Source organism: Mytilus edulis, chromosome 1 (assembly GCF_963676685.1).
Source record: "Mytilus edulis chromosome 1, xbMytEdul2.2, whole genome shotgun sequence".
In the NCBI taxonomy this organism is placed as follows: domain Eukaryota; kingdom Metazoa; phylum Mollusca; class Bivalvia; order Mytilida; family Mytilidae; genus Mytilus; species Mytilus edulis.
In genome coordinates, this window is record NC_092344.1 from 1,404,350 (window position 1) to 1,476,438 (window position 72,089).

Sequence of the window (72,089 nt, forward strand, 5' to 3'; positions counted from 1 at the left end):
ATTGTAGTGTTGTGTCGTTGTTCTCCTCTTATATTTATGCGTTTCCCTCAGTTTTAGTTTGTTACCCCGATTTTGTTTTTTGTCCATGAATTTATGAGTTTGAACAGCGGTATACTACTGTTGCCTTTATTTCTTGTGTTTCATATTTCTTATTTGTAACTTCACCTGGAACGCTTACCCTGGGATAACATACATATCGTCATATTTTTACATTGTAGTTCATGTAAATCCGTCCCTACCCAAATACCATTATTCCTTATTTATGAAACTTTCTAAGTAGCATTACCACATAGCTTATTGTTAAAAGTTGTATCGTGAAACGTCTGAATTTAGTAAATAACGTATAAATTATTTGGCCTTTGTCTACGTTCTGTTTGTTTTGTTAACACGTACATTTAAAATAAGAAAAGCTTATGCCCTCATGGTTAATGAACGATAACATAGATTTGCCTTCGATAGTTTCTTGTGCATGTACATGGACTTATCGTAAAGGCGTTTTATTGGAATACTGTTATTCTTCTTTTCATCTTCATATTAAAATTTTCATTGTGTGAAAAGGACGGACGGGTTTCTATTTGTATCTTAAATATGACATATAAGGAATCATTTCCAATTAGACTCTATCTATTGTCATACAACTGAAAGTTTTAGCTAGCTTTAAGATCAGGGTTAATCCACCATGTTCTACACAAGAAAATGCTTGTACCAAGTCAGAAATATGACAGTTGTTATCTGTTCGTTTGATGTGTTTGAACTTTTGATTTTGCCGTATTTAATTTTGCTCGGAGTTCTGTATTTTTGTCATTTTACTTCTTATAGACAAAAGGAAAATGAAGTACAAACTGTTTTCTTACACGTTTGATTAAATGTGTTATTTTAATGCTTGTTTAATGCTATGGCATCGCATCACAGATCGTTTTCTGACGATTTTCATTACACGTGTGATAATAACATTGTCTAAATACGTTGGTATTGCATCATGGAAAAAATATAAGGTTATCCAAATATAATAATAAAATCAGAGATTTACCTTTGATAACTATTTACGCATGCTATTATACAAATGAAAATTACAATTAACTAATAAAAGTGAATTGCAAAGTAAACGTCAAACCCGTTTTGGTAAAACTTTAGTACGTAGTCAGGTGTTAATTATGTTAATTGTGTTTCCTCTCTCTCGCTAATATATTAAAACAAAACACTTATAAACGCATGATATGTTGTGTGCGTATGTTTTGTACGTAACACAAAGACTCTTTGGAACGCGGAAAGCTATACCATAAATTGTGATTGTTTACTTACTTGCATTTATGTTCGGTTCGATAGCTGGATTCATACTATATCCTTTTCTCTTAACAAATACCAATTTATACTGAATTTAATGTTGTAGATCTAGCGAGATACTGATTGCAGTACATGCAAATCAGGTAACTCATACCCGTATATTGCAGTACAACCTTACACGTCTTTTATTCGCGTGATATACTGAAGTCGCTTTAGTATCCAAGAATATTTGTTTTGTACGTGAAGATGTGATTTATTCTATTTCCGTTATTATGAATTTTGTTTGTACATTTATTTTATAAAGTTAATTTGGATGTTTTTGTTTTCTCGATATTTGTAAAGAGACAAGAAAAAAAAGTCATTTAATATATTATGCTTTTAAGTTTAAATCAATATTCGTCCAATGGGTGAAAAATCATAGAAGTCACCCCAGATGCGCGTGTATCATGATTGGAAAATACAAGGCAACTGTACTTAACCTACCTACCTATCCTCTTCGCTCCTGGTGGAGCATAAGGTCGCCACAAGATTTCGGCATCCAGATCTGTCTTTAGCCTTTGTTTCGGCTTCTCCCCAGGTCATGTCAAGCTCCTTTAGTTCTGCCTCAATTGTTCGACACCAGGTGGTTTTGGGTCTTCCTCTTAGTCTCTTCCCCTGGGGTGTCCATGTAAGAGCTGTCCTGGTTATATTGGATGCAGGCATCATGAGAACATGCCCCAGCCATCTGAAGCGCCTCTGTTGTATTTCTTTGAGGATACACGTGGACTTGGTCGTTTCGAGCAGATGGTCATTTGAGATACGGTTTGACCAAAAGATTTTACAGATTCGTCTCAGACAATTGTGGTGGAAACCTGAGAGTGATCTCATATCTGTTTTTGTTACTCTCCAGCATTCATTTAATTTGTTTTTCTGTTATATTGGTTGGACTTCCAAATGGGTCGTAGTCTTTGAAATGCAGATCTTGCCTTTGCTAGCCTACTTTTAATATCTTTTTTCGTTGGATCTTCTGTACTAACGATAGTTCCTAGATAGGTAAATTTATGACTTGTTGAATTTTTGTACCCTCAGCTTCTAGTAAGTTTGATGTTGTTTTGAGTCGCATTTCTTGAGTCTTTTTTGCGTTCAATTCCAGTCCAATTTGGCTTGCAAAATGGCTGAGCCGATATGTCTTTTCTTCATATGATCTTGTTTTGATGAAAGGAGTGGTATATCATCAGCAAAGTCAAGGTCCTCAAACATGGACCATGTGAGGCCTCTTTTCTTGTCACTGGTGGTCTTTCGCATCACCCAGTCAATGGCAACCAGGAATAAGATGGGTGAGATGATGCAGTCCTTTCGTACTCCAGATTGTACTTCAAACCAGTCAGTTTCCTTGTAATGAATATTAGAGCACATTCAAAGTTGGTATACAAGCATTTTATCATTGTAACGATCTTTTGTGGTACTCCGTATGAAATAAGAATTGTCCAAAGAGTCTCTCTGTGTAAACTGTCGAATGCCTTCTTCAAATCGATAAAATCGATATATAGAGGTGTCTTCCGTTCTATACACTGCTCAATGATGTTCTTTAGCGCAAATATCTGATCAATGCATCCTTTCCCTTTTCTAAACCCAGCTTATTCCTGTCTCAACCTGTCATCCAGTATGGAGTCTATTCTGTTTAACAGTATTCTGCAAAACACTTTACTTGGTATTGAGAGTAATTGTTCCTTTTTTCAGTTGTGATGATTTTTCCATTTTGTCTTTTACCGGAGGAGGTTGTTTAGATTGTCCACACAGTTCTTTGGTGATCTTGTAGACTGTACTTAAGTCACCTCTTGCGGTAGCCTTTTCTACTTCTTCCAATTGATCTTCCAGATGGTTCTTTTCATCTCTTCTAGCTATTTTCTTCACCTCTTTATCTTTCTCTGCATATTCTTTTTGTGGTTGTTCTTTTAACCTTGATGACCTAGTGCTGAGAACCTTTTCTTTAAGTTTTGTTCTTTCGTCGATTGCTTTCCATGTGAAAGATGTTAACCATTGCTTACTACTGCTCTTACGGAACCAAATGATCTTTTCACTTGTGTTATGATATACCTCTTTGATGTTTTCCCATTTCTTTTCTATGGAACTGTCTTCAGTTTGATCAAGATCTTCTTATACTCGAAATCTGTTTCTGAGTTCAATGACAAACTTTTGTTTGATTTCAGGTTCTTTCAGACGATTGACATTGAGAATCTTTCTCCCAGGTTTGTTATTATCTGTTACCTTTTTCAGCTTTTTTTGGAGTTTAGCTATAACTAAATGATGGTCGCTGTTCACATCTGCTCCTATAAATGCTCGGTATCGCGTAAAGATCGCCTCCATTTGCCATTTATGATGATGTGGTAATCTGATTTTTGTCCCTGTTGTTTGGAGAATTCCACATGGTTTTGTGTATGTCTTTATGCTTAAATAGGGTTCCTCCAATTACTAATCCATTAGTAGAACACATACTTGCCAATCTCTCTCCATTTTCATTCATCACACCATGACCTTCTTTTCCCATAGCTCTTTCATGTTTTGTATTAAGTTTTACAACCTTAGCATTTTGGTCTCCTATAATAAGAAGGACATCATGTAGTGGTGTTTTGCTAATCTGAGCCTGAAGAGCTTCATAATAAGCGTCATTGATTTCTTCTTCTGAATCGTTTGTAGTCGAGTAGCACTGAATTATTGTTGTCCTGGCATAGCTGGAACTAAAGCGAGCTCTGATCAATCGCTCATTTATAGGTTCCCATTCAATCAAGCTCTTTGTACATTCCTTATTCATAATGATTGCCACTCCTTCTGTATGTTGGTTGTCATTTCTGCCAGAGTATATGATGGTATGACCCTGTGTGATTATTTTTCCTGACTCTGTCCACCTGCATTCACTGATGCCAAATATTCCTAGTTGGTACCTTTCCATCTCTCTTATGACTTGCGCAGTTTTTGAGACCTGGAACATAATTCTTACATTTCACGCGCCGATCTTAATGGTCTTTTTGGGATCCATGAGACTCTGGTTCCTGTCTAAGGTCTCCCGAGTTGGGCTTTCTCCTCATACAATCATATTGCTGCCTGTGCAGCCCGTCATCCCATGGATACCTGCTGTTTGTTTATTTCTTGTGTTGATTTCTGTAATAAGTTGTTGTTTTAAAAGATGAGGTTATTAGCCTAATGCTTAACCCCAAACTTGGAGGACCAGAGGTTCTGTCGTTGAGGTTCCCGTCCTCTAGATCAATTGCCTTGCTGGGTAGATGAGTGGTGATCTACCCAGTTTGTTTAGAGTTCTCTCTCCTAGACAGGTTGCCTAAGCTGGCTTACAACCCCTATCTGGCTGACTATTTACCCATAGCTGGGGCAAGGTTGATGGATGCTAGGGCATATCCACACAACGATGGGCCTACACACTGCATCTCTGGGGTCATTGCTACTCCAAGATCCTCTACAGTTTAGACTAGGATACAAGATCATAGTTACCGTGTGCTGTCGCTGGGAGGCACTATAGAGGTCATAGACTGGTAGAGGCTTTGTACTGGCAAGAAAGACTGACGCGCTCGGCTTTCTATTTCACCTACAAATAGGCTAGCCAGTGGCAGAGTAGAGTCTTCGACTTCGACTTCCCTGCACTAGACGCATAACAAATCCCTGTGGTAACACTACCACTAGCACACAACTGTAGCTTAAAAACCACGTTTAAACCTCCGTTTTCTAAATCAGAAAATGTCTGTACCAAGTCAAGAATATGACAGTTGTTATCCATTCATTTGAAGAGTTTGAGCTTTTGATTTTGCCATTTGATTAAGGATATTTCGTTCTAGGAGTTCAGTATTTATTTTTTTTATCTTTCTTTATAACGATTTCCAAATTTCATCAATCTACTAAGAAGATGCAAAATAAATTCAAAACTGAGGGAATCGAAGGAAAGAATTATTGAAAATTTGGCATTTCATGTGTATATTCATGAATCTGGAACTTGTTTGGCTAATAATTTTTTTTCGTATCCGTTTTTACGGAAACTGAAAAACTCCAATATAAATCTTTTAATTTTTCACATAAACTATCCACAACTAGGAAGCTTTTCTAAAAACTAAGAGACCAATTTTTAATAAAGAAACAACAATATTAATATAATTAACTCTGTTTCAAACAGTAGTCTAAAACCTATTTGTCCTTTAAGTTAATCCTTTTACTGACTCCGAGGTCCCAACTGATTCCTCAACAATTATAAGCTTTCAAAAACTATAAAAGAAAACAAGCTTCAAAACCATAGCTAGGTTCCTGAAACTCATAGCCTCTGAGACAACTAGTTCTGAAACTCATAGCCTCTGAGACAACTAGTTCTGAAACTCATAGCCTCTGAGACAACTAGTTCTGAAACAACTAGTCTCCAAAGCACCTAATCTCCCAAGCATCTTCATCCTGAGACATCTAGTTCTGAAACAAATAGTCTCCGAAGCACATAATCTCCCAAGCATCTTCATCCTGAGACATCTAGTTCTGAAACAAATAGTCTCCGAAGCACCTAATCTCCCAAGCATCTTCATCCTGAGACATCTAGTTCTGAAACAACTAGTCTCCGAAGCACCTAATCTTCCAAGCATTTTCATCCTGAGACATCTTGTTCTGAAACACTGAAGTCACTGGACAATAATAAACTACCCTTTCGAGGGACTGCGACCATTCCCGTTTCAGTACAACCGGTGGCTTGCAACTATTGTAAAGACTTATAAACTGCTTGCTTCAAACCTCAAGTTTTAACTCGAACTTGGTTTACAAACTTCTCAGTTGGACCTTCACTTTCCGATGATTAACCATCAACAACCAAACACAAAATCAAAGAACTCGCACAATATATCGGTGACTTTATATACCAATAGCGCAGACCTCATTGAGAACTCCTTAGCCGTAATGAGTCTCATAGCAACCAAGAATAAAGATATGATTTTCCATGTAGTTTTCGTTAACGTATTGTTTAAACGGGTAATGTATTATGTATTACAATTAAACATTGAATTACACACATAGTCTTATGTGTAAACAGCATTTTTGTAACAAATCTGCTGTATAATAATGTGGTTAAACAACTCTCAGAACGTAAGTTAGGCACTTATTTATCCTTCCGGGCAAGCTGGTATGTCTCCTTATTTGTTGGAGTTCGTGTTGTTCAGTATTAGTTTTATATAAAACTTATTATAACCGGTTTTTTTTCTAAAGTGAATATTTTCGAAGGGTTAAATATTTCGCAGTGGTGTCTTGACATGGCTTTGTATGGACTTGTTTGTTTGTCCCTAATATTTTATTAACTGTGCATTTGCATTCAGATATCGCCGATCAAATTTATTCGTTCAAAGTGTATTAATTTACGTTTTTTGATTGAGTTATGCCTGCCAATTGATATTTTATCGTGTGTTTTTCTATGTTGTGATGTTATGCTATTGTTTCGGAAAAAGGGAGAAGGTTTGGCTCCATTAAAACGTTTAATCCCGCTGCAAATGTTTGCACCTGTCCTAAGTCAGGAATCTGATGTACAGTAGTTGTCGTTTGTTTATGTATTTCATACGTTTTTCTCGTTTCTCGTTTTTTTTATATAGATTAGACCGTTGGTTTTCCCGTTGAATGGTTTTACACTTGTAATTTTGAGGCCCTTTATAGCTTGTTGTTCGGTGTGAGCCAAGGCTCCGTGTTGAAGGCCGTACATTGACCTATAATGGTTTACTTTTTTAAATTGTTATTTGGATGGAGAGTTGTCTCATTGGCACTCACACCACATCTTCCTATATCTATTATCTGTCTTTTTTTAGTTTCTTTATCATTTTGATTTATATTTTATCATACTTGCCTTTCCTCTTCATATCTGATTTAGTAAGAGGCTATGATATGAACGGGTTTACAAATACGCATTACAGAAACGATAAGTTATGAGTTGTTTCTTGTTATCGAAGAAGATAAGCTTGTTAAGTGACGAATACATTTGACCTTTATTATTGTCAATAAATTCATTATAGATACCATGATTGAAAGTTTGTTTTGACACCAGCTGACGCGCGTTTTGTCTAAAATAGACACATCAGTGAGGTTCAAATAAGAACAAAAAGTTAGGAATAAGGCCACATAGTGTATGATGTTGAGGATAATTGAGAACCAAACATTCCTAAAGGTTTGCCAAATACAGCTTATGTAATCTTCTCCTCGGGTAGAAAAGCCTAAACATTTCAAAAATTAAAAGTTTTATTAACAGTATATTTCCAATTCTCAGTAGCAACGTTCCAGCAGCACCTGCATACGGGGTATATGTCTCCCAATTGATACGATATTCCCGTGCTTGCATTTCCTGTCTTGATTTTCTTGATAGAGGGTTGCTGCTCACAAGGAAACTAATAAACCAATAATTCCTAATGGTAATGTTGAAATCATCCCTTCGTAAATTTTACAGACGCCATCACTTGTTGGTTGACCGTTATAAAATAACCGTTTCACAAATGATATCGTATATGTTCCTTACGTCATAACTACAATCCCCTTCCCTTTTGTGAATGTGACGTACTGAATTAGACTATTTACCGTATTTGTTATCACATTAGCAACACGACGGGTGCCACATGTGGAGCAGGATCTGCTTACCCTTCCGGAGCACCCGAGATTACCTCTAGTTTTTAGTGGGGTTCGTGTTGCTTATTCTTTGGTTTCTATGTTGTGTCATGTGTACTATGGTTTGTCTGTTTGTCTTTTTCATTTTTAGCCAGGCGTTGTCAGTTTATTTTCGATTTCTGAGTTTGACTGTCCATCTGATATCTTTTGTGCCTCTTTTATAATTATGATCGTATCAATGATAATTAATGTCAACACAGTAGTGGTATAAGTAGTTTTTTGTTATTAACATTTCGATGAATAATCGATTTAAAACAATTTTTAATCATGTTTGTAGAAGATTTCAGGGTGCTCATATCATTTTTAACTCTTGTATCTTTCATATTACAATATATGGAAACGAATTAATCTACCAAATTCTACAATACTGGTTTTGCAGGCTTTAAATGGTTAAGCATTTACTCGTGTTTTAGTAAGTACTTTTAGTATCCTGAAGTAGATCAAAATACAATTTAAGAGGTTTGAAAAAATCCAACGATCGACTGTATCAAACAATGGGCTGAAGACTGAACACTTTTATCATATTACTGCCATGGTAAAGCACCGCATGTTTAATATATACATGAATATATCATGAAGCATTCTAATGCAACAACGTTTGTAACGTTCATTTTGATTGGATAACGTCACTTTCTTACATGGCATCAATTGACAATTGATGCTATGGGACGTACGCGCAAGCGCAAACGGCATATGACAGATTTTAAATACATGTTTTAACGTTGTTTTCTGTCAGTTTCATTAGAATGGAGATAACAATATTGTATTTTAAGCTCCGACGGCATCAATTTGGGATTTGATGGTCGCAAATACCCGTTTACTGTCTCCGCTAACGCGTCGCCAGTAAACTTAATTTGCGACCATCAAATCCGCAATTGATGCCGTCGGAGCTTAAAATACAATACAGTTATCTCCTAATTCTGGAAATTCAACGTAAAAATTCAAGGTTATTCCTTGTTTATAGTTTTGATTTATATAATGTTATTCATCACATCTATCTTTGTCTCTCTTGTTTTCGTTGTGTCTATTTTTTATGTGTTAAAACAGAGTATTTATTTTGGAATAGAAAAACGTAAATATCTGATAATAACATTTTCAAAGTATTAAGCACTAATTTAAAATAGAGTATATAAATTTTAATATGAAGAAAAGGTATAGTTGCTAATGCAATTAATCTCCGCCACATACCAAACATGACGTTAAAGTTTGCAACTAAAGTTCATAGTACGGACTTTAACAATAAGCCTGATTAATGGTTAAAACAATAAATGGAAAACGAATATGATATACAGCAATAAATGATAACCTACTAGGAAGTCATAAATATACGTAAGCAGCCAGACGAATCAAAAGGACAAATAAAACTCTAAAGGTTAATGACAAAAGATAAAGTCAGAAATTTTCGGTTTAAATAACAACAGACTGGTGTTAACGAAATATTGTTCTCTTAGAACGACAAGATATTTCGGAGATGTGTTTGCGTCTTTTTTTTTTGCCCTTTAAATTAAAATGTTGGCAGTGTCATGAAAAATGTCACTATCCATTAAACACAGGATAAGATATAACAATTAAATACATGTTATTTATGTATTATTGTCATTTTATTTATTTTCTTTTGTTACATCTTTTGACATCAGACTCGGACTTCTCTTGAACTGAATTTTAATGTGCGTATTGTTATTCTTTTACTTTTCTACATTGGCTAGAGGTATAGGGGGAGGGTTGAGATCTCATAAACATGTTTAACCCCGCCGCAATTTTGCGCCTGTCCCAAGTCAGGAGCCTCTGGCCTTTGTTAGTCTTGTATGATTTTAAATTTTAGTTTCTTGTGTATAATTCGGAGTTTAGTATGACGTCCATTATCACTGTACTATTATGCATATTTTAGGGGCCAGCTGAAGGACACCTACGGGTGCGGGAATTCTCGCTACATTGAAGACCCATTGGTTGCCTTCGGCTGTTGTTTGCTCTATGGTCGGGTGGTTGTCGCTTTGACATATTCACCATTTCCTTTCTCAATTTTATATAGTTGCAATGAAATATCAGGATTGCAAAGCCTTAAAATTCTCGAGGTATTTACTATATGAAATATAAGTGGCTTTATTCGGAGATATTCAGTGTTCTCTTTTAGGCGTATTTGTCTTTCTTTATCTACGTTATTTTCAGCTACGCCCATTTTATCTAAGCTAGTACATTGTTTTGTGAAGTAACCAGCTGAAGCCCACCTCTTCCGTCGGGTTGTTGTTCCTTTGGGACATTCACCTTTCCATTCTGAATTTTACGATGTTCAAGCTCGTCTTGGAGAAGACTGTATCGGTCGTTTAGGGACTTTCCGATTGAATTTCCCTCGATGTTCAGTATTTTTTTAAATTTTTTTCTTTTTTCTTTTTCTAGACAAACGTTAACATTGTTCATAAGATGTTAGTACGTTTAATCTTAATGACCGTGCATGCGTCAATGATAATTCGTCGAATACCAATTAATTGAAAATTAAAACGGGAAATGTGTCAAAGAACCATCAATTTGACTAAATAGCCAACGACCACCAATTGTGTATTATTGGTTACTTGTTATATAATCGATATCGCTCATATTTTGTCTTTTTTCCCGGTTGAATCTAGTAAAATGTTGTGGTATTAGTTGTCTTTCCGTCTGAAAGAAGAGCAAACCAAAACTTTTGAGTTTTGGAATAAAATGAAAACAGTCATGGATATTGTTGTAAAATTTTGTGTTCAGCGTGTGCATTGTATTGCAAAAAGTAAAATCACAAAAATACTGAACTCCGAGGAAAATGCAAAGTCCCTTATCAAATGGCAAAATCAAATTAATAAAACACATCACACGAACGAACAACAACTATCACATTCTTGACTTGGTTCAGGCTTTTTCAAATGTAGAAAATGGCGGATTGAACCTGGTTTTATAGCGCTAAACCTCTCACTTGTAGGACAGTCGCATCAAATTTCATTATATTTACAAGGATGCGGAAACAAAACACCACTGGAAGTACACCACGTATTCAATCAACTATTGTTATGATTAATTTCTCAATTTCAAGCAGTCAAAGGTATTTTGTGTTAAGATCAAATAAAATGACAATCGTAATATGTCAAAGCAACACCTTATGGTGTATTGGACGACAAAAATCAACTTTAAGTGCATAAACGAGAGAAGTGGTCTCCGGAACATCGTATAAGCAAAACAGGCACACCAGATCTGACAAACAGGCAACATTTACACTCATTTCAAAATGTAATGCAATTGTTTTTATTATTCAACAGGTTTGATAATGTTCACCAGTCATTCAGTTTTCATTTATTACCAACATTATAAAAATGTTCTACTCGTAGACGAAAGTAACATCCATGCATAGGAACATTTTGATTTTGATTTCTACTTTTCCTGAAATACAGTCAAATTTATCCCATAATATTAACTTCGAAGTGGTAAGTAATTACAGCCAACACAACAAATATAGGAAACAAATACGATGAAATCAAAAATTCACACAGTCTATCAGACGGTTTGAAATGACACAATATAGAACTAAAGGTTACTGGAAAATGATTATGTTAAAACGTTGATCTTAAAATACTAATGTCTTTACGCGATTTTACTCTGTTAAAGTCATGATATTTCGGAAACGTTCAAACACTTTATGTTGCTGACCTTAAACTGTAAAAACATCGATGCAAAGGTCACCATCCTTTCAGAACAGAATTGGCTATAGAAAAATGTCAGATAAGTTTAAATATACAAGTTCTATTTGAATTTACATGGAAATATCGCATAATTTGTCATGGGTGTTTTTAGTCTACATGTGGATTTGCGTTGGTTTTCTTTGGTGTTGGTCTGAGTTTTGTATTGTGCGTTGAACCTATGTTTTATTTTGTATTAACATTAACTCGAACTTCTTTAAAACTTAGTTTTTCTGTACGTACTGTTGTGTTTTTTTTTAATTCACCACTGGGTGGTGAACGGGAGGGTTTGGATTTCACAAACAGTTATTTTACCCCGCCACTTTTTCAGACTGTTCCGAGTTAGTCATGTGTTTTATTTTTATTTTGGTCCATTTGTATGTTTCAGAGTTTAGTGTAGAGTATATTTCGCTAAACTTATATCTACTATTGTTTATAAACCAGATGACGATTGCCTACGGTTAAGGGATTTCTATTTGTAGGCCTTGGGGTTTATTCTGTTTTTTTGGTCGGGATGTGTCTCTTTGACACATTCAGTGATTTTTTAGGTTATCAATGCATTTCAACCTTGTCATATATGATAGGCTTTGTAGCTCGTTTAGTACTCCCAAATATTTGATGAGTATTTATCTCAAGTTCGATAGTCATTACTTGTGCTGTTAGAAGTTATATTTGAAAAGGACATTCCCAGACAATGTTGTCTCGCCATGGTTTTGCGTATATTACTAAGAGTTGCCAATAGATATAGAAAGATGTGGTATGAGTGCCAATAAGACTATTCTCTATTCTAGTCACAATATTTGTTTTAGACTTATAAGTGTAGCTATGCTCTTGCTATCTTTTGCATGTTTTTTTTAGTTTGAAAATTACTTAAACAACAAGAGTTCAGCATAAAAAATGGTCATTCATCATCTTAAAAGACGTCAATGTCATCAACAGTATTTCAACTACTGAATTTATTTCACCCTATTGGACATAATTTAACCATTACCCAAACAATTTAAGGACTATCAAACTATTTAAAACAATCATGATTTTATAAAAAGGTTTGAACTTACAAGAACAACACACCTTGCACAACCTGTAGAGCAGTATCTGCCAACCTTGTAGGAGCCCTTGAAATTATCCTGATTATTTAGTTAGTGTTGCTCACTCTTTATTCTTGTTTACTGCTGTTTGGATTTTGATTGTCTATCGTTCTAAGCCAAGACAATTTTACTTTGTCACAAAGAGGGAGGTTATGGTTAGCCATTTAACCAGGTTCAACCCTCAATTTTCCTTACAATGTCTTGTACCAAGTCAGGAATATGACAGTTGTTAGCAAAAAGTTAGTTTCTATGTATATTGGTGTTTTTTTTTGGTTCACTTCAGTGTTCCTGTTGTTCCTTTATTTTCCTCCTATAGTTTATGTGTTTTTCTTGGTTTTAGTTTGTAACGTGGATTGGTTTTCTCCGGTATGCAATTATTGCCTTTATTGTTACATTGTTTTCGCTAATTCATCAAATATGAAACAGTTTAATAAATTGAATGTATGCATTCATTGCATTATATATGAAGTTTCTTTTATGTCTTATAGGGTGAAATAAATTCAGTAGTTGAAATTGAAAATTTGGTGGCTTTGTCGAATGCATCTATCCCATTGAACTAGAGATAAAGGATACAACAGATACAGTTAAGTCGGTCTCATATCTTGACTTACATCTATAAATTGACAATGAAGGTCGATTGAAAACAAAACTTTACGAAAAAAGAGATGATTTCCGCTTTCCAATTGTGAACTTTCCGTTTCTAAGTAGCAACATTCCAGCAGAACCTGCATACGATGTATATATCTCCCAATTGATACGATATTCCCGTGCTTGCATTCCCTATCATGATCTTCTTGATAGAGGGTTGTTGCTCACAAGGAAGCTATTAAATCAAGAGTTCCAAATGGTGAAGTTAAAAATCATCTCTTCGTAATTTATTCCGGACGCTATCACTTGTTGGTTGACCGTTATGGAATAACCGTTTTACAATTGATATATGTTCCTTACGTCGTAACTACAATCCCCTTCCCTTTGAATGTGACCTATCGAACTAGACTATTTACTAGATTTGTTATAACATAAGCAACACGACGGGTGCCACATGTGGAGCAGTATCTGCTTACTCTTCCGGAGCACTTGAGATCACCCCTAGTTTTTGGTGGGGTTCGTGTTGTTTATTCTTTAGTTTTCTATGTTGTGTCATGTGTGCTATAGTTTGTCTGTTTGTCCTTTTCACTTTTAGCCGTGGCGTTGTCAGTTTATTTTCGATTTCTGAGTTTGACTCTCCCTCTGGTATCTTTCGTCCCTCTTTCTTGTATTCTTGTTATTCGAAGACACTAGTTGACGACTCTGCCTTTTGTTGGCTGTTGTTGGTGTGTTTCTTTGTCAATTATATTCTTTAATTTATGTATATTATAGTCCTGTAGTGTTCAGTTGTCATCTTAATGTAATATTGCACATGGCTATAAAAGGGGAGGTTTGGCATGCAACATAACAGGTTCAACCCGCCATTTTTTTCTTTAAAAATGTCCTGTACAAAGTCAGGAATATGGCCATTATTATATTATAGTTCGTTTCTGTATGTGTTACATTTCAACGTTGCGTCGTTTGTTTTCTCTTATTTTTGAGTGTAAATTCACACTGCGATAAGACGTGTCACGGTACGTGTCTATCCCAAATTCATGTATTTGGTTTTGATGTTATATTTGTTATTCTCGTGGGATTTTGTCTGTTGCTTGGTCCGTTTCTGTGTGTGTTACATTGTAGTGTTGTGTCGTTGTTCTCCTCTTATATTTAATGCGTTTTCCTCAGTTTTAGTTTGTTACCCCGATTTTGTTTTTTGTCCATGGATTTATGAGTTTGAACATCGGTATACTACTGTTGCCTTTATTTATCACATACCATTGAAGGTTTTAAAATAATTCATTTTATTTGAATGTTGTGATGAATGATCTTGATAAAATTATTATTTATTGTTTTAATAACCAATTAAATCAGACCCTTCTAAAAGAAAAAAAGAAAAAGCACCTTGCTTAATTCCTAAATTTTACTTTCCGATATATTGATGATGTCCTATCATTCAATAACCCATATTTCAGCCAATACTTGCATCTAATATATCCCAGTGAACTTAAAATTAAAGATATTACTGATACTAGAAGGACTGCTTCATACCTTGATCTTCTCCTCAATATTGACACAGATGGACGACTTCACACGAAAATCTAAGATAAAGGGAACGATTTCAACTTCCCAATTTCTCAGCAGTAACATACGCTCTGCCCCTCCGTGTTTACATATCTCAATTGATACGTTATGCTCGTGCATGTTCATACTGTACGGACTTCATAAACATGAGTATGCTCCTAAAGCAGAAACTGCTCCAACAAATTTATGAGGAGAACAGATTAAAAATGACATTCCGTAAATTTTACGGACACCATCACGAATTAGTTGATCCATACGATGTTTCTTTGTCCAAACTAACTAAGGACATTCTTAAAACATGTTATGTTGTGGTTTGTCAATACTTCGTCTGATCTTTTAATTACCGATCGTGACTTATTCCCGATTGTAACTGTTTTGCTGAGTGTGAATGTGCATTGCTATATGATATGTCACGGTCCTTTTTTTTTTTTTATCCAAAATTCATGTATTTAGTTCTGATGTTATATTTGCTATTCTCATTGGATTTTGTCAAATTTCTGATCGTTTGTAGTTGTAAATCTTATTTTGTTCTGTTGTATTCGTATGTTTTGGTAAAGATAATTAATCACCCAGTTTATATATTAGATTTTAGTTTGGATCAACTTAATTTATACGATATATTTGGTTTACAGTTTGATTTAGAAGAAACATTTGAGTAGAACGTTGATGAACCAGGGGTATGTCAAAGAACGTCTCGTCCTTTTTTCTAAAAAAGTTCATCGGAAGGTATCATGACCTTGTTGAAAAATGTTCCGTATCAACTTTACAAATAATACATGATGGTCTTGATGTATGGATTCTGCGTACTGGTGTTATTCACCATCTAAACAACGTGTTTTACTGTTCTTTCATTTGTCTTTGTTCTATTATTAATATTACTTTTACTGTTGGATTGTTTTATGTGATATCCATTTAACGTGGCTCGGTACTTAAACATCCCGTCAATGTGTTTCTATTGTCTTTCATTTTTTGCTGTTGTGTTTTGTATATGCGACTTTTCGTATTTCTTTGGTTCTTATAACGTGACTCTGTACTTTAAAAGATCTCGTCCGTATGATATTGTTCTATTTTATGTCATTATGATATACTTCTATTATGAATTACAAAATACGTTGAACCACAAACTTCAAAATTATTCAATCACGTAGTGGAATGAACTATTTGTGGATTCTTACAAATTCTATATAACTTTTGGACAATTTTAAATCTCGGTCTATTTCTGAATTTAATTCTTACATGCTTTTGATATTTTAACCCTGTATGCTAACATTGCCTATGTGAAATTTTATAATTGTTTGTATATACATTGAACGACAAATATATGTGACGTATAAAATTTTCTGACGTCAGACACGCGAATCAATGAATGTGTTTGTAGATAGATGTTTTTGTGTTCTGTTAAATTGTTCCTTTTAAAATTATTACACGATGATGACTGCTGTACCCATATTTTGACTATTTTATTTATTATGTCTGTTTAGTTCACGCATTATTGTAAATATACAGAGTTTGATGAGACTGTCATCAAAGTGAGAGGGTTAGCGCTATATAACCAGGTTTAATCCACCATTTTCTACATTTGAAAATGCCTGTACCAAGTCAGGAATATGACAGTTCTTGTTCATTCGTTTTTGATTTGTTTTGTTATTTGAAATTGCCATGTGATGATTATAGACTTTCCGATTAGATTTTCCTCTAAGTTCAGTATTTTTGTGATTTTACTTTTTATATAGCTAGATAATACAATTGGTTATCTAATCACTACCAAATTTGATATTAATCAGTATTGTAATTTTCATTGTAATTATTAAATGTTATATCGGTATAACAAATCTAATCTTGAATTATATCCTAGTTCTATCCTATTTTTGGGTAATTTTTAGGAATTCAAATGCGACGTCACTTTGTGTGTTTATCGCTTTGGCTAACTCAGCTGTGAATTTTGATGTGCTGGTTTTATTTTGTAGTTAGTCGCCTCTTCGGTTTTATCATCTTTATCTATTATATAGTAATTTAAAAAAAAAAACTGTTTGCAAAAGTATGGATTATTCTAAATAATAAGGATGTTCTTATTCCAGGCAGAAAACCTTGGCCGTATCAGTCACAACTTTTTGGAACTTTTAGTCCTCAATGCTCTTCAACTCTGTTCTTGTTTTGGCTATTGAACTTTTTTCATCTGAGCATCACTGGTTAGTTTTGTATGGAAGAAACGTGCGTCCGGCGTATTAGATTTTAAACCTTGTACCCTTTGTTAGCTACTATTCGTGTGTTTCTCTGTCCTATATGTTCCACTATTGATTTGTTTTGTAGTCCTGTCATGAAATGATGTTATTTTATTGTGATATTTTAACATTGCCATAAAAGCGGGAGGTTTGGCATGCCACAAAACCAGGTTCAACCCACAATTTTTTCTTAAAATGTCATGAACGAAGTCAAGAAAATGGACATTGTTATATTATAGTTCGTTTTTGTGTGTTACATTTTAATGTTGTGTTTCTGTTGTGTCGTATTTCTCTTATATTTGATATGTTTCCCTCAGTTTTAGTTTGTAACCTGGATTTGTTTTTTTCTCAATCGATTTATGAATTTCGAAAAGCGGTATACTACTGTTGTCTTTATTCATCTGTTCTTCAAATTTTGCTTGTTCCGAAAATCAACAATAAGCTTAGCTATAAATATTCTGGTACAGTTAAACCATTACATCGAGGAAATGAATAACATATTTACCTTATTGAAAGTTGCAATTTATTAGTTATAATGCTATAATAATCATTATTTACGTTTTCTGTAATAATGTATTACATTGGATTTAGTATTGAATGATATGTATTTGTGTAAACTATCTATTCATATTTATATCGGTTGATATCAACATTTTTTGTTTACGTCTCAGATGATAATTACGATTTGAACATATAAATAATTATTGTTTCTAGCTTATTAACAATGAAATATATATATTATTTGTGTTCTGGATTAAAACATTTAATGTTGCAGTTATAAAACCAAATTAATGTTCATCCGTTGGATATGTTAATATGTCAAGTATGAAGCAAATGTGCATATCATAAAAAGGTAAAATCACAAACATACTGAACTCTTTTTTATAGTTATCAAATTAAACATAAAGTTATTTCGTTTTTCACTAAGATTGAAAAAGAAATATGTTGGAACAATTGACTTCGACAATTTCTATAAATAACTCTTTGAATCTATATTGGAGTCAGATATTCTTAAATAAATTGATACAATGAATGCATATGCGGAGTTTCATGTATTCGTATTAATTCGAAGCCATTAGCTGATTCTCATTAATGGGCTTGTTTTATTACATAATATTGAGTCGTGCAGCTTTTAATTTGATAATGAATTTTCGATATAACGATTTTTCCAGATAATTTTCAATGGTCGGAACATTAACTGTACTTTTATTACTATTTTGTCTGTTATCATTTGGATCCAGTCTTTTCGTAGGGTTTCCTCCAATTTATCATAGTAAAATAGTTACCAAAGGTACCAGGAATATACTTTAGTACGCCAGACGCGCGTTTCGTCTATATACATGTAAGACCCACCAGTGACGCTCATATCGAAAAAGTTATGCAGCCAATTTAGTTCAAAGTTGAAGAGATAGATCATAATCTGTTGTACAAAAATCTCTTTAACGTTAAACTTCCACTAGTTTTAATTCATTTTCGATTTTCATATGCTGATGATGGTGAGGGGAACAACAAAGGGAAAATTAGATCAATATACATGCATTAAACCCAACTTTCAATTATTGAAATCCATCAGAAAAAGCGCTTGTATAGATTTAACATTACCAAGAACTGTCAATAAATTGATTAAAAGTCAAGGATGAATAAATACAGAAACACATGAGAAGTTATATAATTAATTAAAAGGATGAATAAATACAGAAACACATGAGAATTTATATAATTAATTAAAAGGATGAATAAATACAGAAACACATGAGAAGTTATATAAATAATTAAAAGGATGAATAAGTACAGAAACACATGAGAAGTTATATGATTATTTAAAAGGATGAATAAATACAGAAACACATAAGAAGTTATATAATTAATTAAAAGGATGAATAAATACAGAAACACATGAGAAGTTATATAATTAATTAAAAGGATGAATAAATACAGAAACACATGAGCATTTATATAAGTAATTAAAAGGATGAATAAATACAGAAACACATGAGAAGTTATATAATTAATTAAAAGGATGAATAAATACAGAAACACATGAGCATTTATATAATTAATTAAAAGGATGAATAAATACAGAAACACATGAGAAGTTATATCATTAATTAAAAGGATGAATAAATACAGAAACACATGAGAAATTATATAATTAATTAAAAGGATGAATAAATACAGAAACACATGAGAAGTTATATAATTAATTAAAAGGATGAATAAATACAGAAACACATGAGAAGTTATATAATTAATTAAAAGGATGAATAAATACAGAAACACATGAGAAGTTATATAGTAATTAAAAGGATGAATAAATACAGAAGCACATGAGAAGTTATATAATTAATTAAAAGTCAAGGATGATAAATACAGAAACACATGAGAAGTTTTATAATTAAGTAAAAGTCAAGGATGAATAATTACAGAAACACATGAGAAGTTATATAATTAAGTAAGAGGCAAGAGAAATTCTAACTTTGTGGTGACTTTAAGAAACTTGTCATAGTATTAAGAGTTAATTATTTACGTACTAAAAGTTCAATTTGAATTGTTATAGAGAAATGATAAATTCACCCTGTGTTGTAATGTACTCTAAAATTAAATCACTCAAATGGGATGTTATACAAATAGAAAAAATACTCATATCCAGCACTTTGAATTTTCATTATAATCTTAAATTCGTCACATAAGTTAACAGGTATGGTAAACTGGATGGAAAAATCGTCAGATATATTAACAGGCTTCTATTATTTTACGCCAAATGCGCATTTCGTCTACAATGTAGTTTGGGGTATGTTAATCTGGATGGAAAACTCGTCACATATATTAACAGGCTTCTATTATTTTACGCCAAATGCGCATTTCGTCTACTAATGATAAACGAATAAAAAACCGTTAAAATGCCAAATATCTTTGTATTAGAAATTGTATTGAAGGACTTACGCAAGGAACATAAATTAACGTGTATCTAAAAGAGTCAAAATCAACATTTGGTTTTTATTGCGAAGATTACTCATGCTTTTGTGTCTCAGTAGATTTCTAACCTGTATCACTATTGCTGCACTGAGTATTGTTTTCGTATACACAGTTTGGTGACATACTCAAAATGTCCATCAACTGTCAATACATTTCACACGTGATGCTTTAAAACATTGTTTTCATATATAAACGAATAGCCCTGGTGTAAACAAAAATCAAGGTTAAATGATCTAACATCAAAAACTAGAAACCACCGTTTGCAAATTGGAATCAAAAGGCCGCAAAATATACAAAACACTTTCAGGTAACTTCAAAGCTTAACATTGGTGTTACATTTTCATATTGTTAATAATTGTTCGCGAGGTTTAACCCAATATTTTCTACATAAGAAAAAGTACCGAAGTTGTGTAAATGTATTTCCTTATTCTACGGTTTATGTCGTGTATTTTATATATTCTGTCAAAGTTTGCATTGGGATTAACAGAAAAGTATCATTCATTTTTATTAAATGCGCAGAATGCTATGTTATTCTTACTGATTAAAGCAGAAATATACGTTATTGTAACGCTCCGTAATGTTATTGTTATTACAAGCTAATGAAAATAACATTAAATCACAAATATAGCAAGATATGAGATGTATAGATAATTGCTTTCCTTTTGTCATTATAGATTCTTATTTCTAACCAGTGCCCTTAATTGCAGGTATTCATCGTCCTTTTTATCACTAGTGTGTTTACGCCTTTCTGACACCTATTTCATGACACCTTAAAGTGATTGAACAACGAATCATATCCTCTGAATGCTTTGAAAGCCGCGTGGTAAAAACAACTGACACGCACACACAACCGTATGAATAAAAAGACGTAGCAAGGCAAACGACTTTGTACTGTCAACATAATCTACTTTCAAAAACATGCTGATGAATTCTAGAATTAAAATCTTATAGACGTATTATTGGATTTCACTCATCAATTTTTTGTGAATATTTAAAACTATTTAACAAAGAGAAGATCATAAAAAGGAAACATTCATACCAGTGACACTGACTAAACTATGCGGACAAAATCAGAACTTTACTTACAAATGGTTTACTTTTCATGTTGTTTTCTAATATGGATGTTATTGGTCTGTCCGATTGGTAAGTAAAATTTTGAGGTAAAGTGTGTGATTCCTTTTAATATCTAAATGTTTTTTTAATCAAGTTTCTTTTCGATAAATTTCATGTAAAAAGTAAAATCACAAAAATGATGAACTTCGAAGAAAATTCAAAACGGAAAGTACCTAATCAAATGGAAAATCAAATGATAAAACACATCAAACGAATGGACAACAACTGAAATATTCCTGCCGTAGTACAGTCGTAGAAAGTATTTCAAATGCAGTAATGCAAGTATGTTTTATTTACTACGGCTTAGTTGCTACCACTGAGAGTTGATCCTAGTTTTGCATTTCAAATTTATTAAATTGCAATATCAAATAAAACTAAGGAAAAATAGAATATATATATATATATATATATATATATATAACTCGTCTAAACATCAACCCAACAATGTTAGATCTGTAAATTTGCTTTCGCAAATTTGTGGTTCTTCCCTCGCCGGGATTCGAACCCATGCTACTGTGATATCGTGACACCAAATCGCCTGCACTGCAGCCGTCCCGCTAGACCACACGACCACCTGGGCTCTCTAAAAAAAGAGCTTTCGCTGGCCGTGTGTTACCTTTCCTCGTCAGTGTTAATCTAGCGGCGTACTACAGTACATGATATATAAGGCATGAAGATGTTATTGTTACAGATCAGCTAAATTATCTATAGTAAAGGATCCTACAAATTAATGTAATATACAGTATATATATATATATATATATTTAACATGTGTGTAGTATGTGCTTTTACAAATATTAAAGATAATATACTGGTTCCAAGCCTGGTATGAAAATTTGTATTTTTGTTTTTTAATATATTTACATGTAAAGTATTATTTTAGTGATATAAAAACTTCATTTTTACGAATCTAGATCTGCAAGAAAAAAACTGATCACCAAATAATTAAAGATAATTGAATTGAACTTTGATTTTAGAACATTTAACAAAGGTGCACTATTTGATCCAACTTATAACACAGTGTGGCATATATATTAGAACTGGTACCATAATTGATTAAATTATAAACAATTGGAACTTTTGATTTGTCGTGTAAGAGGATTCGCCACATAAGTTCGATTGTTTATGCCTCTTTTCATATAGTTCAGTATCTACTACCTAATAGTTATATACACTTTTCGAATGTCTTATATAAGCATAGTCAACAAAATAAAGGCAACAGTAGTATACCGCTGTTCAATAGTAAAAAAATCGATACAGCAGGAAAATACAGGGTTACAAACTTGATTTGCACTAAAGTACAATAATAAATATCCCTATCGCTCATTTGGTAGCGTATTTCACAGCTCATAATTCATAGAAAAGTTTGACTGTATTGTTAAATTAACCTTCATGTTACGTATATCTTACCGATTAAGGCCGTTTTGATTTGCTTGCTAGACAAGTGTCATCTCAAGTAGGATTTGGATCCCTTTTTCCGCATAATGATTTTGTGTGATCTACTATATAAACCAAATAAACAGAACCATTTGATAAGTATGTTAGAGTATTGTCCACTCATGTACAAATATTAATTAACCTTTCTACACAGCTCATTATCTTATAGAGAATATTGATATGCCTTTTTTAACCATATTTGTAACGTTTGGATGACACATTTTTCGAATTCTCGGCATTCCCATGTGAACCAAATGTGCTCATCCTCTTGCCTTATTGTTTCTGTATACATATGAGGATGAATATATATTTGTTTACAGGAGATTCCTTTGGAAAATGAAATAAAGCTAGTATTTAATTTTACGTCATTTTCCTGAAAAAAGGTGAGACAGTAAATCAAATTAATGATTGGTGACCATGTGGAACCAATCATACTTGAAATAAAATAAAAATAACGGATATAGTTTAGTCTAAAGCCTAGCTTCACTTCCATCTAGAAATTACTGAGTTTAAATACTTCTACGATACCTTTCGACTCTATTACAGAGTAAAGTATACACAAGTTCGAATGTTGGCTCACTTTGTACATTTATATAACTACTATTCTATAAACTGCAGATACTTTTAATTTTCATATAAGATTTTTGTCGACTAAAGTACAAATTTCTATTCCTCTTGATGTTTCTCCTACCTTATAACCTATAGGATCTTGTATATGTTTCAGTATAGAGTATTGTCTACTCTAGTTTGAGTTTTGATTCCTCATTTTTATATAACCACACACTCCTCGATGTTGACATCACCGAATTTGTGCTATGTGGAGCAGAATATGCCTATCTGTCAAAAGCAAATGAAACGTCTTTTTACATTTTATCTATATCGTTCCCTTAATTTTTCAAATTCTTGATTTAAGCATTCTCAAAAGGGTAAATTTTAGAAAATTAATAAAGATAACTGAGAATTTAGTATGCTTTAGTTTTCTTAGAATATCGATAATTGATTCATTCATAAGTTAGTTCAGATATCTTCAAAATTAAATATTGAGAGATAGTAAATGAGACTGCAACACGTAAACATTAAAAATAACCATGGAATGTAGGGTAAACGCAATATTATGACAGTATTACTTATCTCATTATTCTCATTGATTGCTGTCTTTAGGACCAAACATATATTCTTAAATTCATTTTACCAATATGTTATAAATATTTTTTTATTTTCGCTTGGCTCTTTTTTTTAATATAAAAGTTGGAGTATTTTGGGCTTAATAGTTAAGTAATGATTAAATCACTCAAGTCTCTAAATGTCAAATCACAAAAACTGAGAGAGAAATATGCCAAAACAACAGCATACACCAAAACGACGGAGAAACGAAAAACACAATGACAGCTGTTAAATCACAACAATACTGAACTCCGAGGAAACTCAAAAGGAAAGTCCCTAATCAAATTAAAGGTACAACAAGTTTATTGTTAAGCTGTGAATTGAAATGGGGGAGGTGTTAATGAGACAACAACCTGACCAAAAAGCAGAAAACAGCACAAGGCCACCAATGGATCTTTAACACAGCGAAAAATATACTGTTTGTTTTTATAAACATGTTGCGTAAGATGGCCTACAGCATATACTTTGTAGAATGTTAATTAAGGCAGAAGAAATGAAGAACTAGTTCTTTCTTCATGGAATCCTTTTCAAACAACACATTAACATAGCTAAATAACAATGAAATGCAGCAGGATAAATCGAAGGTTGAACTATCACAACCATTTTCATACGGTTTGGGCTTTGCACATTGTAGTACGGAGACTTATAGTCATTAATTTCTGTGTCATTAAGTTTATCATGGAGTGTTGTCGCATTGACAATCATATCACATCTTCTTTTCATATTAACTGCATAGGAAACATATGAATGAGAACAACATTAACTAAAATACAATAGAAAAAAACCCATCAGGAATTAAAAGCTTGGCAAAGAATTACGAACTACAAATGATGAAAATGAAACGCCTAGTTAAAGATATTGAAAAAAGATTTCAGTAAATATTGATTTCAAATTAAGAAAATTGAAAAAAATATTTGATTATATTCAAATATAGTACCATGTCTTGACATTTCCTAATAAAATTAAAGTACAGAGTGAAAGATTTCAATCAGTGTACTGACATTCAGTAAAATATAAACGTATAATATATAAAAATCAACAGCTGCCAGACAGTTTTAAAATATTAAATAGGTTTTATGTTTTTTACCACGCAGTATAAAAAACATACTGACATTTTGTAAAAAAACCCTGCCAACATGAACAAATAGTGTAACCTAAGACATGAAATAAAAACAGGGACATAATTAAATGATACTTCCCTATGTTGATGTGTATAATATTCTTTATTTTCAAATTTCATGAGAAATTCGATTGCAAACGACTTGCTGATATACATGTAAGAACTAGATTTTTAATTTCATAGTGACTGGACACGTTGTAAAAAACATACATTACCGAAAAAATACCCAAAATGTGTTATCTTGTTTTTTGTTTTTGGTGGAAAACAATCGTCTGACATGAATAGCTCACCAGAGATACTAAGCTCTAAATTGTGTACGCCTGATGCGTACTTTGTTTACAAAAAACTCATCAGTGAAGCTATGAAATAAATCATATCCCTTGACTTACAAAACTGTGTTTAGAATTTGCTTAACTTTTTATTTTTTGGGGAAAGAGCGTTTTTACGAAATATTTTTGGTGTATAAGTTTGAAAGTCTAAAGGCAGGAAGTAGTATACTGTTTGGACTTCAAAATAATGGTGTTAGACGTATTTAATGAAGATTACTCAAACACGTGTCCTCCTGACTAATTAGTTATCAAAGGTACCAGGATTATAATTTAGTACGCCAGACGCGCGTTTCGTCTACATAAGACTCATCAGTGACGCTCATATCAAAATATTTATAAAGCCAAACAAGTACAAAGTTGAAGAGCATTGAGGATCCAAAATTCCAAAAAGTTGTGCCAAATACGGCTAAGGTAATCTATTCCTGGGATAATAAAATCCTTAATTTTTCGTAAAATTCAAAGTTTTTGTAACAGGAAATTGAAAATTAAGGTCGTTCGTTATTATTTTTCTATATTAATATGAATCTACCCCCTTATCATATTACTATTAATTATACCAACAGGAATCAATAATTGTATATCCAGTTAATTCTACAGTTACAAAAAAATAGCACACTGGAAAGAAATTATATTTTGATCTAATATAAAGATAGATTCTGATCATTATTCACTTTCGTTCAAACCCTTTTTTAATGTTATTGAGTATATTTGAATTTCGTGGCAAAAGGGGTATATTTGTTATCGCATAAATAAAGGCAAAAGTAGTATACCTCTGTTCAAAATTCATAAATCGATAGAGAAAAAACAAATTCGGGTTACAAATTAAAACTGAGGGAAACGTATCAAATATAAGAGAACTACGACACAACAGAGACACAACACCGAAATGTAACACACAGAGAAACGAACTATAATGTAACAATGGCCATTTTCCTGACTTGGTACAGGGCGTTTTATGAATATATAAACAGGTTGTTGAGACATATGACTAACCATCGCAGTCCTTGGCAACCAAAAGTGGAAAATAAAATCATCTTAAATGTTTTCCGTTGGTTGATCTACAGATTTGTTCCGGATTTATGATGATGTTAGGTATCTATGTACTTGATATATATTAGACATTTGCTTTCACTTTTATTGGATTTAAGCTCTATAAAGATTTTAATGAACTGAATTTAATGGAAAAGGAGATAAAAACTGTTTAATGATATTACAACCAAAATCCAACTTAAATCGTTTGTAAGTCAATTCAGTCTTTTGTTTTATGGCCCAATTTTATCAATTGTCTTTTTTATTGATAAATGTAACATTCGTGAGGTCTCTTAAATACCTGGCTTTACAGCAACCTTAACATTAGTGTATGCTTAATTTATTGAATATGTAACTATATAATTTTTTTAAAAATATGATGCACATTTTATCCAATTTGATAAAAAAAAAAACCAATCATATATTTATATAGATGCCTAATAATGTTTCCTTTTGAAGACATTTGCCAACCTATAATTTAAGATTTAACGTTATTATAAATCTTCATATTAATAATTATGCAACCCTGTAAGACAAGAAAAAGACAAAATCTAGTCAAGTAAGCCTATCCTAACTTTAATAATTACACATTATGTAGGGATCATCGTAGACTTTTCCATTTTAAAGATCATGATTTATTCTGATCTTTACAATGCTAACAAATCAATGTATTATCCTCTTCCCATTAACAGTACATAATCTATTAAGATCAATCAAAAGACCTCCGTAATAAATTATTCTGCAACAGCACGATCTCCTCAGTCATACTCTTATAATATGATGCAAATTGGCTTAAACACCATAGTCATCAGTACTAGCAAACATGCTGAAAATTCTAATTACATCCTACATTTGATTAACTTTTAAGCCTTTTAATTTCTAACTTCATAAACAAATAATAGTAATCTAAGCTCCACAAAGCATCGGCATGAACTAGTAAAATAATGATTTTATGAGAAAACCGTAGAAAACCATTAACAAATCTATATCAAGAGGAGATTTAAGCTGAAAGGGAAAACCTCTTAAAAACATCTTATAGGATTTTCGTGATAAGAAGAATGAAGAAAATTTGTAAAATATTACTCTCAAGAGTTTCATAAGAGAGCTGAACGAGAGGTGTGGGAAGATTTTGCATTATCAAAGATTCCAAATGTTTGATATTCGGTACAGAGACAAAGAATACATTAACCCTCGCATAACATTTAAGTAGCTTTGTCAGTCCAAAATCAAGAATAAAACTACATATTCAAAAAACAAGTGATGTCGATAAGCATCAAACTGAGAAGTGCGTTTGGAAGTTGGTAAATACAATACTAATTGAATGCATTGAAAATATTGAATTGATTTTAAGTAGAAAATCATAAATAAAACAAGTTGAAGAAAGGGCGACAGCACCTTGGTTATAAGAAAAAAAAACACAAAGGAAACAATAGTTTTCTAAATGTTTATACACTTTATATATTTCTTATGTTTTGTTTTCTTTATCTAAGGTGTTACAGAAGCACGCAGTATATCAGACGAAGAATATTTTCCTATGTCTCTAGAAAAAAGAAATTGTAAGTTGATTTTTAATGAGTTTATAATCTCTGTTGTTGCAGTGTTGTCCTTTTTGTGTGTTTTGTTGCAATTGATATATAAGCTTATTTACTATTTGTAACTTAAAAAATTGAGTTTTTTATGCGTATGAAACATGACATAGTTTAAACGTAATTTTGTGTCTATATAAGATTTTTTTCGGACAATCATAAGTTGTTAACCAAAACAGTCCGCTTCAGTTGTAGTGAGGACTATTTTATTTTACAAAAACGGCAGTTTTGTTTACAGTATTGATTAGATTAGCAATTATACTTAGCGATCTCGGCATAAAAAATAAATACCCAATATTCTTTTTATTGGAAATTTGTCCTAAGAATACATTTCGTGTGGTATGATATAACATACAATGAAATAGTTATATCATACCACACGCATTCAAGGTATGTTACTAACAAATACCGTAACACATCATCAGTGGACGCCATGATATAGCAACTCGAGTGGCAACAATAAGAAGAGAGGAGATCAACAACTAGTATGCGCATGATGTACACAATTACTAATTGCCTAGTGAATATAGATTCAACATCTAGGCTCATTCCAACAAGCCGATCGTCAAGATCATCTCGTACTGGATGTTTCCAGGTTCCTCTTTGTAGAACTGATATAAGGAAAATGTCATTCTATCCAAAATCAATACGGGAATGGAATGCCTTACCACTATCCACTACCAGCGCCCCGAGTCTTGAATGCGTGAAGGCTCGGCTAACAAAATAGACATAAACACTTGTTTTTAAAGAGCACCTGTATATAGGATTTTAACTTTCACAAAATGTAAATATAATTAAATTTTTCTTTGAACTTGCATGCGCAACACACAGTGGCAGAATAATCAGACAGTTGATTGGGTCCGCTTAAGTGGAAGAAGAAGAAGAAGAAAAATAGTTAACTAAGTGGAGCACCTGATATAACTCGCGGTTGTTCGTGTGCCCAGTGCTAAATGTTTCATAAACGTTTTTCGTCACTCTTTTTTCACTGTATAAAACATAGGGATAATTGTTTGGTTATATGAATGACTTTGTGTTAATCTTATTGAAAAATGATGCGAATAGACATAATAATGTTGTATTGTAACGTGTCATTTTATAGTATTTTGTGATATCGTTTCCTATTTTTGATCTTTAAAACAATATTTTAAGAATAAGACTTAAAGAAAAACAGGTTCATTCAAATTAGAATTAAAAGTATTGTTTTCTATAATTAAACTGTTAGTTAATCTTTAACCTATGTCAATACATACTATAACGCATTAAATTACAGTGGTTCATATAGTATTAATATGAACATATGTATGAAATGTTTCCAATTGATTCTGTTAGAAGTAAAAGGTCAATTTTGTTAAAAGTGTTAATTAAATCTATTGTGTATTTGTCAATAATTTAATTAACACTTTTAAACGGCTTTTAACGTAAATTAATGTTTGTTCAACACAGTCATGAGGCTGTTTCTACACAATTTATTATGGTATTTAGACAAAATTTGCATTTCCCTATAATAAAAAAACTCAAAGGAACTGATTATAAAGTTTAAACCCAAACGTTTTTTTTTTATTATTTAAAAGAAAACAATTTTTATCTGTAAAGTCAAAATAGATGAAAAATACCTATAAAACTTATTTGGAAAGATATAAAAAATGAACTTTCTGCCACTATCACAAAGTTTGTCGCATTCTCATATGATATGTTACTGAACTTGTTTCGAATTTGTAGAAATAGGCCCTGCTTCCATTTTACTTTCTTTATGTCATTTTAACCTTACTTTTAACATAATTTTTCAACTTTTTCATATAGAATAACTTATTGAATCATCCCACCCCGAAACAAAGTGATAATTTATTAATATGAGAATATATATTGCTTAATAACATTAACTGTAAAAATCCAGGATATACGTATTTATTCTCGCTTCGTTTTGATGCAACGTCTACACCTATTGTTGTATGACGTAAGATGAGTTTTATTACAGAATTTATTTCACATGTGACCTCATCGAATTTGATTCGACATGAAAATGGCGGTTTAACCAATGTTATGTGCAAATACCCAAATTGCCAATGAGACAAACTGTATTTTTGGTCCTCAATGTTCTCCAACTTTATATTTGTTTGGCTTTATAACTGTTTTGATCTGAGCGTCACCGATGAGTCTGATGTAGATGAAACACACGTCATTCATATCAAATTATTAGCATTGTACCTTTGATAACCGTATCACCAATATTCAATATGACAATAAGAAGGAACGACATGATTGCAAATTATACAGGAAGTACACCACTAATTCATGGTCTCATTGCTTTTCATTTTAAATTCCTCCATTTCAAGCAGGCACACTTCTTTTGTTTTAAGATCAAATAAAGAGACAATCATTGCTTGTCAAAGCAACACTTTATGGTGTCTTGTACTGAAAAGAATCAACATACCTTTAATGGCATATAAGAAAGAACTGGTTCCCGGAACTTCGGATGTACCAAAAAGGTACTTCAGATCTGGCAAACAGACAAAATGTACCCTCTTTTAAAATTTGGTAAAGTTTTTTTCATATTCAAAATTATCATTTAAAAAGTGTTTTATAATGATCACCAGTCCTTCATCTTTCATTTGATACCAAAAATATCTAAATAATCTACATATTTTGAAAGTTACACTCATGCGTATGAATTATTTTGTGTTAAATATGTACTACTTTTTGGTATGTGCTTTCTGGCCGGGCATGAATAAGTGGTGCTACACCTACAACCAGATAAAAAAGACCAAAACAGAGGGGTGTTAAAAGTACAAAAAATTCTTGTTTACGTATTCTAGACAAAACTAAGAAGGAATTGTGTTGATTACCATTGGTAACTTGTAATGAAAATGAAAAACATATAGTCCACGTTTACGCTGTAAACATACTAGATATCCTTTTGTGCTCTCTTCGCCTTTTTGTTGTTTCATTGTTTTAATGGATGCATACGATTTACATATTGGTAAAGTACTCTTTTGTATCATCTTTATATCTTCGAACACTATCCACTTGACTATAATCATATCAATATATATGTCAATAACATATTTTCGTGTTGGTAACAGGTATCCATTGTGCGTTCTTAAATATTAAAAAATCTTCATCACTTATCCAACTTGAAGTGTTTTATAATGCTTTAATCAAAATATAAAGTTCCCGTATTCTCTACAATCAAAATGACTTGCAGTTTTATACAAATATACAATACTATATGTAGTATCTTTATCTAGTCAATACAAATTTGAGCATATCATTTTTTTTCTTCTTCTGTCATTTGGTTTAATATTAAATAATCAATATATATTTTTCAACAATATGAAAAATTTTCAAAAGAAAATTTACATTTAAAGTGAAAAAGCTTCTCGTATGTTTGACATACAAAGACTTTTTAACCTTCAAATAGAATTATAGCGAGGCGTAGTTAGAAAAGAAGAAGATTTAAATAACAGGGAATAAAAAACCAAAGCATCATAATACGAGTCATTGCAATTGATTAACATTTCATTTATCATTCTCAGTTTTCAATTCTAAATGATCTTACAATTCTGTTAACAAATTGATGAAATCTTAGATACATATATTTTTTTACCACAGGTACAGATTTTTCAAACGGTATCTGATACAATTAAAAAAAAACCAGTTTTGAATTATCTTCAACTTCGTATTAGTTTGATCTCCCAACTATGTATGTACCATTGATTAATCTGGTTTTTACATGGGATCGTTCTAAAACCAGGTTCACAATTTTCTTAAAATGTCCTATACGAAATATGACAGTTGTCATCAAATAGTCCGTTTTTATGCATAGAGGTGTTCGTTTTTGTAGCAGTTAAGTATTTCTGTTGTTCCGTTGTTTTCCTCTTATTGCTCATGTTTACTTTCGGCTTTTGTTTGTGACCAGGATTTGTTTTAGCTTAATCGATTTATGACTATTAAACAGCGGTAAACTACTGGATTGAGGAATGTTACTTAAAAAAGTATTTGTTTTTGTTCTTTTCCACCATATGTCATAGCTGTGTTTTTTCTCTATCCTTTTTTAAAATTTTTATTTGGTTTGCGGTAGAGATAATACAGAGCACAAGAAAGTGAATTGGGTTCTGAAACTTACATTTTTACCTCATCTGCATAGTCTGAAAAATGTTTGTTATGTCATGTAACGTCTATAAAACAATGTTTTAGGTTTAGTTAGTGTCGTCAATAGGAGCTATATTTATTGTTGAGTTGACTAACAACATTTATGCTTTATTTCTAAATGTAACAAGACGGAATTAGTCAGCAAATTTTCTCTGTATGAAATCAGGAAGTCAGTAAAAACGAGACTAAATTCAATAAACCTATAAAGTTCATTTTATACCCCTCTGATTTTTCAATTGTTAGTGTCTTCATGGGGAAAAAAAAGAAGTAATTTAAAACATCCAAGGAAGTGTTAACCGCATAAGCATTGTATGTAGCATTTACTTGACTTCTTTAAAAAATCACTTACTTAATACTGGATTAATTCTATAGCAGCTATATATATAAACTCAACACAAATACCAGACTTAAAATATTGTACGGCAGAAGGGCATTTTGTCTACAAAAGACTCAATGACGCTGAAATTAAAAGGTTTATAAGTCCAAATTAAGTACAACGTTGAAGAGGATTCAAAACTTACAAAAGGTTTTTTTCCAAATACAGCAAACGTAATATATTCCTATGGGTTAAAAAATCTTTAGTAGGATGAAAACTTTGAAATTATGACCAAACCTATAATAATAAATGTTAAAAAAAAAAGATTTTGATAACTTCGCTTGCCAAGGTTATTTCTAAAAGCTAGACTTGCATAAGCGTCTGGTGTTCTATGTAGTTTTGTGCTTTCTTGTTAGAAAGTAATATCTAAGTCTTGTTTTGTTCTATACATTCCGAATGCTAGAACATACTTCTAAAATGCTGTCCAATAAAAGTCTAACTTCATTTTTTACTTTCTTGACCTATTTTGCTAAAGTTCAATTATGGACAAGCAATGGCAAGTTAAGACACGATGGTCAATATTTTTCCGCATAGAAAAATCGGTGTCATATTGCTATATTGTTGTTGTTAAATATATGTTGAAGATACACAGATAAAGGTCGAGCGATTATTGTAATTATGTAAAGACTCGTAAATATATTTTTCTTAAACCAAAACGAGAAATATTTTTTTTCATGCTACCTGTCTGATGAACTGTATTTTAATGTTATAATTACTTATTTGTTTAGATTTGAAGCAATTTTGACTGTATTGATAAAATCTGAAGTTCTTTGAGAAAGAACACTAGATTGGAATAAATTCTTAATCAATGATTATTAAGAGACAAGATCATCTTTGAAGCGGAAGTAAACTTATTAAGTCAGCATCATTGCGTTTGGTTATTATAGTACTTGAATTAAGTCTGCTTCAAACAAATTCGTACACAAACTAATTCTTTAAATAAAGTTTCAATTTAAAAGTTCAGTATACTAACAACAATTATTGTCTCAGACCACTCTCCGTTTTAAATAAAGTGGTTTATAAAAGGAATGCATCCATCCTTCGTGGGTTATAATAAGAATTTTTCTATTTTCAAGATTTTTAACACGATTTGTCCCTCCTACAAGATTTGAATTACCATTCAACGAACCTTCTATCTCTTTCATTTTTGAATAGATATTTGAGTATAGCGGAATGACAAAATTAGATACAATCGTACAAAATTAATTAATGAGTCAGAAATTACTGCAGTTTTTAAGATAACGAATTTTAAAGTTGAATAAAAAAGGTCCGCAAATGCATACGAAAACTAAAACAAAACTAAATCAAAACCAAAAAGAAATACCAAAATTCTTATACTTTTGTACATAAGTTAAACTATACTATAACAGCTATACTATAACTAGAGTTAACAAGTATATCGATTGTATTATATAACAAAACAGCTTTTGATTGTAAAAGTAACAAAGTGATTTTTTTACAGCATGGTGGAGTAAAAAATCTTTAGAAAATGTCCCCAATTACCAAAACGGTAAGTATTAAGTAATATATTTAAGAATTATATATAGTAATCTAACCAACTAGACAATGAAATAATTAAGCAAACTTTCATACGTTCCTTATAATGCAGAATTTAAAAGAAGTGTGTACGCAAGTTTATTCTTTCCAAAAAGAGAGTCCTTCCTCCCATGATTTATTTACGTCAAACCTGCTAATCAGGTTGTATGATTTGTCAGTTTTTTCTTGCAGAAGTATATACGTATTTTTGTTATTGTTCGTGCACGTTAAGTTTGGTGTAAGTGTTATTATTAGTTGTAACGAGATATGAAGTGCGACCAGACAGAGAATATCTTCCACTCTGCGTATATTAAGGATTACGAAAGTAAAATCTGAAATAAAATAGCAAAATAATGTCAAATCAACCATTAATGTTATATTTGCATTGACATGTTAAGACTGGCACACGAAACTGTTCACCAAGAAAAACGTTATTATATCTATGTTATTAATATAATAAAACTGACAGGTTGAATTCAACTGATCCCTCTACATTCTTGTCAACTAAAGTACAAAGCTCAGATCACTTGATACGTCTTTTAATAACAATACATCCATCGGTTTGGTCTTCTTTTCCGATACTGTTATTTAATTCAATCCGGATTTTGATCATTAGTTCAAGTTTCGTCTCCTCTTCATGACCAGTGTTCAGTTTCATGACTCATTTAAACCAATGGAAGGCTTACCACAAAAATATACGACTAGTCATAATTAATTGTTGTTAGTTAATGTTGTGAGGATGGCGTGAATATTGTATAAACTAATAACTTCAAATCGTAGGAATGATGGTTGTAGTAAATCGCCCAAACTTATGGGCAATACTTCTCATCAACTGCATTTTCAAATATGAAATTTAATTTAAGACAAAATTTCTATTCATGATCCATCTTATTATTATGTTTCTACAATGCTTCCCAAACGTTCCTTTAATCAATTAGATACAAATTATTGATATGTTTCTTTTTTTCTATTTTATTCCTACCTTAATCTAAAACTGTTGTGGGAGGTTAACTTTTTTAAATGATGTCCACAAAAATGGTCCAATAATGTTCAAAACTATTTCATGAAGTTAATCAAAAGAGTTGGGTAAATAAATAGAAGACATATTATAATAAAAACATGAGTTTCAATGGCAAATGTTGTGATATAAACATTGATAAAGTTGTCAATTAACGATGTTATTCCTTCATAACCTTTGATCATTCCCATTAAGTACTTTTTGTCAATAATGTGTTATTTATCGTAATTACATGTTATAGGTCGTAAAGCACCGTATTTTATCTGTTTTATTTCAATAAAGAACAAATATTTATTTGCATTTTAATACTTTTTCAATTATTTTACTGATAATGTACAAATATTGTCGTACTAATTGTTTATTACACGCAATACTGAATCATTTGTAAAATGTTTTTTTTTATCAATCTGTGTAGTAAAATAAATCCGACTGAACTACCATGCTTGGTGTCTATTAATATAAAAATAAGGAGAGGTGATATGATTGCCAATTAGAACACTATTCACCAAAGTTAAAATGAAGTGGAGTTGAACAATCACAAATAACCGTGAGTTTTGCCTTTTTGTGTTTTCTTTGGTTCTGATGAATCATTACAAAAGGAGTAGGTCCGGTAAGGATCGAGTTTGGCCTCAAATTCAGGTTCATCTGATGAAAGATTTTGGACTCTATTTAAACACTTACATGTCTACTTCAATCGATTTTATTAAGCTATGTGAAATATTTGAACTGATTTAATTAATAAAAACGTTCAAATTCAAGCTAACCTATGAAAACTCTATAAAATATACCATAATATGTCTTTTTTCAGATGTATTTTGTCAAAAATGAAAGTGGCCACATCCTTGTTTAGACTCAATCTTTATATATGTTATGTATGATCAGCAATTACAACTTACAATATTAAAAATGAACACAAATGCTACCACTTCCATTTTAGACGGTAATTTAGCATGACTAAATGATGCTAGTACCCGATACATGTGTATTGTGTACAGCATTTTATAACCGACTATATTGTATAGGTATTTTCTCATTGTTGAAGGCTGTATGTTTGACTATTATTGTGCATTAAAACTCTCACTATCATTTTTATACAGTATTAGTTAAAATTGACTTTGAAATAATTAATTACGAGTACTCTTCTTTCGACACGGAGTGTTATGTCTTTTTAAATTTGTTTGATTGTTTTTGCTATGAGAGAGGCGATCTAAATTGACGCTAAATAGATTTATTGAATCATTATTGAACGTTTTTGACGATAAGAAATGTTGATCTCTCAAATGACATGTTTTGGCAGTTTCAAATCTTTGAATTCCAGAATAATTCATAATTTATGGATAAGTTCGTATTTCTGATTGTAAAATTTTGACGAAGTGAGGGTTGATTAATCATAGCATGAGAGTCTGACGCTGTTGATGTGCACAGTATGTCCTCTTTTGTATTTCATGTAATTCTCACAGGTTTTGTTGTTACATTGATTTGTATTTCATCAATAGATGGATGAGAATGAAACATCGGCAAACTACTCTTACCCAAATTTGCATACACTGAGACGTTCATTTTTCGTAGGAATTGATTTACCTTTAGTCGCGTAAGGGCCTCATATAGAAAACTTAACGTTATAAAAATTAATCAAAGTTGAAGGCCGTATTGCGATACATATATGATTAAATCAACAGCTGGAATCAAGCAAATAATGACAATCATTACACATATACTTATATTTGTACAGTTCATTAGTCATTTAGGTAATATTTTTAAGCTTTGGTTCTAAACCCATTTGAATGGTACACAGATGAATACTTAATAGCAAGGTTTAGGATTAAAACACCTATTGCATATACCATCTTGATTTTATCGAATCGTTTTTAATCTGGATTTAGGAGCTGATTTATGTTATTTGTATCTCTTACTTCCGACAATGAGAAACATTATAACAATAAAAAATAAAACATTTTTTTTTTAAATTAAAGTACACAAATAAAAGAAAATCGATGAAAATTTGCACCCGCGATAAAAAAAAATGAATCCAGAGTAAGCAAACCCCCAGGTTTATTTTGCAATGTGATATTATATGTTTTTTTTCATTGCAGGTCTATCTTTGCAAAATACTGACATAGGATGTGAAGCGGTTATTGATGTATTCAGTAAGTTTTGGTTTAAAAACGAATTCAAAGAAATGTTACTATTTTTCTCGATAAAAAAGTAAAACAACAATACCAACTTCAAAGTAAATTCAAGGAGTGAAGTTCCATAAAAACTGACAAATTTAACATTATTAACCAACAAAAAGAAAGAAGAGCTTTTAGAACATTACAAACCTTTGTCCTGTCAATTGTTATTAGTAAAAAAGAAAGTGAAAATCTCCCGTCTTTATAGTAGATACGTTAACGTCATAAATTCCTTTTATATCCTTATTGTTACGATATAGCGTCTAGCTACGCATTTTTCAAATATAGTTGCTACCATTCGTTTTAAAGTTAAACACGATGTCAATATTCTATTGAGAAAAAAATACATAAACATTGAATATGATATTTGGTTTTGTGAGGATATATATTCAACCAGTGGTCTCAATCATATTCTTAAAATCTGTGATGATATATATTCAACCAGTGGTCTCAATCATATTCTTAAAATCTGTGATGATATATTATCAACCAGTGGTCTCAATCAAATTCTTAAAATCTACCCTAACTGTTCAATCACAATCTTCACTTTTTTGTAGAATTATTAACACTTAAATTTAGTCTACGATCTATTTTTCCTTTCCTCCTGCTCAATCAATTGAACAATCAACCACATTATCTCTTAAAATATACTTTTTATATACAAATTGGGAGTCGTAAATACAATTTCCTTTTTTCCAACCACACAGATTTAAATACTTTACATATTTTTAAAACACATTATAAGATTCGATAGACTAACAGATGTAAATACATAGGTAATAATAGATCTCAAAAGGGGTCGTAAAATATGAAACCCATTCAAGGTCAAACCTCGTGAAGGAGCTCCTACTGGGTTTTTTTCTGAAAATAATCGTTTTTGAGTCGACACCTTATAAAAGAACATAGCCTTTTCAATAGCGGATAGAAAGTGAAAGCTTAACAAACACAATATAAAGTGAAAATCTTTTTCAAATATGTTTTAAAAGAAAAGACGTTAAAATGTTTATTCAATAATATATTTCATGTACAGTACGTACGATTATGTAAGCCCAAGTTGGTTTATACATACATTGTATATTATGCGTTTTGAAATAACATTGACGGAACATCTTGAAGCTTATATTGACTATACTCCATGTCTGATAAATTTAATCTTCGTAAATAATTGTATTTATTCATTATTCCTGTTTGATTTTTCAGAATGTTATTCCCAATACTGTGTGCCTGATTTTGTAGCCTGTTCCAGAGAGTCGGACGATATCTATGACATGTGTAAAGTGGAACATGATTTATGTGCATCTAAATGTTTTGACACTGGTTCCGACCAAGTAAAGCGATGAACTCTTATTCAATTTTTATTTTGACTGTAATGTAAAAAGGAAATAAATATTGTATATTTTTAAAACGCTTACACATTTTAGTTATACCATTTCTTACAACAACAGGCTGGGAAGTGCAAGCCCAAAGAGGAAACATGTTTTATATATTTATGAATTTGGTTGATTAATTTATACTTATTTTGGTAAAAATGTTATATTACTTAAAATAATATGCAGCTTTGGAAAGTATTAATTGACAATATATTTGATGATATATCTTTTTAAATTATTCTTTGTAACACTGCTAAGACAGGACCAGTTCTTCTATCTGTTCTTAAAAATTTCGAATTTAAAGAGACACATTGGTAATTTTTAAACACCCCTTATGTACTACATAAATTACGTCGTGTCATAGCAAAATCGAAATGTCAAACACATCACTTATAACTACGGCAAATGTAATGGTACAACATTACAGCGTCTATAAAAACAATAACAATGATTGTATCATAGTTGCATCTCAAAATGCAAGCTGGTAAATGAAACTTACAATAAATAACAGAGATATTATTTTGAATGTATGAAAAGATACTTAAAGAATTTGTTTTGGCTAAAATACCCTTCCCACCCTGAACACTAAAAAAACAATCATTTTTTTATTAGTTGTTAATGGCTTTGAACTATCTGTCAGTTACTACAAAAATACTCTCAGATATGTACCGAGTGTCTTTTTGTTGTTTTGATATACAAGTACACGGCCACATCCTCTCTGTCTAGTATTTCTGTTTGTATCCATCTGATGAGTTAAGCCTTTTTCAACTGATTTTTGTCATTCGTTCTTATGTTGTAATGTTACAACACTGTCTCGGTTAGGGAGATAGTTGGATCCCGCTAACATGTTTAACCCTGCCACATTCTGTATGTATGTGTCTGTCCAAAGTCAGAAGCCTGTAATTTAGAGGTTGTCGTTGGTTGATGTGTTACATATTTGTGATTCATTCATTTTTTGTACATATATTAGGTCAGTAGTTTGCCCGTTTGAATTGTTTTACATTTGTCATTTCGGGCCTCGTATAGCTATGCGTAATGGGCTTTACTCATTGTTGTAGGCCGTATGGTGACCTATAGTTGTTAATTTCTGAGTCATTTGGTCTCTTGGGGAGAACTGTCTTATTGGCAATCATACCACATCTTCTTTTTTATAAACAAAAACACTGGAGCAAACCAAACGTAACTAACAAAATGTGAACAAATATCGAAAAAGAACCTCATGTCACCGACATACAATATTGAAAAAAAAACATGCTTCGTCAATATCTGCAGTCTTAAAATTTCAAAGAAAGATGAACGAGTTAATTTTTTTTTATCAGATTTGCTTACTTGTGTACACACGAAGCCATCGGAACACACTATTGGTTTTAGTTTCAGTACAATCACAAATGTTCAATTGCCCAAATTCTATTTTTACAAAGAATGAAGATATAAAGAAAAAGAATGAAGATTTTAAAAGAAATAAATAAGACTTCTTCAAAAGTCAATACTTTTGGACTTCTTTTACAAAATTGTTGCAAGGTTTTTTAACGTACATCGCACTCTCTCATCGTAAGGCATTATCTTTTACGTCCCTATTATAAGTGGGCATGACTTCCGGGTTGAACGTATTTGCTTTACAAGAATAGCAGCACCTGGTGACACCTTGGCAATTGCCGTGTTTCTCCCGATGCAAAGCATTGATGAATCTTATCCGATGATCAGAAATCACACAATAAAATAACGGTAAATGTCAACAGTAAAAGTGTCAAACATCACCAACTTCATGAACAAATTATCTGACTCCAAATAATAGAAAGACTGTTACCAGAAGAACAGACAAAAAAAAAATGTAAATCAGGAAAAAATACAATACTAAAGACTGACATTTAAGCAATATGAACCATTTTAGAACAACACACGTGTCTGGTATAGGTATGTGGTTGACAGAGGAAAAATAATCAAATCATCCATGGAGGTAGTTTAATTCTTGAATCATATTAACTAAAGTACCACATGAGGAAATGCATGATCAATGCATATGCCTTCATGACTAAATAAAGGCAACAGAGGTATACTGCTGTTGGAAAGTCATAAATCGATCGAGACAAAAACAAATCCAGGTTACAAACTGAAACCGAGGGAAACACATCAATTTTCAGAGGAAAACAACGAAAGAAAAAAAACCCACTGAAGTGAACAAAAACAAACTACATTTTATCGTGTTGTATTACTTATTCTCGTTAAGTATTAATCAAGAACAATCAGTGATTCCCATGAAACAAAAGACATAAATAATAATGAGTTGAATGTCTATAAATTTTATTCTTTACGTGTATATCTTTGACTATAGTCTATATTGTTTTGTACTTACATGTGTTTTGTCACACTGAAGCGAGACAAACATTAATCATCATTTCAGTCCCATTGACCTTTTATCATGTAAATGATATGAAAGTAAAGTACAATATACACAAGACAATCGCTTTAACAAAAATGTATAGACTTTAATTGTTAGTTAACAGTAATTAATTGTCGTTTTGTTTAATTTTTAAAACTAACGGCATTTTGAGTTTGTTTATTCTACTGACAACCTGGTATATAACTCGTTAGTATTGACATCACGATCCTATCAATGTCATTATTTATACATCAAACTTATTTAATTAATTTTACAAACGCTTTCAGAATCCATTACGTGACAATGTGTTTGATTGGAATGTTGAAATTTAGTCATTTCCATCCTATGCAGAAAAAACTCTACGATATCTACAATAATCTGGTTAAAAATAAAGATAATTTTGTTTTGAATTCCAGATACGAAGAGCATAAATTTCGTAATGTACGTCATTCGTGTACTTAATATGACGAATATATCAAAGGTATATATCCCAACGAACTAGAGATAAAGGATACAACAGGTACAGTGAAGGCTGTCTCATATCTTGACATACATCTAGACATTGACAATGAGGGTCAGTTGAAACCAAAGGTTTACGACAGAAGAGATGATTGTCAATTGTGAACTTTCCATTTCTATGTAGCAACGTACAGAGTTTATCTCCCTTTTGTTGAAATATTAAAGAACTATTTTCCCCATCGGAACATAATAGTGGTTTGTGTTTATCAGTAAACAACTGCACCAATGATTTATATTGTAAAATTCTAAATATAGCTTCGAAAGGTTAATCTGTGCAATTATAGCATAATCGACTTTGTGGAATTTATGTATCACAGAATGTCAAGAATATGTTTTATTTTTGTTATCACCGCGATATCGCATTTCCTTATTTCATACCAATGCAACTTGTCAAATACAGCGAGGATTGTTCATATTGATTTACACCCAGAGGTTGACTAAGAGAATTGGATGGAAACTAAAACACATGACTTCAATTTTCAAATGGTGTAGTTTGTAGTTCCAAGGAGATGCGTTCTGAATGTGAAATGTGAAGTCTAAATTGTCGCAGCCAAGATCTCGTTTTTTTAACTTGTATAACACAGGGTACAGCATATCGTAAAACTAGTGACTGGATCCTTGTCATATGCAATACGACCGATGTTCCTTCAAGAGTAGGAACTATTTATCCTTTCAAAATACACCAGTCCATCCAAAGGTTGTGGGGTTCGTGTTGTTTATTCTTTAGTTTTCTATGTTGTTTCATGTGTACTATTGTTTTTCTGTTTTTCCTTTTCATTTTTAGCCATGGCGTTGTCAGTTTATTTTCGATTTATGAGGTATCTTTCGTCCCTCTTTTATAGCATTTCTTGTTAAAATAAATATTAAGTTTTGGTCCTGGTTTAACTGTGTGTGGATTGGTTATATGTTCTTTTTTTCCTTAAAGTACCAGTCTTGTATTACAACTCCAGTATCCGGTGCATGTCAAAACATGGAGGGAAAAAAAAATAGTCCATTCTTTTCTGAATTTTTTCTGGACTCAATTTTTTCTGTTTGATTATAAATTTATGCTGAATTGAAACATATATATAGATTTAAAAAAAATCTTTCATCTTTTTGTAGATAGCAATCCAGAAAGAGGAAGGATATCATGTTTACTGGAAGTGGTGCGGCCTAGTAAAAACAGCAAACAGAAAGTAGAAAAAAACGTTTTGACTTCAGGGTTACGTAACTGTTTATTCTTCGTGGCATGACCCCCTTTTTTTCACTTAAATCACAATTTCACATTAGTACATTAGTAGTATGATATGAACATGAAATTGTTTTTCTATGTAGCATTTTTTATTTTTTTATTTTCAAAGATTAGCTGTTTAGCATGTAAGCCTATGGAGCAGTCAATTACAAGACTGCAACCTTAAGGCATTTAACTGCAGAAGGTGTTGTAGTATCATTTCTGGACACAAAAGCCCTACACCCATTTGTCAAACCTATAAATAAAGTAACAACGCTTTTATAACAATTCGTCGTTGTTACTTGATAATTTTTCCTTTTCAAATTATGATTATTAATTATCCCCTTGGTATCTTCTTACTTTTTATTTTTATGTACAAAAGACAGAGGCTTTCGTGATATCCTCGAGGATGGTAATTTACAGTCAAATCACTTACATTTAGAAAGAAAAAAAATTTAATCACAGGTTGATGAAGTAAACATAGATAAAACATGAGTTGTATTCAGCTTTATAAGGGCTAAGGATTTAAACAGTCATTAGACTTGCTACGGATTACGCCAAAGACAACCTTTGTTTGCACTTTTATGTTAAAGAAATGTCACATTAATGAACAAATATTGCTTCCATAAGACGACAATACTCCATCAGCAATCACATATGTATGTTGTAAATTTCATGTTTCGATGTTTAATAAAACAATTATTTTCTCAATAATTTTACTTTTCATAATTATACCTAATTTTGATTGCTGGTAGCAATTTCAATTTTCATACCTATTTTTATTGTTAGTGAGTTTCTTTCGTATCTTATCATTTCCAGGGTCATTGAGCAAATCTTTCTCTTTTAACTGAAGAGGAACAATCTCTTGCATTTTCCTGACCGATAGTATGTTTCGTTGTTAGACAAGTAATATCCTGTAAAAAGTTTTGATACCTTTTAAACACTACTATATTGACAGTTTCATACACAAATTATCATTTAATTTTACTCATTTTCCAGATTATATGTATTCAACTTGCTTACGTTCAATAAATTTCTCTAAACTGGATAATATAAAGTAGCCGCAGCAGCATGAAATTGCAAATAACCAATAGTAAAGCCCTATTAATACTATTTCCCAAATAGATAAGATGTGACACGTTGAACTATCAGATACCACCGTTATAAGTATGTTATTAATAAGGGAGTTGATGTGAAAACGGTACATACGTTTTATGTTGTTCTTCAAACTCTTTCAATATGAACCTACCATTTACAATCTGTTTAAATAATTTATTAGAAATGTTTACACGTCGATTAGTTATATTGATTTAGTTGTGATAAACGCCATTTTCAATGTAATGACTAGTTTGTATTGATGGAAGAAGCCGTAGTTCCAGAAGAGAACCACCGATCTTTGTTAGGAAAGCTACCAACCCTATTCAATTAAAATTGGAGTCGAACACACCTGTCATTTGTGATGTTCGAACTAACAACATCAATGTTAACACTGAACCAATAGATGAAAACAATCTTCGTCGAGTTATGAGATTTGAACACCGATTAACTACTAGTGCCTCTATTTTTGTTATCAGTTTTTCAGAACGATAAATGTTACAAACTTCAAACATTACGGTTGGGGTTTATTCTAAGCTGATGGCCTTATGGTGCATTTAATTGTTCACATCACACTTCATGTTAAGTGTTTATATTGTATCAAGGTTCAATATTCTTCGACTTATGATTGTTGAGAATATAGATCTCAGACATTTTCAACGAACTAAGAAAAGCATTATGAAAGTTCTGTTTTAACATCACCTTTTAAGAAAAGGAGTAACTATATGAAAGGAATTGTCGTCCAGAAAGATTACCGTAACAATTTTAAATATTGATTAAGACCTTAGGGTGACCTTCAACTGTTTACCTCCCGTCATGAAGTTTGAGACGAGACGTAGTTATCTCATTTGCATTCATATGTAATGGCTACACCTTCCTATTTCAGTATAAACTCTAAAATAACAGTAAAGAAGTGAACACGTAGATGACAATTATCAGCATATGTCATGTTTTACATTTATTTACACATACAAAAATTTGAGTTAGCATTTGCATGCAAGAAACTAACAAAATATTTCGTAAAATACCCATCCCCGGTTATACACAGATACATGCATACGCATATTGTCAAAATATTCTTAAACTACCCTAATTTAATTCTACATCAATACAGATTTATAAAATTCACCTAGATACATAGAAGGCAATATGTAAAAAAGATAAACACATAATTTTTTTTTTATTCAACAGTATTGCTCGCTGTTAACAATTACTCCACTGACACAGCTATCTCAGTGAAGGTCCCTGTTTCATTAGTACCAGAAGTTCAGGGATTCTTCAGGTAGATAAAATGCATATTGTTAGTCGTTTACAAAATATTATAAATATTACATCAATAGATAAATAACGCTATTCTAATACAAAAATTAGTTTCCATCTGTAACAGGAAAGGTTTGTGGTGAAGCGGTATGTAAAAGGTTTGTGATGAAACGGTATGTAAAAGGTTTCTGGTGAAGCGGTATGTGAAAGGTTTGTGATGAAGCGGTATGTAAAAGGTTTCTGGTGAAGCGGTATGTAAAATGTTTTTGGTGAAGCGGTATGTAAAAGGTTTCTGATGAAGCGGTATGTGAAAGGTTTGTGATGAAGCGATATGTAAAAGGTTTCAATGAAGTAAGGTATTCTCCTTTCTATCTTTTCCAGAAGTTCTCAAAAGGCGTAAGAATGGCTCCAAATGTACTTTCGTTTGTTCCTAACGATTCCAATCCGCGTATGCTACACTCAATTCTGTCGGAAAATTTTCTCAAACTGTCTGCGTTTGACCTCGGTGCGGGTAAATCAATTAAATTTTGAATATATGCGTTCGTGATTTTGTGGTTCTGACCAAACCTCTCTGTCATTATTAATACGGCTTGATAGTAATTTGCACTTGTGAGTGGTAAACCGGCGATACATTGCGCGGCTATTTCCTGAATTTGATTTTGCAAATACGTAAATTTCTGCACGTCTGTTAATGTTTGGTTATCGTGTATTGTTGATTGATACGCATCCCAGAAAGGTTGCCAGTTTAACAAATTGCCATTAAAATATGGTAGATTCAATTTTGGTAGCTTGTGGTAGATGCTAGAATTTGTTGCGCTCATTGACGATCTGTATTGCATATCATTATTCTGCATGGGATGTGGAGTATTACATGTAGATGTGGAGTTGATAAAAACAAAATCTGCTGCATTTGGATTTAAGTTCTGATTAGAGCTAGTTTCATTTGATTTGTTTTTCTGTTTTGAACTTGATGAATTGCGTATTTTTGTCAAAATTCGTTCTATATCTAAAACATACCGATCTGAGTCTTCTATCTCTGCTTCCATGTTTTCCTCTGCAATCTCCTCTAATATTTCATTATCAAGTTCCGAAAGAATATCCCTCTTCTTCTTCAAAGTTTCACATAGGCTCTCTATTTCGTCGCGTTGTGTTGTTTCTTTCTCTAATTCCTCTTCAATCTTTGAAATTAATCTCCTTGCGGCTCCTCGATGACCCACTCTAATGGCTTTCTTTTTCGTCATTATCCTCTGGTCACGACACCAATGTGACGGATGGGTTAACTAAAAGTCTGGACAGGCAGTAAAACAACGTCTGATTCGTTTGATCGTATAATCTCAACTCAATATAGTAACATGATACATAACAATAGCACAACGTTAACAGAAGATATGATGACGTTAACAATGTGAATGGAAACGGCGTTAAAAGTAGTGTTAACGTTTGACGCGTAGGTTAAACTGTCTCTAAATCACCGACAAAACGGTATGTGAAAGGTTTGTGATGAAGCGGTATGTAAAAGGTTTCTGGTGAAGCGGTATGTAAAATGTTTTTGGTGAAGCGGTATGTAAAAGGTTTTTGGTGAAGCGGTATGTAAAAGGTTTGTGGTGAAGCGGTAAAAATGAATAAATTACTCATCGAAGACACCAGGCTAAATAAAGTTCAAAGCTGAAAAGTATTAAGGTTCAGAAATACCGAAGGATGTGGCCAAATGCAGATAAGGTAATCTATTCCTTGGATGGTAAAAAACCCTAAGTATTTCAAGCAATGTTTTAAGAATAAGCCTGTATTCAATGGTCGATTTGCTTTATTGCTATGCAAAGTTCTGTACTCGCAATTTGCATATCTATATCGTAAAAATACCCTATAAAAAATTGATTAATCTTAAAATAAATGTTATCACTAGTATAAAATGTTTTAAATTGTTCATTATTACGTATAACAATAATATAACACTAGTTAAAATCATTCAGAAATATTGGACATTGATAATTTTGATATTCTATGACATTACGTCGTAATTAAAACTGTATTGATACTTTGATTTTGCATTACAGTTAGTATTCATCTAATAACTATTATCTTTTAGTGAGATATTACATCACGAAAATATTTGGTAATAATTTGAGGGATATGCATAGAATTCCGGATGAAAAGCATCACTCCATAGACATAAATATTTCTATGACATTACACAGCAATTAAAACTTTATCGGTACTTTGATTTGTCAATCACAGTGAATGTTCATCTAATAATACACGTTTAGTAAGATATTACATCACGAAAGTACTTAGATAATAATTTGATGGATACGTATAGAATTTCGTATAACAAGCATCAATCCATAGACATAAGTTTAATCAATAGTGATGATACTTGATCTTCTATCGATCGAAAAACATAAAACTGGGTGAGTTTAGTCGTGTTTTTTTAAACGTTGAAACATTATTTTATTAAGTATGGGTCTAATTCTTTTCATGTCGTTACTTCTGTAAAACTTTTCAGTTTGTGGTTTGTAATACTTACATCGCAGTCTCTAATGAAAACATAAATAAAATAAAGCAGATGATTAAGTTCTATTTTTCGAACAGGAAGACATTCCCTGGAGGGTTTTTATGGGTGCATCATTGTTTTCTTATAAAAACCTAGACTGGTTCGCGTGTCTAGATCAATGTGCATATTACATATTTCATATATTAAGGTGATTATATATAACGGGATCCCAGTCTAATAAAAACCAATAAACTCATCAAAGATACCAGGATTTAGATTTTCAAGTTTCACACCAGACGCGCGTTTCCTCATCAAAAGAGTCAGTGACTCTTTAATTGAAAATGTTAAAAAGCCAAATAACGTGCAAAGTTGAAGAACACTAAGGTCACAAAATGCCTAAAGGTTTTGCCAAATACAGGTAGTTAATATATTCCTGGGATATACAATCCTGAGTCTCATAAGTCTTATTCAGTTAGTATTCGGTTAGTAAAGGCTATATTAGTATACCGCTGTTCAATAGTCATAAATCGAAGAAACTGAAACAAATCCAGATAACAAATCAACACTGAGCGAAACACATCAACTATCAGCGGAAGCAAAACACAACAACAGAAACACAGTCGGAAATCACATTCAGGGAAAGGGGGCAGTAGGGATTGTAGTTACGATATTAGGAACATATTTGAAACGGATATTCTATAACGATCAATCAACTCGTAGTGGCGTCTGCAGGGATAATTTCAAATTCACCACTTGGAACTCTTGGTTTAATATTTTTCTTGTGAGGAAATACAAGCCCTGGTATATCGTTTCATCTTGGAGATATATATTCCGTATGCAGGCGCTGCAAGAATATTGATACATTTAAAAGTTCACAACTGGGAAGCTGAAGTCATCACTTTTGCCGTAAAATGGTGGTTTCAACAGACCCTCATTGTCAATTTATAGATGGAACTCAAGATTTGAGCTATATTTAACTGTATTTGATGGATATTTGATCTCAAGTTTAATGGGATAGATGCGTTCAACATAGTAACCAAATGATTGATTTGTTTAATGTAAAGCGAAGTTTACGGATACTTCTAACCTCTTTTCTTTCATTTAAGAGGTTTCTATATAAAGTCAGTCTCATGAACAATGAACAAGTCTGCAATAAAAAGTGCACAATTAGTTCCCATGTGATGGTCGATTGGTTGTTGAAAATCACAAAAGTATGATTCATATTTACCTTGCGATCGTTTGTCGCATAGTGTGTGTGGCAGTAGTACCGTTCGTGGCAGAAATTAAATACACTCGTTGTTAATTTTTTTTACAATTCTTTTTGTATCATACCTACATTTAATGGTACGTAACGAAGATCATTGCTCTAATTTTCTTTCTTTCCGGGAAGACGCATATTAATTTCCAATTATCCAACCGTCTAAAATAAGTGTAGTTACACTAGGGAAAAAAATGTTATTAAATTAAAAGTACTTTCAATTACGAATTGGCAACCCACGTGCCCATTTTTTCCGTCAATCATCGATTACGGATCAAATAGCTTTTTTAAAACACACAAAAGACCCATTAGATTTAAGATTTCACGTTATGGCATTTAGAAAAAAATTCTGATCAGACATCTTCCTTTAGAATAGGAATTAAATAAGATATAAAAAAAGTTTTGTGTAGGTTTAGTTTTATTTGACTTAAATAACATATAAACAGAGAAAATATTAACATTTGTAAAGAAATATAATACATTAAAGTTCGATATTTTTCTTATATTTTTTTAAAGAATATTTTCTTTATTAGATATACAGATAATGATATAAAATGATACTGAACAAGAGTTTTCGTGATTAAGTTTCGTCACAAAAAAAAAGACAACAAAAAAAAAACCAACTAAATAATTAAACAAGAATAAGAACGAATTCCAAAGATGTATTATAATATTAATTGACGAAATAAATGCTTAAATAGCCTTAAAACAATATTGTTTCTTTTTTAGACGACATAGTATACAGTCGATCAGCTACTATTATCTTAAACATTTATTCATTTAAACATAACAATGTATTATAAGAGATTAAGTTACAGATATTTTAATAAGCTGAGATGCGATTTAGCATTTATGATTCGACTTTTTATCCTGAATAGTTTAGAATATTTTACTGATTAGCTGTGACCACGAAACATTCCTAATAATCATGCCCTTAGGACAAATATCCAAAACCATACTCCATTTAAAGTGTTTGTTTTGTGTCAAGGTTCAATAATCTTCGACTTCTGGTGTGGAGGCTGTATATCATAGACATTATGTTTAACGAACAGAAAAACATTATTCCCGCTGCTTCTGACCGCGCTGCCAATTTAAAAATATTGGTAAAGACAATCGTTATAAAAGTTCTGTTTAAACATCACGATTAAAGGAAACAAAGTAACAATTTGAAAGGAAATGTCGTCCAGTTTGTCAGAAAGATTACCGTAACAATTTCAAATATCAAGGAGAACGGACGCTTTAACGTTGATCTTCCGGTGAAGAAAATGGATTAGTATGCTTAGAAAAAAAACAGTTATTTAGAGAATATGTCGATTGAAATATCTACAGATTTAACATCAAGGTGCATGCAAGTAGTTGTTTTTTTGAATTTAGACATAGACGATATATAGTAGTAAATAATAAGAAAGTTAGTTTTCATTAGACATGACCGATTGTAAAAGCTTAAAATGAAAGTATCAAATTTCTAAATAAAATAGAGATTAGAAATAGAGAATGTGTCAACCCGACTAAAGTGCAGACAACAGCCAAATATGAGTTTTAAACACAGCGAGAAAATTCAGCACCCGGAAACGGCTTCAACCTGCCCCTAAACAAAAATGTGTACTAGTTCAGCGAACATGAATATAGACATGATAATGACAAAAATAATAAGTGGGTCGAAAAAAATAATATTTAAAGATAATAATATGACCTTTGAGTACTTTGCATTTGTATTAAGGTTATGACGTTGGTTTTAAGTTTCAATAGAATTTCCATTTTGTTAACTTAGGCAGAATTTAATTTTACGCAGTGCCTGTTTTCAATGATTTGAATAGTTCTCGTACAAATGTATATTCCTTTAAGTCTAATACGTTATGCTTGATTGGTATTACTTTGTAACATTTGTAATTTATTGTAAACAAGTAGTATTTGTTTTGGTAGTGTTTTTTATGTTTATTAATATACACAATTTATACATGAATTATCAGTGCAACAAAATTAAGTCCATATTAATAATAGTATTCTTTAATATAAAGATATTAAATGCATGTACCCAGAATTAGCGTAAACAGAGAGAAAATAACAAACAAGAAGATGTGCTAACATTACTTATCGCTATGGTTAACAATAGACCCAACAGAATATTCATCTAACAAATCCATGAATGAAGTATTCGGTACAAATTCTATGCGCACACTTTTTGACTCCTCACATTCCTTAAGGAAAGATGAAATATCGTCAAGTTCAGATCCGTAATAATCTACTTTTGATTCTATTCTCTGTAAAATGTCCAGAAAATCAATACTCGGTTTAAGGTCTTTTAGTTCATCTTTCATTTCTGAAATTTCTTTAAAGAACGAATCCAGCTGAGCTTCTAAACTGTATCTAGTAAATTCCGATTGGTCAATTTCTTCGGACAATTCATCTAATGCCCTTGAAGTGCTTTCATAAAACACAGACAGGCGATCTCTGACCATATCTAGTTCACACTTGACATTCGATTTACTTTCCATGAAAAGTTCCCGTAATCTATACTGATCGGTTATTAACTGATGGACGCAGGATTCCTGACCACTCAATGCACTATGAAGTATTTGAATATCGTCTTTTCTTCTATTGTATATATCATTAAGTGTAGAGCAGTCACAATTTTCTGATCGATGTTCGTTTACTGCACATTCGGAACACACTAATACATCATCTGTTGCACAGTAAAACTCACGTGGCCTCCCGTGATGTCGTCTGCAAGTTGGTACCGTTCCTTCATGGATTTCAACAGCTTTAACAAGTGTTCGTAAAAAGGTTGCTGGTGGGTAGTACTGTGCCCAACGCTTTGAGTTTTTCATTCCGAAAGGTTTTTGCATGCTTTGTCTATCTATAGGACAGCAGAATTCTTCCTCGTTCGCAGACTTATCAATATACTCTGTTAAACATGTTAGGCAAAAACTATGTCCACACGGTAAAACACGTGGATCCACAAACTGATCTATACAGATACTGCAAATTAAATAATCCTCTTTTACATTTTTTATAACTCTTTCCTCGTCAGTCTTTCTGCATTTATTTCTTTCAGAATTAGTGTGCGACATTTTTTAATCTATAACACTTATAAAGTTAAAAGGATTGTTTTTATTTACTATTTGGATATCTATTCATCTGATTGCCATGGCCAATATAGAAATAGAGCTATCAATTTGAAATTCAATCTCAATTTTCAATAACAGTCTTTGTCTTTTGTATTAGTAAATAGGCATATATCAATTATAGAATAGCGAGTTCGTTTCACTCGGTTTCTTTTTGGGTTGTATTACATGACATTTTTATAAGTATATTTTTTTTGGTCTTAGTTTCATATGAACCAATAATTATTTAAAAGTTGGTAAAGCAATATATCTAAGAGTAATATGAATATTTGTCTTGGAACTGTAATTAAACTATCAAGTGAAATAATGAAGAATAAAAAAATGTGACAAGTATCAACCGCATATATGAGGACGGGTATAGTTCACTGTACGCCCGTCAAACCCCATATCTGTATAACACGAATCTCTTTCTTGGAACTGTAATTACAGTATAAAATGTAAAAAATGCGAAGAATAAAGGTGTGGTGTGAACAAGTATAAACCTAGGATCCAAGGACGAGTATAGCTCACTGTACGTCCCTCAATCACCTTATTGTAAAGCAAGCTATTATAAAAGATAAACTCATCATAGATACCAGGACTTAATTTTGTATATACGCCAGACGCGCGTTTCGTCTACAAAAGACTCATCAGTGACGCTCGAATCCAAAAAAGTTTAAAAGGCAAAAATAAAGTACGAAGTTGAAGAGTAATGAGGACCAAAATTCCTAAAAGTTTTGCCAAAAACAGTTAAGGTAATCTATGCCAGAGGTAGAAAACCCTTAGTATTTCAAAAATTCAAAATTTTGTAACCAGTTAATTTATGAATATAACCATATCAATGATAATTCATGTCAGTACAAAAGTGCTGACTACTGGGATGGTGATACCCTCGGTAAACAAATATGACGGACAGCTACCAATAACTACAACTGAGTGTTGCATACCTCCGCCTCTTTTTCCACAGAAAAAAATTATGAAAAAAAAATTATATCAAGATTTTGATGCAGGTTTGCAGATAATGCATCATAAACTTATATCAGCATCTGAATATAACAACTTGACATCCGTTTTATTCGATCATCCGTGATAAGAAACAAAAAGAATGTTTTATTATTTTCTTCCACAAAAATTGATAAGAAAGAAGATAATTGAGTAGAGTACAAATAGCCAAGATAATATCTTCAATAGCCCATCATTAAATCTATTCTTGTCTGACACATGCCTGACACGTGCTAGCTATAAGGATGGACAATTGATATATGATTAATATTTTTGCTTTAAGTTTTATATATTTATGATTGAAAATAATTAATTTTATAGACCAATTATATTAACAATAGAGATTCATTACTGAAATAAAAGTGAATATATGTATCCGTTGTATAAATTTATAGTATAAAATATCGTATTAGGAAAATAATTGTTTCGTCTTTAGAATGTGATTTAAGGATTGTTCCGAAGATCGGAGTTTGGTCTGGAAAATAACCATCTTTTTAGTACCCTTTTTTATATATACAATCAGCTTGAAATATGATTCACATGCGTAAACTAAATATATCTTCCTAATAACTGTATATTATCCGTCATTGCACTTTGACACCGTCATTGTATTTTTGAAACCGTAAAAACTCAATACTTTTGACACTGTCATTGTACTTTTGACACTCGGGTAAATTTTCTGATGTATATAGAAAAATGTTAATCTTTGTTGTAGGAACACATTTCAATGTAAAAGAACTTCTTCCAAGGGAAAATTACCTTCCATTTCAAATAAAAAGTACGACATAACCTTTTAGCGCCATTTACAATATTTATTCACATTGGTACCTGAATGAACTACACAACTGATAATATAAAAACAATTGAAGGCGACAATGGATCGATATTTATTTAATCAATCCGACATTACAGATATATTGTAACGACAGTTCTCTCTTTTGGTAAGATACAATTCTAAAGGGTTGAGTGAACAGTAAAATTGAGAATAGAAATGGGGAAAGCGCCAAAGAGACAACAACCCGACCAAAGAGTAAAAAACAGCCGAAGGCCCCCAATGGGTCTTCAACACAGTGAGAAAATCCCGCACCCGAAAGGCATGCTTCAGCTTGCCACCAGTCGTAAAGTGGGTATCCCGTATTTTGTAACTCTTCTTGTAAGAACAATAACTTCTTAAGCATAGCTATTATAGAGACAGACGACCTTTGACCCAATTTGATTTTCCAATAAGTTCATAATTGGTTGTCATATTTAAAAAAAGAAATTCCATCTTTTTGAAGGGCACATTTATTTGTCAGTGTAATGTGCAGTACAAGTCCAATAATAATATCAAACACATAACAAATAATGGCAATTGATTGCGGTCTTTGGCCAGGCTTTCACACAAGCAACCGTTAACATCACCTATCTTAATACTTTACTCATTATGTATCTCAATTAAAATGCAAAATGGAAATGGAAAATGTGTCAAAGAGACAATAAAACGAAAAAGGTATCAGTGGTATGTTAAATTTGGCATAGGACCAGCACTGCTTCTGTCTATCAAAGACAGAAATCCAGCTGATGGATAATTGTCTCATCGGAAAGCATACCACACCTCCTGTCAAGACCTTTTTTCAGCCCTTTTTTTTTTTGATTTTGGTTATTACGTCATTCAGGGAAAGAGAGCATAGAGTAGAGTACAAATAGCCAAGATAATATCTTCAATAGCCCATCATTCCAAAAGTCATAGAAAATCTATTCTTGCCTGGCACATGCCTGGTACATGCCTGTCACGTGCTGGCTATAAGGATGGACAATTGATATATGATTAATATTGTTGCTTTAAGTTTTATATGTTTATGATTGAAAATAATTAATTTTATATACCAATTATATTAACAATAGAGATTCATTACTGAAATAAAAGTGAATATATGTATTCGTTGTATAAATTTATAGTATAAAATATCGTATTAGGAAAATAATTGTTTCGTCTTTACAATGTGATTTAAGGATGGTTCCGAAGATCGGAGTTTGGTCTGGAAAATAACAATCTTTTTAGTACCCCTTTTTATATATACAATCAGCTTGAAATATGATTCACATGCGTATACTGAATATATCTTCCTAATAACTGTATATTATCCGTCATTGCACTTTGACACCGTCATTGTATTTTTGAAACCGTAAAAACTCATTACTTTTGACACTGTCATTGTACTTTTGACACTCGGGTAAATTTTCTGATTCATATAGAAAAATGTTAGTCTTTGTTGTAGGAACAAATTTCAATGTAAAAAACTTCTTCCAAGGGAAAATTACCTTCCATTTCAAATAAAAAGTACGACATAACCTTTTAGCGCCATTTACAATATTTATTCACATTGGTACCTGAATGAACTACACAACTGATAATATAAAAACAATTGAAGGCGAAAATGAATCGATATTTAGTTAATCAATCAGACATTACAGATATATTGTAACGACAGTTCTCTATTTTGGTAAGATACAATTTTAAAGGGTTGAGTGAAGAGTAAAATTGAGAATAGAAATGGGGAAAGCGCCAAAGAGACAACAACCCGACCAAAGAGTAAAAAACAGCCGAAGGCCCCCAATGGGTCTTCAACACGGTGAGAAAATCCCGCACCTGAAAGGCATGCTTCAGCTTGCCACCAGTCGTAAAGTGGGTACCCCGTGTTTTGAAACTCTTCTTGTAAGATCAATAACTTCTTAAGCATAGCTATTATAGAGACAGACGACCATTGACCCAAATTGATTTTCCAATAAGTTCATAATTGGTTGTCATATTTAAAAAAAGAAATTCCATCTTTTTGAAGGGCACATTTATTTGTCAGTGTAATGTGCAGTACAAGTCCAATAATAATATCAAACACATAACAAATAATGGCAATTGATTGCGGTCTTTGGCCAGGCTTTCACACAAGCAACCGTTAACATCACCTATCTTAATATTTTACTCATTATGTATCTAAATTAAAATGCAAAATGGAAATGGAGAATGTGTCAAAGAGACAATAATCCGAAAAAAGTATCAGTGGTATGTTAAATTTGGCATAGGACCAGCACTGCTTCTGTCTATCAAAGACAGAAATCCAGCTGATGGATAATTGTCTCATCGGAAAGCATACCACACCTCCTGTCAAGACCTTTTTTCAACCCTTTTTTTGTTTTTTGATTTTGGTTATTACGTCATTCAGGGTTTAAACGGAAGTCTTTCTGCCGCGTGCTCTTTTGAGCTTGAGGTCAATGTTGAAAAGAAGACTTCAAGTCTTCTGAAGACCTATGGTGCCGACTTTACAGGTGTCAGACCACCAATTACTCCCTCCAATTTAGAACGTATGTAAAAGTAGTCCTACTTTGACACAAAATAGTGCTTTTGATGTCATTGTTTACTTAAACTAACCAACAAATTTGCAGAAATGAAACTTTTGGTGAAAGGGAAATATATTTAAACCATTTTGAGCCAAAATTCACTTGTCTATGAGTTTGCATTAAAAATTCAGGATTAATGCGCTACATAGTACACTAATTTAAGATTTCCAGAAAACCGGGAGTTATTTTGGTACTACCTGTCTTTTCAAAATCAGAAATTTGTAACAAGACTTTAAACATTGGTTGAAAATTGGCATGTAGGAAGGTGATACATGTACAATTCAGAATATACCTGGTTTCCTTGAAGTTAAACTTAAGGTAAAATATTTAGAAAGCTGTGAAAATTGCAAAATTTGGTTGAACAGATAGGGATTTTTAATTGGTGGTCTGACACCTTTACAACCGTTACAACCTCCGTATGCCGCATCCGTTTCTGTGCATTACAATTTCATAACAACTTCCGATTCTTGTCACCGATTTTACACATGATTAAGCATCTGAATCTTTTTATTTGTAAATAAGGATTGAAAAACATATCACTATCGTAAATATGTACCCTTTTATTTATGTAAATTATTAGATTTCATCTCATCTATATGAACATTGTTTGTTTATTTGTAACCGGATGTTTTTAATGTAGATATTTGTAGTACGCATGCGTGAATTTTGATCGGGTCGACTCGCCCTGTTTACGTGTTCGCCCTTGGTCTGTTCGTCCTGAGTTCTTTCGACCATATAGTTCAGCCTGTGTTCATTCTCTTCACTCTTATCAAGGACGTTTTATAATAAGTCTTTGCATTTATTAAAAAATATTAAAAATCTTTTAAAAAAACCTCTAAAACACGATTTAGTGAAAATCATCTGTTCCTTATTTTGTTCCCAAGGTAACACAATCGTGTTCAGCCAATCAAATTCTGTGTTTTTCATGATCAAATAAGTAAGCCAATCAAAAACGTTTTCTCTGAAGATTATTCTAACATGCTAGATTTTAAACTTTGTTGTTTTCATCTTGTAAAATCGTGAACATGGCACTGTTGCAGGTGAATTTTCATCTGCAAAGACGGTTCTTACACAGCTTAAGGATAAAAGCATGGCTGATTGACAAAATTCAATGATGCAGTACTACCATAAAGATAATACTGAATAGTAGTTTTTTCACTAATTTATTGACATAATACGTTATTTTTGTATTCAATTAGATAATTTAAAGCACAATGTCCTTTTTTTCACAAAGACCAACAAACAGGTTGGGACCCCCCCCCCCCCCCATTATGAGTGGTGTCCCTTAACTGAAGGACTGTCCCTAAAACAAGGGGTCATTTTACTGTTGAAAAAAAAGAAAGAAAATTTTTAAGATTTTTAAAGTCAAAAGTGGGAAAATTCATTATATTTTGAACAACTTTTCTAAATGAGGGGTCAAACTAATAAAGAAGATATAAGTTTAGAAACATCACAAAATTCTTTTGACATGTTTTGACCATTTAATACTTGATAGATGCATAGTTCTTGGGGAAAGTTTCATCATACAGTGGGTTGTTATGTTCTTCCAATTAGGGTTATCCCTCATTTGGAGTGTTGTTCCCAACCTGTAAAAGATCAATCTTTGTGCATAATTCAAAATTGGAAATTTCAACAAGCATCATATATTTATACACAAGAAAATAAACCCTGGTCTGCTAGCTACATGTTCATCTTTTCTACTGATTTAATAACTAGAATCATGCAAACAGACTTAAGAAAAAGGCATGTAAGCTCATCATACAAATATTACACTTTTTCTAGACAATCCAGATCGTGCAAAATACTTCGCTAAAAATTGTAACCTTAAGAATTGTTGTCGCGCACTTAAAACCCCATGGGAACTTTCAAAAGTTGGCAGGTATGTAACAAGTCTTACTATTTTTATGCCCCATTTATGGGCAATATGTTTTCAGGTCTGTCAGTCCGTCCTGCTTCAGGTTAAAGTTTATGGTCGAGGTAGTGTTTGATGAAGTTGAAACCCAATCAACTTGAAACTTAGTACACATGTGTTCATTATGATATGATCTTTCTAATTTTTCTGCCAAATTAAAGATTTAAGCTACTTTTCACGGTCCACTGAACATAGAAAATGATTGTACGGATCGGAAATCCATGTACTTATGACACATTCTTGTTTGAAGAAAAAAATACGTCATAACGATAATGGAACAAAACAGGCTGGGTAAGTGGGGCTGCTTTTATGGTAATTCAAGTTACCTTTCATTCACCTTCTTCCACCTCAGAGCTATCAGCTCTTTGATTAATTACTGGTTTTAATTTTTCGATGTGCGTGAAGTATTTTTTGTAATGGATTGATACTTTCCTGAACTATTGTACAACCAAGACAAAATTTCATTTCTAAGCACTTTATAATGATGACATTTAAAAGAAAAACACATCACGTGCTACAACTTATCAGACTATAACTTTGGTTCAAACAAAAAAAAAAGATATAAAACAAATCAACATTTTTATCACGCGAAAACAAATTCCCAGAAGAGATTTTAAAATTTTAAAGGATCAAAAGAGATAGGATTATTCATAAAGTAGATTTTTTATGACAAAATAGTGCAAAGTATATTCTATTTAGAAAACACTACAACAGTAATACGATCGATATCAAATAGTCTCTTGACAAAATAGAGAAAAGAGAACGAACGGTTCCAAGAGGATGTTCAAAACTGATAAGTTGATGAGAAAGTTACATGACAAGAACATAAAAACAACATGTGATGACAAACAATAATACAAAACACTACATATAAAGACTGGGCACAATTACCACCAACATCCAGAATTGATCTTCACACTACATATAAAGACTGGGCACAATTTACACCAAAATCCAGGATTGATCTTCACACTACATATAAAGACTGGACACAATTACCACCAACATCCAGGATTGATCTTCACACTACATATAAAGACTGGCAACAATTACCACCAACATCCAGGATTGATCTTCATACTACATATAAAGACTGGGCACAATTACCACCAACATCAAGGATTGATCTTCACACTACATATAAAGACTGGGCACAATTTCCACCAACATCAAGGATTGATCTTCACACTTCATATAAAGACTGGGCACAATTTCCACCAACATCCAGGATTGATCTTCACACTACATATAAAGACTGGGCACAATTTTCACCAACATCCAGGATTGATCTTCACACTACATATAAAGACTGGGCACAATTACCACCAACATCCAGGATTGATCTTCACACTACATATAAAGACTGGGCACAATTTACACCAACATCCAGGATTGATCTTCACACTACATATAAAGACTGGGCACAATTTACACCAACATCCAGGATTGATCTTCACACTACATATAAAGACTGGGCACAATTACCACCAAAATCCAGGATTGATCTTCACACTACATATAAAGACTGGGCACAATTCACACAAAAATCCAGGATTGATCTTCACACTACATATAAAGACTGGGCACAATTTCCACCAAAATCCAGGATTCATCTTCACACTACATATAAAGACTGGGCACAATTTACACCAACATCCAGGATTGATCTTCACACTACATATAAAGACTGGGCACAATTACCACCAAAATCCAGGATTGATCTTCACACTACATACAAAGACTGGGCACAATTCACACAAAAATCCAGGATTGATCTTCACACTACATATAAAGACTGGGCACAATTTCCACCAAAATCCAGGATTCATCTTCACACTACATATAAAGACTGGGCACAATTACCACCAAAATCCAGGATTGATCTTCACACTACATATAAAGACTGGGCACAATTTCCACCAAAATCCAGGATTGATCTTCACACTACATATAAAGACTGGGCACAATTACACCAACATCCAGGATTGATCTTCACACTACATATAAAGACTGGGCACAATTTCCACCAACATCCAGGATTGATCTTCACACTACAAATAAAGACTGGGCACAATTTCCAACAACATCCAGGATTGATCTTCACACTACATATAAAGACTGGGCACAATTTCCACCAACATCCATGATTGATCTTCACACTACATATAAAGACTGTGCACAATTTCCACCAACATCCAGGATTGATCTTCACACTACATATAAAGACTGGACACAATTCCCACTAACATCCAGGATTGATCTTTACACTACATATAAAGACTGGGCACAATTCCTACCAAAATCCAGGATTGATCTTCACACTACATATAAAGACTGGGCACAATTCACACCAAAATCCAGGATTGATTTTCACACTACATATAAAGACTGGGCACAATTTACACCAACATCCAGGATTGATCTTCACACTACATATAAAGACTGGGCACAATCACCACCAAAATCCAGGATTGATCTTCACACTACATATAAAGACTGGGCACAATTTCCACCAAAATCCAGGATTGATCTTCACACTACATATAAAGACTGGGCACAATTTACATCAACATCCAGGATTGATCTTCACACTACATATAAAGACTGGGCACAATTTCCACCAACAACCAGGATTGATCTTCGCACTACATATAAAGACTGGGCACAATTTCCACTAACATCCAGGATTGATCTTCACACTACATATAAAGACTGGGCACAATTTCCACCAACATCCAGGATTGATCTTCACACTACATATAAAGACTGGGCACAATTCCCACTAACATCCAGGATTGATCTTCACACTACATATAAAGACTGGGCTCAATTCCCACCAACATTCAGGATTGATCTTCACACTACATATAAAGACTGGGCACAATTCCCACCAACATCCAGAATTGATCTTCACACTACATATAAAGACTGGGCACAATTTACACCAAAATCCAGGATTGATCTTCACACTACATATAAAGACTGGGCACAATTCCCACCAAAATCCAGAATTGATCTTCACACTACATATAAAGACTGGGCACAATTCCCACCAAAATCGAGGATTGATCTTCACACTACATATAAAGACTGGGCACAATTTCCACCAAAATCCAGGATTGATCTTCACACTACATATAAAGACTGGGCACAATTTCCACCAAAATCCAGGATTGATTTCACACTACATATAAAGACTGGGCACAATTTCCACCAACATCCAGGATTGATCTTCACACAACATATAAAGACTGGGCACAATTTCCACCAACATCCAGGATTGATCTTCACACTTCATATAAAGACTGGGCACAATTTCCACCAACATCCAGGATTGATCTTCACACTACAAATAAAGACTGGGCACAATTTCCACCAACATCCAGGATTGATCTTCACACTACATATAAAGACTAGGCACAATTTACACCAACATCCAGGATTGACCTCTACACTACATATAAAGACTGGGCACAATTTACACCAAAATCCAGGATTGATTTTCACACTACATATAAAGATTGGGCACAATTTACACCAAAATCCAGGATTGATCTTCACACTACATATAAAGACTAGGTACAATTTACACCAACACAATTTCCACCAACATCCAGGATTAATCTTCACACTACATATAAAGACTGTGCACAATTTCCACCAACATCCAGGATTGATCTTCAAACTACATATAAAGACTGGCAACAATTACCACCAACATCCAGGATTGATCTTCACACTACATATAAAGACTGGGCACAATTCCCACCAAAATCCAGGATTGATCTTCACACTACATATAAAGACTGGGCACAATTCCCACCAAAATCCAGGATTGATCTTCACACTACATATAAAGACTGGGCACAATTCCCACCAAAATCCAGGATTGATCCAAAATCCAGGATTGATCTTTACACTACATATAAAGACTGGGCACAATTTACACCAAAATCCAGGATTGATCTTCACACTACATATAAAGACTGGGCACAATTTACACCAAAATCCAGGATTGATCTTCGGGGCTCAAGGATTCACAGTTAGGACACTACAGTAAGTTGTTGCTCTTTAACGATTAGACAATGTGTTATGACGACTGTAGAATTCGTAAGTGCCGATTTTAAGTCTTATATGTGACACAGATTAATTTCCATTGAAATCTGAAATTCATTCTTTAGAAGATTAAAATGCAGTTTGTCTTCTTCCGTATCCGACTTTCGCTCTGATTTTACCATAACAACACAATGGATGTCACATATGAATCAGGAACTGCTTAGATTTCCGGAGCAGACAAATTCATTCCTATTTTTTTTTACAGACTACAGTTGATTGTGCTTTTGTTTCCTCTATAATGTAATGTGCATTTCGAGATCACTGTAGCAGCGAAACTGTCTGTATTTCTTAGATTTATTGATACTGTCGTTCACAATATCTTTAAACTTATTTTCCCTTAAAAGCCTGAAGTCTAGAAGAGTAGTTTATTAATTTGATAGAGACGATCGAACTAATAAACTTCAAGGTTAATTGAATAACATATGGAGAGATAACACTTGGTAAAACTGTGGTGTGGTTAAATAAGTTATTTAAGTATTTAACTGTCTCAACATTGTATCATTTCTGGCGAATTACAAAGTATAGACTTTATCATAAAACTAATCATAGACGTTAAAAAATGCAGTGAACGGATAACTATCAAGAAGACGCAAACAATTACTAACATTTGTTTTAAAGCCTATGCTAATAAGATTAATCTCTCCTGACAAAACAATCAAGTCTATTCTTACATCATGATTCAGCTTCAGTACGTCTAAACGGTCTCTGCGGGGTAACGTTTAAATTGCGTACGAAATTTGTTTGGGTTAAAAATTATCTAACGTTATGGTAAGACATACAAGTGTTCAGAGGAAAATACCATTATGCCATTTTCTAAAGTAAACATGCATATTTTGGTTTTAATATTGATTAATTCATAGAGTCTTTGCATCGGAAATATACACAGTTATTCTTAAACAGGTTGTTTGCATGATACGGGTTATGGTCTTCTCATATATTTAATGATCATGGTATGATACTAAACCCCTAACGGGAGGGATCGTACTTTTTCTTATGATGTAGAAATAATCTTTCAATCAGTTTAATTGAGGTCTGGAGCTGGCATGTCAGTAACTGCTAGTAGTTCTTTGTTAATTTATGTATCATTATATTTAAATTAGTTTCTTTTACTACCTGTTCAAACATCGGACTCAGACCTCTTTTAAACTGAGTTTTACTGTCTGTATTACTATGTGTTTCTTTATTCTATATTGGCTAGAGGTATAGGGGAGGGTTAAAATCTCACAAAACATGTTTGACACCGCTGCATTTTTGCGCCTGTCCCAAGTAAGGAGCTTCTGACCCTTGATAGTCTTGTAAAATTTTTTAATTTTAGTTCATTTATATGTTTTGGACTTTAGTATGACGTCCATTTTCACTGAACTAGTACACATTTCTATTTAGGAGCCAGGTGAGGACCATCTCCGTGTGCGGAATTTTCTCGCTGCATTGAAGACCCATTCGGGACCTTCGACTGTTATCTGATCTTTGGTCTGTTTGTTGTCTCTTTGACATATACTCCATTTCCATTCTTAATTTTGTCTTCATGGTAACGTTTAAATTGCGTACGAAATTTGTATTGGTTGATAAATGATCTGACGTTTTGGTAAGACATACATGTGTTCAGAGGGAAATACCATTATGCCATTTACTAAAGCTTAAATGATGTAGCTTCATAATATCAAAAGAAATAGGAAAATGTATATATAAACCGATATCGTGTAGACATTATTTGAAAGTATGGATTGTAATTTTTCTTCCGTATAACATTCATTGAGATATTAATCCTTATATTATTTAAACTGAATGTGAACATCTGAAGTTTTTACGATTATCCCATAATTAGCAACAACTAGCTTTTATTATTCTACAATATTTATGACCTAAAATCAATGTTCTCATTTGAATGTAAATTGAAATTTATTAGGCTTAAAGTTAGTTAAACCGAGACATCAGAAAATAGCAATTCGATTTAGTTAGATATATTAAACTGAATTTGAACTTTGGGAATGGTTGAAAGAGAGAAAGCATGGTAGAAAGTTTGAATGACCACGTGAATGATTCCTTCAAGTAAAACTTCAAAAACTACTAGTATATCATATCATACAAATCACCAACAAGATGATCAGTCTATCAGTAATCACATATATCTACATTTTACAATAATTTCGGATGTAACGGGTCTTCTGATAGGCTGACAGTGTTCTGTCTATCAGCTCATAAACAAAATTTTATCATGTGACCGTGACGTCATCAACGTTTTTTTACAACTTATTACGACTAAAAATTGAATAAGGAATGACTGTAATATTTTTCTGTCAATTCGAAATAAAATAATAAATGAGGTTCACACTTTAATATAACATGACCCTACGCCGTTTATTCAGTGTAATCTCATTTTTTAATTTATTTCTTCATAGACAGAAAATATATTACAGACATTGCTTAACTATATGTATTTAAAATGTGCACTTAATGTGACGTCCATTTTCACTGAACATATGTTTTGTTTAGGCGCCAGCTGAAAGCCGTCTCTCACTACGTTGAAGCCCCATTGGTGACCCTAGCCTGTTTTCTGCTCTTTGGTCGGGTTATTGTCTCTTTTACATTTACATTCCCCATTTCCATTTTCAATTTTATTGTGTTCTTTGAGAAGATGAAACGGAATAAAAGAATGCACCTTTACATAATTCATATTTTGCTAGAAAGCCAATGCGTTTAAAATAATCCTTAGAACAAAGAAAAATATTAAAAGTACACGTAGCTTACAACATTTCAATTGCTTCAGTTAAAAAGGGAATATTGGATGATGTTTTATTACTAATTTTCAAAGAAACTTTTCAAGTATATTCAACTACATTTGAAAGGATCAGAGCAGTTTTCTATTTTCAGTGGTAAAAGAAATCCTTGTATAATTTCTTCTTTAATATTTGAAAATAAGGATTGCCGAATTAAAAGAGAAAACAATATCCACTAGAGACTTAAAGGCTAATGATATAAATGTGTATAGTTTGATAAAACGTGAGAATTAGACTTGTTAAACTGATAGCATGATGCCATACGGTTGACTATAAGTGTTTACACCCACTTCATTTGAACTTACTAGGATATTTGGCTCATTGGCAATCATACCACATCTCCTTATTTGTATTTTGATATGGAAGATAACCTTTTACAACAAACACGTTTTTTTAAATCCTCAGTCATTAATTAAAGCACAGATTAAAAAACACTTCAAATGATAAATTTCTGTTGGAAATTAGTTATGAAATTCAGTCATTATACTATGAAGTCAATTAATAAAAACTGAACCAGCAAATACTTTAACTATAAAATGTAGCTATACTTATATAGGAATTATTTAATTTAATTCAATTACGAAGCATTTCTGATTTTAAGTTAATTGTCTAGCTCTTAAATAATATTGCTAAGTGGAATCAAAAGAATAATCCATTAGAAATTATTTTTTTATACTTAGAAAATTTTCGAATGTAAAATCAGTTGTTTTGAAGATGCGTTAAGAGTACACGATAAGCGATTTATAATTGTTAAGATCTCGACACTGGGCATGCGTCATTAGTTTTACTGTAAATTTATAGCTATGCATCAGGTCTGGGTCATTACAGTTGATATTTCAAGTTATAATTAAGTATCGATGCAGATTGAAATCTAATTTTTAATACCACAGAGTAAGTAAAGCTATTAACAAGATCGTCATAGAAAGTTCCATCCTTGATAGAACAGTCAAATTACAAATTATTCGGTGTTATATTCGTTAATCTGTTGAAGTTTCCTCTAAACATTGGAAATACTGAGCACAATCCGTATCTTCGATTGAAATGTAATACTTCCTTGTACGACCTAATCTGCAAGGACACTTACTGTAGAAACATACTGGTAAATTACAAAAAAAAACTATGGAAACAGAATTAGGATGAGCAGGAAGTTCTTACCCTTTCTGAAGTACCTGAGCATTCCCGGTTTTTGGTTGGGTTCGTATTGTTAGTTAGTTTTCTATGATTTGTGTGCTGCTGCCGTTTGTATTTTTGTCGTTTTATTTTCTTCCCCCTAGAATTGTTAGATTGATTTTGACTTATGACTTTGAGTATCCCTTTGGTATCTTTTTAATACGCCTAATATGTACAGTACTAAAAAATGGAATGACGCACTTTAATAATTATGCTTACTGAAATAAATTTGTTCGAGCATGTTTAAAGGGATATAATTCGGATTGTAACTGGGAAAAAATCGATAAATAAGTTTGACCCACCATGACATTTCCAGGCTTATAGATATAGAACGACATTGTGAGCGAAACGATGCACGTCAAATTTTGTATTGGGACATACACATTTATTTTTATACTAAATTTATGCTCTGGATGTTACTGTATGGTAAATTATTAGATAATTTGAAAGTATAACAATCAGTTACAAATTTATAACCGTTTTCAGATGATACCTTTAATTTACTCTGGATTTAAGGAATAATGTTTACTTTTCGTGACGAAGTACTTGTATAGAAAATGTCACGGTATTTTGTTGTGTTGTCTAGTACATAAATTCTAAAGAAGTTTAATATTACTGTTAGAAGTTAAATGAATTGTATCGATTGATTAAAAAAAATCAAAATTATCTGCTCTTTATATTTCACAATTTTTTTTCAAATGTATCACTATAACGTACCGTACCAAATCATGGCAAATGCATACTTTATGAGATGTTATTTTGTAAACCTGATAGAGAGAGACATGCATCATTAATCTAAGTTAAAAGGCAATTAAAAAAAAAACACCAAATTTTATAACCTTCATTGAGACAAATTTTATACAAAACTTCATTACAAGAGGATGAAATCGCAGTTTTTGAAAGAGAGACATGAACTGTTTGTATTGTAGAAAAATTTAAACATTTGGAATATGTATTCTAATACGCTTTGCACTTTATAAAGTAGAGCGTTCGTTAATCAAATAGGTCGAATAGGAGTCTGTTAACACCGATATTAAAAAAAGACTCATTTCATTGCCATTTTAACTAATATATCATAGCAGGTTTTTTTCAATATGTCCTGGATAAGGTATCCCAAATAAACATGGCAATTTCATGACTTGTCATAATATTATGCAGTAAACAAGACGAACTAAACTAAAAATGATGGTTTAAACATTATATAAAAAAATCAAAGCTTTATACCATCAAGAATCGAGATACAAGCATAATGTGTAAAAATAAAAGTAATGACATACAACATAATGAATATTTACACAACTTTGAATTTTTGAAATACTAAGGCTTTTCTACCTCAGGAAAAAATTACCTTAGCTGTATTTCGCAAAACTTTTAGAAATGCCTGGTTAGCATTGCTTTTGAACTTCGTGCTTTATTTTGATTTTAATTTTTTTTAATGGGAGCTTCACTGACGAATTTTTGATAGAAGAAACGCGCGTGTGGCGCAAATAAAAAATTTCAATCCTGGTATCTGTGATGAGTTTATTTTCTTTTTTCATATTTTTTTTAACTTTAAAATATTATCCGGATCAAGGAATACAACCGGATCCTCAAACACTTTGTATTGAAAAGACTTGTTAGGAATATAGACCATGCTTAGGACTAGATCGTATATTGTTAACTTATTAAACTTTAGGTTGCCTGTGTGTTTATTTTTTCCAGATTTTTTATGAAATGTATGTAGTAATAAGCTGTGGGGATAGTATTTAATATAATATTATAGTAACAGGATTTTAGTGTGTTTCTCTTTGTAAATATCAGAAATAAACTGGGTTGCAGTTAAAAGATAACTTATGTACCACACCGGGATAACACAGTTGCTGCACATGTATTGGGACGTGTCTCTGAAATTTTATAACTTTTATACCTTTATTTAATACATAGTGTATATAGGTAAATAAATGTAGAGACAGGTGACTGGGCACTCAGGGTAATGACTTACACATTACAGTTAAAAATACTTTTTATCAATTTGGGCACCGAAGTAAACAACTTAAAATCTTAAAAACCTTCAGTTAAAAAAGTGACTTTTAAACAAATATATCCTTGACTCACTGGTAATGCAATCATGAGTGAGCCGATTAAACCTCGCGCGGTAAATGATAGTTCTCAATAATGGGGTAACCGAAGGGAACGACCTGTGTATTCTTAATCTTTTTACTATGAGTGCAAAAAAAGTGTTTAAAAAAAATCAACTCACTGATTAAGCAACCGTACGCATAATATGATTGATAACTGGCTAATCAGACCTCGTTTTAACGACCTCGGTTACTTAACTTGACATACAGAATGCTTGTAGCTTGACATACTAGTCTCGATGTAAAATGATACTGATTATTGACCTCCGAGAGATATTATGTACTAGCATGTACTTCTATAACGACCTTTATCAGTCTCTTACATAACTATTTGGGTTTGCGGGACGATAATTATACCTTGTATGACTTGTATAGGTGTAAGAGGACGTGTTACGATTAATCATATATTTGTAAAAAAAAAACCACATAAATTTTTTTTTGCATGTTTCGGAATACGGATATCAATTCTATTTGACTCCTTTTGGATACAAGACAAAAGATTCATAGTGTTTTAGAAATGGGATATGAAAAAGAAACTTCGGCTAAACGTCAAACTGTAACGCTTATTATCGAAGGAGAAAAACTGTGTGCATACAGAGAAGAATTAATGACATTTTCTCCAGTATTCAGGAAAATGCTTAGCTCTCCTTTTAAAGAAACACATTCAGGTGAAATCGAGTTTCCAGGGAAGAATATGCTATCATTTAAGCGTTTCATGGAATGTTTACACCGCGGACCTTCATCTAACGTCACAGGTAAATCTAATTTGTACCACTATTGGAATCGCTCTCTGAAATAATGTTCGGTGTGTTTGGTATTTCAAGTCAGCGATTTAGTTAGCTTTAAAACCAGGTTAAATTCACCATTGTCTACATGCGAAAATGTCTGTACCAAGTCAGGACAATTGTTATTCATTCTTTTAGTGTGTTTGACCTTTTCATTTTGTCATTTGCCGAGAGACTTTCCGTTTATAAAAAAAATAAATCCCAAAAGTACTGAACTACAAGCAAAATTCAAAAACGGAAGTCCCTAATCAAATGGCTAAATTAAATGATACAACACTTCAAACGAATGGACAACAACTGTCATAGTCCTGACTTGGTACAGGCTTTTGCAAATGTAGAAAATGGTGGATTCAACCAGGTTTAATAGCGCTAAACCAATCATTTGTATGACAGTCGCATCAAATTCCATTATATTTACACCAATGCGTGATAGAAAACAGACATACAAGGTAAAATAGTCAATATATTGGTACAGCAGTTATCACTGTGTCACAATCTCAAAACAAACAATTATTTAACAAAAAAACACAAGAAACATCTATTAAATTTAAAAACCACATGCATTGCTTCGCGTGTTTGACGTCATAAAATGTAAACGTCACATAGGAAAAAATATAAAATTATTTTGCCGTTCATTGTTTTTTCAAAACAATTATAATTTCACCTAGGGAATGGTGGTATACAGGGTCAAAAATCAAAAGAATGTAGAATCAATTTCAGAAACAGACCAGTAGTTCTTTAGAAATTCTAAGAATCCACATATGGTAAATACCCCTACGCGAGTAAAATAACTTTTTTTTTGTCGTTCAAAGTATTTTCAACTTTACAATAGAACAATAACATAATGACATATAATAACACATTGGCGGGATCTTTACAAGTACAGAGTCACGTCTTATGAACCAAAGAAACTAAAAAAATCGCACATACAAAACACTCCAGCAAAAATGAAAGATAATACAAACACATTGGCATGATGTCTAAGTACCGAGCCACGTCAAATGGATATCACAGAAAACAGACCAAACAATAAAAGTAATATTCATAATAGAACAGCGACAAATGAAAGAACAATATAACACATCGTTTTAAAAGATGATAAACAACGTCAGTACACAGAATCTATACATCAAGACCATCATGTATTATTTGTGTAGTTGATACGGAATATTTATAAACAAGGTCTTGGTACTTTCCCATGAACTTTTTTTTATATAAATGACGAGACGTTCTTTGAAATACCCCTGGTTCAACAACTTTCTGCTCAGACACTGGTGACGTTTTACAAAGTCTGAATTTTGTTTGAAGTTCGGTATTTTTGTTATCTTACATTTTGAAAGCCAATGACATCCCTAGTATATGAGATTGTGACTTTCTATGAGTTTGAATGTCCTTTTGGTATCTTTTGTCCCTCTTTCAAGACCAGACAAGATATGACAATGTATTAAACCTAATGCACACGTATAGTGCTACAAGAGAAAAACAATTATACATTAGCAATGACATATATAATTATACATTTTCACGCAAGACACACAATAAATAAATTAGTAATATCATACATCAGGAGTACAATTCGAAGTAAATATGACCCCAGGGTTCAGGGCTGTAATCGTTTAAATAAAAGTTATTGTTACTCTTTATCTATTAGAAATTTAACCGGTCATAATTATTTATGTGTTTCAGATGAGAACGTCCATTACATACTGCCTCTTGCTCATGAATATCAGACCGAGGCTTTGCTCAGTGAAATTGACTCTTTATTGGCTCTGATAAGTGTACAGGACGAACATAAGATGTCTCCTTCTGACGTCATCGATAATATCGTAGAGGCAGAAATGTACGGGTTAAAACGATATCTGGACATTAATATAGATATCGCGTCTAAAGAAAGATACATACCAGCTTTACTAGAATCCGGATTTAAATTCATCTCTAATCACAGTAAATCAATAATGTCAGAAAAACATTGGGATTATAAGGATAAAACCTATCACAAATTACATCTCATCTCAGTATAGTGTTTATTCCAAACACATTATAACTTGAATGGAAACTTACTACTTTATCATCACGCGAAAACGAAAATCTTACAGAGAGCTTTTATATACTTAAAAGGATCAAAGCAAAAGGGATTATTCATCTTTAATAATCTTCTTTTTTCTTTAAATCTTTTGGTAAAAATAAGGTTAAAACAATCGCTTATGTTCATGCATGTATAGAAGTCAAGGTCCTTTAACAGACCTGTCGAAGAAGGTGTCCATGAATCGTCAAACATTATTTATCGTAAATCATTATTTTTCATTATCTTTTTATTTTTTAAGTGAATATGAATATAAGTATATGAACTATTACAGTTTTTGGTTAATGTTTGCTCAAATATTTAGGAAGTGAACATATTTATTAACAAAGTAAATGATAGGTAACATGAGAATGAATTAACCGTTAAAGCAATTGATCAGGTGTTCTGTCCATATTGGTATATAGATTAAAATATACAAATATTTCGTCTTCTCAAATGACGTATAGTTTGGAATGGTTTGATGTATATACCTGCAAGATTGTTTGGAGGTACAGATCTTTATCAATATCTGTAGATTATATCCATATATATCCATATAGTGATTGGTCTTTTAAGATATGGTAGTTTGCAAAAGAGGGACGAAAGATACCAGAGGGATAGTCAAACTTATAAATCGAAAATAAACTGACAACACCATGGCTAAAAATGAAAGAGACAAACTGCATTTTCTCCATCTGCAGTTGGTTTATTAAACATTAGTCGTTCGATGATTTCTGCCTTATTTCAAGAGTTTGCAATAATACTAGGGTCTGATAGATTTTCACTACTGGTCCTTGTTCGTGTTTCAAATAAGTTGAGCAGTTATATATGTGTATGCTGGTTAATTGTCTTACAACTGCGTTGATGGTGTTAATTGGTTACCACTTCTAAGATTTGTATGTGTTCTATGTTTTCTTTCATGCTGTAACAACGTATCGTGGACACTTCAATCAATACTTTAAATATTTGTAGTACTTAGTGCTAAATG

The 72,089-nt window shown here is 32.3% G+C and overlaps 5 protein-coding genes across 5 annotated transcripts; 2 read left to right on the forward strand and 3 right to left on the reverse strand.

Annotated features, from left to right (window-relative positions):
- Positions 1–2,406: 2,406 nt before the first annotated feature.
- LOC139488320 (uncharacterized) lies at positions 2,407–4,213 on the reverse strand. The gene is made up of 3 exons (XM_071273856.1): positions 3,760–4,213; positions 3,034–3,398; positions 2,407–2,655 (listed from the first exon to the last, which is right to left on the reverse strand). The coding sequence occupies exons 1-3, from the start codon at positions 4,211–4,213 to the stop codon at positions 2,407–2,409; spliced, it is 1,068 nt and encodes a 355-aa protein (XP_071129957.1).
- Positions 4,214–20,958: 16,745 nt separating this feature from the next.
- On the forward strand, positions 20,959–38,503 carry LOC139519026 (uncharacterized). Its single transcript, XM_071310745.1, has 5 exons — positions 20,959–21,213; positions 27,753–27,818; positions 33,836–33,883; positions 37,021–37,074; positions 38,299–38,503. Exons 1-5 carry the CDS (start codon positions 21,129–21,131, stop codon positions 38,436–38,438), a joined length of 393 nt encoding a protein of 130 aa, XP_071166846.1. The 5' UTR covers positions 20,959–21,128; the 3' UTR covers positions 38,439–38,503.
- Positions 38,504–45,300: 6,797 nt separating this feature from the next.
- LOC139490014 (uncharacterized) lies at positions 45,301–46,173 on the reverse strand. Its single transcript, XM_071276870.1, has one exon. The coding sequence runs from the start codon at positions 46,171–46,173 to the stop codon at positions 45,301–45,303; it is 873 nt and encodes a 290-aa protein (XP_071132971.1).
- Positions 46,174–49,097: 2,924 nt separating this feature from the next.
- On the reverse strand, positions 49,098–51,820 carry LOC139521334 (tripartite motif-containing protein 2-like). Its single transcript, XM_071314814.1, has one exon. It carries the CDS (start codon positions 51,750–51,752, stop codon positions 50,769–50,771), a length of 984 nt encoding a protein of 327 aa, XP_071170915.1. The 5' UTR covers positions 51,753–51,820; the 3' UTR covers positions 49,098–50,768.
- A 16,528-nt stretch (positions 51,821–68,348) lies between these two features.
- LOC139521343 (BTB and MATH domain-containing protein 38-like) lies at positions 68,349–71,393 on the forward strand. The gene is made up of 2 exons (XM_071314824.1): positions 68,349–69,009; positions 70,726–71,393. Exons 1-2 carry the CDS (start codon positions 68,772–68,774, stop codon positions 71,058–71,060), a joined length of 573 nt encoding a protein of 190 aa, XP_071170925.1. The 5' UTR covers positions 68,349–68,771; the 3' UTR covers positions 71,061–71,393.
- The last annotated feature ends 696 nt before the right edge of the window (positions 71,394–72,089 follow it).

Bases quoted from the DNA above. Each gene is read 5' to 3' on its own strand.
- LOC139488320 (XM_071273856.1), bottom strand. From the start codon at position 4,213: ATGGAAAGGTACCAACTAGGAATATTTGGCATCAGTGAATGCAGGTGG. The intron at 3,399-3,759 runs GTATGTGTTCTA...ATCAAACTGAAG, and splicing joins AAATGGAGAGAGATTGGCAA to ACAGTTCCATAGAAAAGAAA. The intron at 2,656-3,033 runs GTAAAAGACAAA...ATTCATTACAAG, and splicing joins AATCTAAACAACCTCCTCCG to GAAACTGACTGGTTTGAAGT.
- LOC139519026 (XM_071310745.1), top strand. From the start codon at position 21,129: ATGCGGACAAAATCAGAACTTTACTTACAAATGGTTTACTTTTCATGT. The intron at 33,884-37,020 runs GTAAGTATTAAG...TTTTCATTGCAG, and splicing joins TGTCCCCAATTACCAAAACG to GTCTATCTTTGCAAAATACT. The intron at 37,075-38,298 runs GTAAGTTTTGGT...TTGATTTTTCAG, and splicing joins AGCGGTTATTGATGTATTCA to AATGTTATTCCCAATACTGT.
- LOC139490014 (XM_071276870.1), bottom strand. From the start codon at position 46,173: ATGACGAAAAAGAAAGCCATTAGAGTGGGTCATCGAGGAGCCGCAAGG.
- LOC139521334 (XM_071314814.1), bottom strand. From the start codon at position 51,752: ATGTCGCACACTAATTCTGAAAGAAATAAATGCAGAAAGACTGACGAG.
- LOC139521343 (XM_071314824.1), top strand. From the start codon at position 68,772: ATGGGATATGAAAAAGAAACTTCGGCTAAACGTCAAACTGTAACGCTT. The intron at 69,010-70,725 runs GTAAATCTAATT...TATGTGTTTCAG, and splicing joins ACCTTCATCTAACGTCACAG to ATGAGAACGTCCATTACATA.